This window comes from Tasmannia lanceolata, unplaced genomic scaffold, assembly GCF_043159265.1.
Source record: "Tasmannia lanceolata isolate RefF3 unplaced genomic scaffold, GAP_Taslan_0.1 ptg000024l, whole genome shotgun sequence".
In the NCBI taxonomy this organism is placed as follows: Eukaryota; Viridiplantae; Streptophyta; class Magnoliopsida; order Canellales; family Winteraceae; genus Tasmannia; species Tasmannia lanceolata.
Genome location: NW_027518701.1, coordinates 15190672 through 15262760, shown reverse-complemented (window position 1 = coordinate 15262760; position 72089 = coordinate 15190672). Strand labels below are relative to the sequence as shown.

The 72089-nt window shown below is 39.0% G+C and overlaps 1 pseudogene across 1 annotated transcript; it reads left to right on the top strand.

The window, feature by feature from the left end:
- Window positions 1-22981: 22981 nt before the first annotated feature.
- Window positions 22982-60824, top strand: LOC143857126 (1-aminocyclopropane-1-carboxylate oxidase homolog 1-like; annotated as a pseudogene). Its single transcript, XR_013238447.1, has 3 exons — window positions 22982-23534; window positions 59490-59811; window positions 60484-60824. The product of XR_013238447.1 is annotated as a 1-aminocyclopropane-1-carboxylate oxidase homolog 1-like (transcript).
- The last annotated feature ends 11265 nt before the right edge of the window (window positions 60825-72089 follow it).

Here is a 72089-nt window from a genome sequence, read left to right as displayed (position 1 = left end):
ACCTGGTATTGTCAGTCCCAAAGTTCTGAACATTTCGCTGACAAAAATACCAAAGTCCAGGATGTTGTTACCAGGAACTCTGTCTCTCAGTACCAGCAGGATTCTGTTGGGCCCTTAATTCTTGAATATGACCAAGAACCACCATCTGAGATTCCTAAAAAAGAATTCACCGACTTGCCGATCTCGCGACCTGATGCTTTGAAATAGTTGCTCAAGGAAAGAATGATAACACTATTGGGACCAGAGCCTGTTCCTAATCATCTTCCCAGTCCCAGGACCTTCCAAATGAAAGAATTTTGTGATTACCATTTACGTCCTGGTCATGCTACTGATAAATGCCTCAGTTTGAAATATGATATTCAAAACCTTATAGACATGGAGCTCCTCGACCCTCGAAATCTTTTGTCAAGCGGCGAAACTCCATCCTTTCCTGATGACCGCAAACTGTGGTTTGAGCAAATGAAGAGAAAGTCTCACGATAATCACGACCAGCAATGTACAATGATGGGTAGAAATATGTTGAGCCCGGTCTCCATAGGTCAGGAAATCAAAGTGGCCACAACACATGGGGCTTATAACAGAGGCAATTTTACTTAAAAAAAAATCAAGGAGCTACAAAATCCTATGGTATTCAAATACAATCATTTAACGGCTACACCTAAGCAAGCGCTTAAGAAGGAATTTACTCCTCTCTCATTTCCACCATCAGTCATTTTGCAGCAAGGGTTAGCATCAGGTCACATTACCCTACCCGGCATTTGGGAATGGTCTCTTATCCTCTTTGAGCTCGTTTGTGAACGGTATCTCATTTCCCGAGTCCATTTGTGAATGGTCTCTTATCCGCTTTGAGACCGTTTGTGAACGGTGTCTCATTTTCCGAGTCCATTTGTGAATGATCTCTTATCGTCTTTGAGCCTGTTTGTGAATGGTGTCTCATTTTCTGAGTCCATTTGTGAATGGCCTCATATCCTCCTTGAGCCCGTTTGTCAACGGTGTCTCATTTTCCGAGTCCATTTGTGAATGGTCTCTTATTCTCCTTGAGCCCGTTTGTGAACGGTGTCTCATTTTCTGAGTCCATTTGTGAATGGTCTCTTATCCTCTTTGAGCCCGTTTGTGAACGGTGTCTCATTCTCCGAATCCATTTGTGAATGGTCTCTTATCCTCTTTGAGCCCGTTTGTGAACGGTGTCTCATTTTCTGAGTCCATTTGGGAATGGTCTCTTACCCTCCTTGAGCTCGTTTGTGAACGGTGTCTCATTTCCCGAGTCCATTTGTGAATGGTCTTTTATCCTTTTTGAGCCCATTTGTGAACGGTGTCTCATTTTCTGAGTCCATTTGTGAATGGTCTCTTATCCTCTTTGAGCCCGTTTGTGAATGGTGTCTCCTTCTCCGAGTCCATTAGTGAATAATCTCTTATCCTCTTTGAGCCCGTTTGTGAACGGTAGTCTCATTTTCAGAGTCCATTTGTGAATGGTCTCATGTCCTCTTTGAGCCCGTTTGCGAACGGTGTCTCATTTTCTGAGTCCATTTGTGAATGGTCTCTTGTCCTCTTTGAGCCCGTTTGTGAACGGTGTCTCATTTTCTCGAGTCCATTTGTGAATGGTCTCTTATCTTCTTTGAGCCCGTTTCTGAACGGTGTCTCATTCTCCGAGTCCATTTGTGAATGGTCTCTTATCCTCTTCAAGCCCGTTTGTGAACGGTGTCTCATTTTCTGAGTCCATTTGTGAATAGTCTCATGTCCTCCTTGAGCCCATTTGTGAACGGTGCCTCATTTCTCGAGTCCATTTGTGAATGGTCTCGTGTTCTCCTTGAGCCCGTTTGTGAACGGTGTCTCATTTTCAGAGTCCATTTGTGAATGGTCTCATGTCCTCTTTGAGCCCGTTTGCGAACGGTGTCTCATTTTCTGAGTCCATTTGTGAATGGTCCCTTGTCCTCTTTGAGCCCGTTTGTGAACGGTATCTCATTTTCTCGAGTCCATTTGTGAATGGTCTCTTATCTTCTTTGAGCCTGTTTGTGAACGGTGTCTCATTCTCCGAGTCCATTTGTGAATGATCTCTTATCCTCTTTGAGCCCGTTTGTGAACGGTGTCTCATTTTCTGAGTCCTTTTGTGAATGGTCTCATGTCCTCCTTGAGCCCGTTTGTGAACGGTGCCTCATTTCTCGAGTCCATTTGTGAATGGGCTCGTGTTCTCCTTGAGCCCGTTTGTGAACGGTGTCTCATTTTCTGAATCCATTTTTGAATGGCCCCATATCCTCTTTGAGCCCGTTTGTGGACGGTGTCTCATTTTCCAAATCCATTTGGGAATGCCTCTTATCCTCCTTGAGCCCGCTTGTGAACGGTGTCTCATTTTCTTCTAAAAACCGTTTGAGAACGATCTTTGTTCCTTCTCTTCAGAATCCATTCGAAAATGATATCTCATTCTCTCATTGCCCGTTTGTGAACGACGCCGCATCGGGATTTTTTATTACATTCCAATTCTAGGACTTCGTTTAGGGTCTTGCATTAGGTAGTATATATTTGCGTCCAGGTTTCATTTTGTCTAGAGTCATATGTTGATTAAAGCTGCGCAAAATGGCTCTTTGGTATTCGATGACTACGTCATCTCTACCAAAGAGGGGCATCTGTAGACACCCCCATTTTGCTACGCTTTAAAAATAAAAGACTCGGTAGTATCATCGAGTCTTGTATCCGTATTCAGCATTAGATTAGGCATCCATGCATTTTAGGGTAGATTTTATTTCATTATGGGAGTTTTGAAGTTGATTCGCGATCCTGAAGGTCTCTAGGGGGTTCCTTTGGCCTCTAGAAGATGAAAGTTCAAGTTTCCAAGCAAATGAAAAAAACCTGTTATTTTTAGAATTTTCAGAGTTTTCCTCATTTTTGCCTATTTTGAACAGCAGGGGTATTTTGGTCATTCCCGATGTGTCTCATTTGACCCCCGAGTTATATTTGAGAAATCTTGAGTGATTTTAGAAATTTTAAAAAAGCTGCTATTTTTAGAAACTCATGGGGCTTCCACATTTTCATCATCTTATGGATATTTCAATCATTTCTCATATGTCCAAAACCATCTCGAGGGTACGACTGATGGATTAGGAGTAATTTCGTAAGATTTGGATAACCTGCTAAATTTAGATCTCTCAAGATTTTCTCTTAGTCTTGCACTTCGGGGTTATTTTAGACATTTCCAAACATATCATATTTAGTCCCTAAGTTGTGTTTAAGAAATCTTGAGTCCGTTCATAAATTTTTGAAAATCTGCTATTTTTAGAATTTCTCAAGGTTTTTCCTAGTCTAGCCAAATTCTAGCACCTCGGGGTAATTTGGTCTTTTCCTGTGTAATTCTTTTGATCCCCGAAATATGTCTGAGAGATTATGAATGATTTCCTGAATTTTGGAAAACCTGCTAAATTTAGAATTTCTCAGGAGTTTCGCTTAATTTGGAAATTCTAAGTGTTGAGGGCATTTTGGGTATTTTCAAGGGATACCAAATGATCCTGTTTAATATTTCTCACCGAAAGGACCCAATTTTAAAAGTTTCTATTTTTGAAGTTTGACCACAAAGACTTTCCATTTTTAATTTTTCCCTTTAGGGGTGAACCAATCTGAGGGTATTTTGGTCGCATTTGGATGTCTAACAGTCATATAGGGGAATTTTGGTCGGAAAAGTTGTTTTCCAAAAAAGATGGTCCGATCATGTGTGAGGGATGCACCGTAAATGTCAAATGGGTTGGGTCTATATATAGAATGTTGAATTTAGAAAGATTTTATTGATTTTTTACGGAAAAACCCGAAACCCGTGTGAAATGGCCCATTGGGCTAAAGCCCGCAAAGATGGAGCTTATATGGGTTCACCCATATGGGTCAACCACCATGGTAGGCGGCCCATATGGTTGACCCACATGAGTTGAGCAGCAAACCTTGATGATGTCACAATGGTGACATCATATTTGTTAAAAGAAAAATAAAAAGAATAAAAAATGAAAAGAATGAAAGAAGGAAAAGATGAATGATTGCTTAAAAAGGTTTTCTTCCAAACAAGCAATGTGGAATGAGAATAGCATTTCTTGATTGACAAGAGATTAAGATTGGAATCAAAGCCAATTTGGAAACAAGAAAGAAAGAAAGCAAGAGGGGAAAATTGGAAACAAGCCAAAAAGGGAGCCCTCACATTGGAAATTACTATTTGTAAGCCCAATGGTTTTTACCTTGGCATTCCCATCTTGTTTTGATGATTCCAATACACAAGTGATCGTTTATCACTAATGTGTTTGTTTGTCTAAGTTGTAGATCTTGATAAAGTAAGATCAAGGATGCTTGGATTGAAGGCCAAGAAGCCCACATTGGACCACTAATTGGAAGGCCAAAGTCATCAAGCAAGAAGTCATGAAGACTTGAAGACATGAAGAAATTAATATTGAAGACCATTTCTTAAATGTAATTGATCCAAACCTAGATTAGGTTTTTAGAGGCATAATTAACTTAATCTCACACACCCTAAATAAACAAGTGATTGTATTTGTGGAGTTCCAACACCTTGGAACCCTCATAGCAATCCCATCTTGGTTGAGAACTGGAAGCCCAAAAACAGAATTGAAAATCTGCTCTGCATAGGCTTCTCGGAACTCCGAGAGGTTTTCTCGGAACTCCGAGAATTCTCGGAACTCCGAGAATTATTCTCGGAACTCCGAGAAATGGTCCAGTAGACTTTTTCCAATTTCTGTGTGGCTTCTCGGAACTCCGAGATTTTTTCTCGGAACTCCGAGAATTATTCTCGGAACTCCGAGAACACTCCAACGGTCTGAAAAAAAGGCCGTTTGGAATTTTGCTGGAATTACCGTAATGCCACTGAACGGTCATATTTTGTTTTTCCTATAAATATGGGTGTTCTAAACATACAAACCATCAATCCTAACACTCTTAAACTTCATTTGAATACCCAAGAGTGAATCAAGCTTCAATTGTGCCTCTCATCACCAACTCTAGGATTTGGATCATAGGCTCTCAATTGTACATCTTTTGTAACCCTTGTGAAGGGATTTTTTAGTTCTTTCTTTCATCTTTCAAGATTTGTATTCGGGCGAGTATTCGGAGAAGCGGAGCCCTTTTTCTCCGTGGTGAGGATTGCCACCAAGGTTAAAGCAATTGTAATTGGCACCGATCTTCGCCAAGGTTAAGAAGATCAAATAGTGAAGCCATCAACGGGTTTGGTTGGTGGAGTGGAGTAGGCCTCGGGTTTGAGGACCGAACCACTTTAAATCTCGGGTGCACTCTTTCTATCTCTTTGCTCTTTCATTTGCATTGCACCATTAGATTTAACTTGTATGCTTAAAATATTGTTTTTGATCTCTTAATCGGTTTAAGTTTTTCAAATTGGTAAATTCTAGTTTTCTTAAACAACCGTATTCTCCCTCCTCATAGTTGCCATTTATAATTCAACTTGGGACCCCCTATATCGGATTTTCACTTGGTATCAGAGCATTGGCTCTTAAAAGATTTTAAAATTTTTGTAAAAGTTATTTCAAAATCTAACTAGGGAAAGATTTTATTTGGCAACTTCTAATTGTGAAATGGCACACCAAATTGGAACCGGACTTCCGGAAGGCCATTCCACAACTAGACCTCCTTTCTTCAATGGGTCAAACTATGGACATTGGAAAACAAGGATGCGCATCTATCTTCTTTCGATAGATGTGGAACTTTGGTACATTGTTGAAAATGGATACAATGTACCTTCCAATCCTTTTGAAGAATGGAATGTGGTAGAGAAAAGGCAAGCTAATTTGAACTACAAAGCAATAAATTCCTTGTTTTGTGCCTTAGCTACCGAGGAGTTTAATAGAGTTGCTCTTTTTGATTCCGCCAAGACTATTTGGGATACCCTTGCAACTACCCATGAGGGAACTTCACAAGTCAAGGATTCCAAAATAAACTTGTTAAAGAGCAAGTATGAAATGTTTAGAATGAGTCCAAACGAGAGTATTTCGGAAATGTATACTCGTTTTTCTATTATTTCTAACGAACTAGCTAATCTTGGTAAATCTTATCCTAACGATCAGCTTGTGAGTAAGTTACTTAGGTCCCTTCCTCCCCATTGGGATCCAAAGGTGACCGCGATTCAAGAGTCAAAAAATCTCAAGACTCTAACCATAGAGGAGCTTGTAGGATCTCTCATCACCCATGAGATGCTCCTTACTAGCCGACAAGAGGAAAAGAAGCCAAAGGAGAAGGAGAGGGAATTTAGATCCCTAGCACTCAAGGCTTCCAAGGAAGACTCATCAAGTGAAGCGGATAGTGACGAAGAAGAAGCCTTACGAAGATTCAAGAGCTTGTGGAGAAAGAAGCATAAGAAAGATAAGAAGAAGAAAGAGGAAAGTGATGTTGAAAGAGCCTTAAGATGCTTCAATTGCAAGAAGATTGGACACAAAAGACCGGATTGTCCACTTCTAAAATCAACTTCCTCTAAGTACAAGGGTAAGAAGGATTGGAAGAAGCATAAGGCTCTTGCCGCCGGTTGGGATGCGTTAAGCACATCGGGCAAAAGCTCAAGTGAAGGGGAAGAAAATAAAAAAGATGATCTTTGCTTCATGACAATCACCCATGAAGTTGAGGTAAACTCTAACCCCTCATATTCTTCATCTAGTAGTAAAAGTGATAGCATACCTTATGATGAATTATGTGAAACCTTGCATACCCAAATTTCCAAAAACAAAGTTCTTAAAAAATCCATTTTAAAGTTAGAAAAAGAACTTGAATTTTTGAAAAGTGATTTATCTTCTTCCATATCTCAAGAACAAGTTACACTTGAAAATCATAAACTTGAGATTAATACCCTTAAGGGTAGCTTGGATGAGAAAACTTGCCAACTTTTAAAATTTCAAAATATGGCAAGCTCCTCCAATTCTTATGAAGATGAAAGAAATGAGCTTTTAGTTCAAACATCCCATCTTCATAATGAAAATGAAAGACTTAGATTATGTTTACATGGATTTCTAAATGGAAATAAAATTATTGACATAATTCTAAGTAAAACTAGTCTTAGACCTCAACATGCTTATCATGATAGGACTAGTGTATCTAACCCTCTTGTTAGATGCCATTTTTGTGGAATGAATGGTCATTACCAATTCCAATGTGCATCCAAGCGTAGGGCTAGATGTGGGACCAAGAAATCTTGGGTTCCCAAAACCCCCATATGATGATATTCATATTGTGTAGATTAGGGGTTTTTGAACTTAAAATTGAATATATTTCATTTGTATGTTTTGTTTGATAACCCCTCTTGTATTGTAAAATTATTTTAACTAGGGGGAGTTAAAATTGAATTTTTCTTTGAAAAAGGGGGAGCTTTAAAATTGTAAATTTTAAACCCTTGTTTTTCTTACCCCTTCTTTTTGTTGATGACAAAGGGGGAGAAGAATCTAGAGCAATGTCTCTAGTGTAAGAAAAATGTGAAAAGAATATATGCTTTGATTTGTAAATCTCTTGTGCTTGTCATCATCAAAAAGGGGGAGATTGTAAGCCCAATGGTTTTTACCTTGGCATTTCCATCTTGTTTTGATGATTCCAATACACAAGTGATCGTTTATCACTAATGTGTTTGTTTGTCTAAGTTGTAGATCTTGATAAAGTAAGATCAAGGATGCTTGGATTGAAGGCCAAGAAGCCCACATTGGACCACTAATTGGAAGGCCAAAGTCATCAAGCAAGAAGTCATGAAGACTTGAAGACATGAAGAAATTAATATTGAAGACCATTTCTTAAATGTAATTGATCCAAACCTAGATTAGGTTTTTAGAGGCATAATTAAGTTAATCTCACACACCCTAAATAAACAAGTGATTGTATTTGTGGAGTTCCAACACCTTGGAACCCTCATAGCAATCCCATCTTGGTTGAGAACTGGAAGCCCAAAAACAGAATTGAAAATCTGCTCTGCATAGGCTTCTCGGAACTCCGAGAGGTTTTCTCGGAACTCCGAGAATTCTCGGAACTCCGAGAATTATTCTCGGAACTCCGAGAAATGGTCCAGTAGACTTTTTCCAATTTCTGTGTGGCTTCTCGGAACTCCGAGAACACTCCAACGGTCTGAAAAAGAGCCGTTTGGAATTTTGCTGGAATTACCGTAATGCCCGCTGAACGGTCATATTTTGTTTTTCCTATAAATATGGGTGTTCTAAACATACAAACCATCAATCCTAACACTCTTAAACTTCATTTGAATACCCAAGAGTGAATCAAGCTTCAATTGTGCCTCTCATCACCAACTCTAGGATTTGGATCATAGGCTCTCAATTGTACATCTTTTGTAACCCTTGTGAAGGGATTTTTTAGTTCTTTCTTTCATCTTTCAAGATTTGTATTCGGGCGAGTATTCGGAGAAGCGGAGCCCTTTTTCTCCGTGGTGAGGATTGCCACCAAGGTTAAAGCAATTGTAATTGGCACCGATCTTCGCCAAGGTTAAGAAGATCAAATAGTGAAGCCATCAACGGGTTTGGTTGGTGGAGTGGAGTAGGCCTCGGGTTTGAGGACCGAACCACTTTAAATCTCGGGTGCACTCTTTCTATCTCTTTGCTCTTTCATTTGCATTGCACCATTAGATTTAACTTGTATGCTTAAAATATTGTTTTTGATCTCTTAATCGGTTTAAGTTTTTCAAATTGGTAAATTCTAGTTTTCTTAAACAACCATATTCTCCCTCCTCATAGTTGCCATTTATAATTCAACTTGGGACCCCCTATATCGGATTTTCACTATTTCTCTCTTAACCCTAGCTTTTTTATATAAAAATCAAAGCAAACAATCCTAGAAAAGATTGAAAAAAATCCAAATTCGTCCTTTTTTTTCTCTCCTCCCAAGAAATTTTTTTTTTCTCTTTAAGTGTGATCTCTCTCTCAAGTGTTCTTCACAAAAAGGAATTCTTGAATTCCTTCTTCTTCTCCAAGGCATCACGCAATCAAGAATTATTGGAGTGTTCTTTCTACCTTTTTTTAGCGTATAAAAGGGTTGGACAAAGCGTATATCTTGGATCACCAACCCTAGAGACAAGGATTGCGATCAACGATAAGGATTCCTCATCTTTGTGAAGTAGAAAAAGCATGCTAGGGTTTTAATTTTGATGGATCAAATCAACGATTTTTTTTTTTGAAATTTCAGTATGTTATAATATAGATTATGATTTTTCAAAATCCAAAATTTAATCCAAAAATTAATTTTCCTCCATTTAAAAATGGTTTTCTTTTGTTTTCATTCAATATGGATTTAAATTAGATTATGAAAGCAAGTGTTTGAAAACATGGTTCTTTTTAAAAGATGATATTTTCTGGGTTTTATATAAAATACAAAACTACTGGATACTTAATTTCCAACCGCGGTTCAGCCGTTTTATTTTTCATTATATTTTTCAAAGAATAACCCCGAAAAGAGTTATTTCTTGATGAATGGAGCCAAAAGTATATCAAATCATGTCCAAATTTAGTGAAAGTTTGTTTACAGTAGTTTTACAAGGTTTTTAGATCACCCAAAAATTTTCATATTTTTTGGAGTTTATTTAATTGGATTATTAATTATTTTAAATTTCGGCTATTTTTAATAAATACCAAATCATTTTAAAAATTGATGAAACTTTCCAGAATTAAAGCCTAATAATAAATGGAAGTTTCCATTGAAAAATATTTTAAAACAAATATGGTTTTTACTGTTTTCTAATCGCTTCCCCGTTTTACGTGCCATAATTCATTTTCTTAATAAATTAATATATTTTAAAAAAAAATTTTTACAAACCAGTAACTTTGGTTACTGGAATGTTAGAGAAATATTTTCAATTAATTTTGCAAAGATTTAATAAGGTTTTACAATTTACTTTAATAAACAGGTTTTAACGCCTAGGAAACAAATTGATCTCTTATATTTAAAAACCAATTTTATGGAGGAGATTTAAGTTTTAAGTTTTACAATTTTGGTAATAAATTCTATAATCTATTATATATCTACTGGAATTTGTTTTTGATTTTAGGATACCATTAGGTTTGCTTTTTAAGTAATTCTTTGGTTTCATCTGATATTTGTGTGAATTTAAATAGGCATCAAATCGTCATAAAAATTCATGAAAGTTATACAGTAGTCTAATCCCATGATTATCTTTCTACTGTAAGAGTTTAAGTTGATTTGAAATTGATATGGTATAGGTTGCTGTGTTAATCTATAATCTGATTTGGATTTTGAAAAATCAGGAATTAATATCAACTCTTAATGATAATTCTTGAAATTTTTTCAGTGAGCCACAATCATCCATATCTTATTACTGAAAACGTTTCAACTGATTTAGAGTTCGATTGCTTAGGGTTACTGTGTATTCCTAGCAATCTGGTCTTAATGATATTAAATCACAATTTAATAGCAAATCAATACAAAAGTCAGTAAAAATCTCCAAAAAACCTTAAGTTTTCATCATAAATCTAATCTCTAACTTTTTTGAAACATAAACCTTAGGATTCATAGATTGCCTTTGTAAATTGGCTATTGTGTGACAATTTAACTGCCGAGATCGCAACCGTAATCGTATACTAATTGCGATTAATCCTGCATAATTGGAGTGCGTAAATTATAGTATGATATTGGCTCCGAGGTCCACTGTCCACAGAAATCCTGAGAAATATGCCAGGCAATAAGATACTATAATTTATGTGCTAAATTATAGAAGGGTTGAGAGCACGATTTCCTTCCATGGTTGTGATTCGAGGCCGAAACTTGCGAACCATAGAGCCTTTGGTATTCCTTAGATGTTTAGGAACCGAAAATCCTTGAAATCTGAAAATCATCAAATTCAACAACTTGAACTAACTCACTCCATGTCTTTCGGAACCGTTGGATTGAGGTTTCCATCGTAGGAACCATTAGAGCCCCATTTAGGAACACTTGTGTCATATTGTGTCCTAAGTTTTAGGGAGTCCTAGAGTTAGGAGTCCAGCCTCATCACAGGCGTTTGCTATGGATAGCAATCGTGCCATAGATCTAGTTACATTAGTCACCTCACTTTTCTCATAGGACAAGCCTAGTTACCTAGGATGTAGGTTCACCTACATTAGTCAAAGGGATGTCTTGCACTTAGATAGGACCATATAGCATCTTAGATGGAGTCATAGGATAATAAAATCTACTCAACTTGAACTAAATAATTTCTCTTAAACTGTAAAACAGTCAATCCAGTCTGGATCGGTATCCTAGATGAGTTAGGCATAAGTAGCTTAGTTCAGGTGCACCGAACTACGTCGACTCTGATCCCAGTGAGGCTTGGGTACGTAGGCAGCTTCGATGCTTGATGGCATACCAATCACGAGTCGGCTCCACACATAAGTGGGGTTTTGTACATTAATTCTTAAATTAAAAGCAATTAAATCACTTAGGACTTTTCATGAAATTAGAATTTTAGGAGAACTTTCACTTAGATTGAATTCAAACAAATTAAGAAAATTAAGATACACATTTAGGAATTACATTGAAATTAGATGTTAGGATGCATGTCACATAGTTCGCACATTAATATAGAGTTAAATGAGCAATTTAAAAGAAATTCAAAAGAGTTAACTTTTGGAATTGAAGACCGATTATCGGGCAGGAATGGTGCATGTGGTGGTAACTCCCCATACCTTCCATTCTCGTAACCAGATAACGAGTCTAGATTTCTGGTCAATTATGGGTCCTAGATCCCTCATCTAGGTGGCGACTCTGTTACTCTCTTTTGTGTGGAATTCGGATTGCCTTAGTGATCCCAAGTTCACGGAAAAGATGAATTAAATCGCACCTTGCTAGGCTCGGCGGCTTGCCCCTGCTCTTATGGGTACTGGGTTGCACGTTTGTTTGCACCCTATGGCTTGGTTGCTGCCTGCTTGGTTGGGTAGTTAAAATTAATAATTAAAAGCACACGCCATTCGTGTGGGTACGAGAGACCAAGAGAGAGCGTGGCGGCTCGCGCCCCACCAATCTCGCGGGATCGGGTCCCACAATATCCTATGAACAACAGATCGAAGGACAGATCATGGCTAAGGTAATGGCAAGCAAAAAGCCACTGACTAGATCTAGATCTGAATAGAGAATGGATATAACCGATTGAAATTAATAAGGAACTCTAACTAAGAGGAGAATCCTAATATATATAATCAGTATATATAAATATATATACATTTACCCTAACTAGGGGAACCAGCCCTAATCTAATCTAACAGAGTCAAGAAAATTCAGACTCAAGAGACTGATGAGTGTACTAAGACCGTGTTGTATCCATATAAAATGAGCTACCCTAGTCTACAAATGGGACAAAGCTCCTAACTCTAGGCTTAACATGTGTAAGCAACACATGTTCGTCCCTAAATGAATGCAACATAAACATATATCAACACGGGTACTCCCTAGTTGGGTTTCACTAAGGCAATAAGTATATACATAATATATAAAACAAAGTAGGGCTCCAGACTCAATCTATCGGGTACTATGCGTATGATCCATACTTTAGGTGTATAACTCAAGTGCACCGAGTGTTATATATAGTATGCTTCATTGCTCATCGGCTGCTGTAAACACAAGTGCGCCGACTGTTTACGGGTGCAGCGCCGGCGCATAGCTTGGAAATAGATTCAACAGCGCCATCAGGGTAATGACATCCTAGTCGGGCGCATTGTATCTATCCCGTGGAGCCAATAATAATGAAAAACAATGAAAGAAATAAACAATAAACAATATGATAACATATGATGTGCAGTGTGTGAATCCCTCGTTTTTAATTACGCACCTATCTGGTGCCCCTAGATTCTAACGATAAAGTTCCCATTTAAAATTATTTTAGCCCAAATTTCTTCGAAGTTAGTAAAAATGGCATTTTAATAGAGTTAGGCAATGTTTCAAGAACTCCCCAGCAGAGTCGCCAGCCTGTGGACCCTGATCCGAGGAATGATGATGAAACGAGTCCCTACATCCTCTCGATCTCCACATGAAAGGAGAGCTCTGCCAACAAACTCTCGTGACGGATGCCACTCTCATAGCATAGCACGAGTGGCGATATAAAAAGAAAGAGATATGTCTTGATCCGGAGTCAAGGCTCGAAACCAAGACATATCTAAAATAAACTCAGAGTCGTCATCCATGGATAGGCCATGGAACCCCAAAAATAAAATATGCTCTGTGCAATGGATAACCAGAAATATGTATGGGCTCGTGCCTGATTACGAATGAGAAGGTCCGAAGAGCACCCCCAATTCGTCCGAGTGCAAGTACTTGGTCTCTTATGCCATTTATTATTAACCTTGAAGAGTTTTGGGCAAAAATCATGTAAAATGGGAATAAAAAATCCTCGAGCGGACGTTTACCTAAACATGCATGGCTCGAGGATGGAATAATAAGCGCACACAAAATAATGAAAGAAGTGTCACCTAAGCATAACTAGGTTATGAGTGACATGCCTAACTGGTGTCTAAGTTCTGGTGAACAAACACATACATGTTACAGCTAAAGGTATGAGTCTGCACAAGAAAGTAAGAGAACACAACAAAATACACAACAATGACAACACAACAAATCCAAGGACTCTAAACGATTTAACCTGAGTCCTTGGATGGTCTGATGTTCATCCAAAGAAGCCTGCGTATCCCCACCTCCACAAGAATCAGAGTCACGTAGTTTTTCGCACCTATTCTAAACTATGATGCCTAAGACATCTAGACCTCTATCCTAGACTCGATCTAAAAGACCGGACTAATTATTAAAACTTCTTGTGCGATTATTTAAATTCCAGTGAATCGTAGATTTTAGGACACCTTATATGTCCTAACTAAATGCAGGTTAGCCCTAAGCTAATGCAGGTGGTTCCTATAACCTATGTATAACTAGGCTGTGTTTCCTAAGAAAAATAAAGGGCGGACTAACGCATCTTATTCTAGTCATCAGTCGGCGATGTGGATCGCCAACTGACCGGACGGAGGCGCTCCTATAACTCTAGGACAAATCCCTAACTCTAAAACAAGCGCAAACAAGCATACAACAAATCAAAGACCAAACCCTAACTCTAAATCTCTGTATCTAGGACAAAGTCCTAAATCTAGAGGAAGATTTTTAAAAAATAAGGTTTTAAAGTCTTTTGAATGATTTTTCAAAGATTTACAAAGTTTATTTACAAAGTTTGGCTGGACTTGGGATGAAGATCCCAAGCTGCACTACGTACCTCGTGAAAGAGGATCAAGCCAACGTAGTTCGAAACGAACTCTCCTACCACGCTCCTAAAGCTTTAAAGCATTTCAATAAAACTTAAGGTTTTTGATATTTTTCAACTGTTTTTTGGAATTTTTAGATACTTCAATGCTTTTGGATTTTTAAGAGTTTTCACCCTTTTGGTCAAAGACTTAAGGGAATACACAGAGCAACACCCTAGGGCTAATAGAGGAAACCCCTAAACAAGGTACGCTAGGGTCAAAGACGAGGAAATGATCTAAGATCACAAATAAGAAAAGCTCTAATGAGACTGTGCTAGTCCCTAACAAAGAAGAACGACGACAACACTAAGGAGAAACTCCTAACTGATAACACTAAAGAGATGAACAAATAAGTCACAGACTATCCAGTAACGCTACTAAAAAGACGAATGAGTCAAAGGCTCTCCAATAAAACCACCTAAAGGACGAATGAGTCAAAGACTCTCTAATACTACCACTTAAAGGATGAATGAGTCAAAGACTCTCTAATACTATCACCTATAAGACAAATGAGTCAAAGACTGTCTATAAAAAAAACACCAAAATAGGGGATTTCTATAAATGACGCAAGGCATGCCTCCTATGGGTAAACTCTCTACCAAACTAAAGCACACTCCCAAAGAGGGAGGCTCTAAAAGATAAGGCTTGCCTCCAAGGGAGGAGCGCCTAACGAGACAAAGTATATCTCCTATGAGTAAAATTCTCTATCAAATTAAAAACAGACTCCCTAAGGGGAAGGTTTTAAACGATAAGGCTTGCTTCCAAGGGAACCGCCGAACGAGACAAAGCATGTCTCCTAGTGTAATTCAATAATAAGACCACTAAGGTTTCCTAAATGAGGGCTCTGATTTTTATAGGTGTCTAAAAGACCGTGTTAGTCTACTAAAATAAAGAGGGGAGCACTACTTGGACTGAGTAAGTCCCCCTTAGAATGGGCTTTTCTATCGAGACATAGCTTATCTCCAAAAAGGGAAGCCCCAGCTAGCACTATCATAGCCTTTGCAACAATTAAGAAAGATTAAGGCAACTAACAGACCAATTTGGTCTTCAAATAGCAAGGGGTGCAAGTTGGAGTACAACTTAGGAAATGTTCTAGAAATGAGACAAAGGTAAACTCCCTAAGGGTAGGCTCTAAATGAGGCTTGTCTCCAAAGGAGCATGACCTAATGAGACATAGCATGTCTCATAGTAGGGGTCTAATTTCTACCGGTGTCTAAAAGACTAGTAAAGTCTATTATACAAAGGAGGGGGGCTCTACTTGGACTGAGCGAGTCCCCTAAGGATGGGCTTGGGCTAACGCCTCCATCGCCCTTATTCTATGACAAACTGAATTTATCAACATAATAATCATTATAATTCTATGCAATATTAAAACACATGAGATACTTGCATTATGAGCTAACAAGTGATACCAAAACCTGAACAACAAGAATGTCTTTTCTAATCATTATACACAAGTATTCAATTACCAGTGATAGCAAAGTAGTGTGACTAAACTAATACTTTAAAAAAAAAAAAAAAGTATCCTCTGTAATATCATAAACATGAAACCCTGAATAATAACTTGAAACCACAACATCTTGTATCCCACCTCAATACTAAATGAACTAAGCTATTAATGCATGTGATATGTGACTACGCAAATTAACAGACAGATATCATTTTGTTGGTATCAAGGTATGACAATATCTTCCTCGAATCTTACAGCTAAATTATTCAATGACAAGTCTTCTTATCAAGCTACTGCATATGTGAATAGATAATAAAATTTAAATAAAGTATACAGGAATTAAACAAATAAATACAATGACCATCGTAATAACACACTAATTACAGCACTTACACTTACATATAAAGGGTACCTGCTGGAAGAGATGAATATGTATATTAAACTATTTACCAGAACTTGATCATTTTATTTTTTTTTAAAACATATTTCAGACTAAACGTATTCAATTGCATGATCACATATAAATTTCTATTGATTTCATATTCCTTACATTCAAGACTAGAAAATTAATGAAGTAAGTGCTGCTAATGCTGAAGTGTAAAGAGAGGCTGCTCCTTATAAAGTAAAAGAGTGACTGAGAAATGCCAAAATGAAGTGAGGGTTGATATATTTAAAGTGAAATGATGGCTGCCATATGCCCAATTTAGTCTGCCAATTCTAATTTGACCAGCAAGACATTTGCTCACAATTGCTAGCTGGTTCCATACCAGCTGAATATGGATATATCTAACCCTCTGAATGACTCAAAAGCTGTATCTATTGGTAACAAAATTCTGAAATTCTACGACCTCCAAGTTATGTAATATGAATCCTCTTTCAACACAATCGGAATTTGTAAAAATAAAATAAAATAAAGTATCACAGGCCCATGACTCAGCTCAAGTGAGTATAGAGATTGGATCAGTCATAGCACCCTAGCTAGATATGGATTGAAACTCCGACCAAGAAACATTTTTTTTTCTTCAGTCATTTTTATGCCACACAGAAAAGCTTAGAGGTAGTAGGATTAAAAACTGAAATGAAAGGTTGTTCGAATTGATTTTAAAGCAAATGAAATTCAGCTTCAGTAAACAAATCCCATCCAAATTCCATCCCCAAAGGCCCAAATAAGGAGTTAATGAAAACCCTTGTCTGGTAATAATATCTTCAAATGTAAGAGTAAATTCCACATCCCAAATGTAATCATATAACATGCAAGTAACACATGTCGGTCATTATTCTACTCTTGCATGAATCAAATCGATAAGCAATACTCTCATGTTTAAGGATAACATTGACATGTGTTAAAACTGAATAAAGACAAAGGCCAAGTGTCAATTGAAGCCTAAATAGCACCACAATATAGCAGGTTTATACTATAGTATATGAACCCAAATAATTTTGGAAATTCCAAGCAATGACCTTATGATGTCAACAACATAAACAGGCAAGGTAGAAACTAATGAAGAGTAAAATTCTTGTCTGAAAGTTTAGCACAGTTCGGTATGCAGAGAAGAAAAGCAAAGCCCAAAAATCATGGACATTAAAGATATACCAAACAGAAACAGCCCCTGTTTCTCTTCCTTGGATATGGATTCCAAGACTCCATCTTACTCCAACATTGCCATTTCAGTTATAAATGTCAATTTATGCATCATGTGAAAATTCAATAAAAATAGTAAAATACCTGAATTCTTTGAGAGAGGCAAATTATTTTCAAGTCTTAGATTCCTTCACTAATTCAGCTTGCAATTGCTCAGAACTTGTATAAATTGGCCAAATCCTGTTTGTAACAGATCTTGCTAAAACCGATGAAATCAAGCAATGGAATCAAGGTTCACATGATCAAAATGCTACGGATCTAAGATTTCTGGTAATGGAGTGAATAAAAAGAAAAAAAAACAGGTGTGGATCTAGGATTTCTATAGATAACTAAGAAGGAAAAATAGAAAAAAAGAAGATGAACAAGATAAAACTAGGGGTGAGGATGACCAAAGAATAACTAGATCTTGCCGGAGAACACAGTTTTTCTGGCAATTTTGACTTGGAAGATGATAAAGGAAGGTTAGGATTAAGTGGGTTTTGAAACAGAAATCTGAAATTAGAGTAAAGCAAAAGAAGAAAAGAAAGACAAAGGGGTTGATCGGAGAAAATATCTAATTACCGGATTCCGGCATAGCTTGCCGGAGAAGATGCAAATCAGCGAGATCTACTTTCCCTCTCTAAATTTCTCTTTCTCTCTCTCTAAAAGTTTTTTGAAGAAAATGAAAATCCTCCTCTTGATTTTTTGATTTTTTTGCTATATATCAAAATATGGCTATCAATATTGGCAATACCCAAATGATGGGTGCACCAAAATTGATGGGCGCACGAACAGGCTACGAAAAAAACGGGCTAATTCACCCCCCTTTCTATAGGAAATGACATATTTGCCTCTTTTTTCCCATGGACAGCCCCCTTTTCTGGTTTATTACACTAACTCCTGCATGCTAAGGGCACTCCCTAACTTGACTAATTCAACCCCCTTCTGCCGGATTTCAACGAAATTTGAGTCATTCCATCATTCAATTTTGCAAACTCTGCCGGATTTCAATGAAATTTTGTACGGACCTCGGTGGAGCTCTAACCCAGCTTAGGATAGAATTAGGGGTCTTAATTCACGGATTGGATGGAGTTTTGCACAAATAATACGAACTTGGGTCCGGTCAAAATGGGGTGTCTACACACATATGTTACTCATGTTTATCAAAATATGTGTGATATGTTACTTGTTATTAACACGTATTTGAAAAATACCTGGCCAGGTGGATTTGATAAGATGTTTATCAAAAGGATTTCACAAAATAAGTTTTGAAATGGTTTTAGCAAATGCATTTGCAAGCCGACACTGCTTGACTGAAAGGTATACCATGAGTGAGCCCAGGGGGTAGTTACTGTCCACTCCCTGTATGACTCAACTCGGTAGAAGTGGACTTGGAGAAAGGCCTTGCACATTTGGTGTGATTAAGGATATGATGATTGACGGTTATCTTCAGGGTTATGTCTCGATGGAGGCCACTGACTCAATGTGATTGTAGCATTAGCTACGGGGCAATAATTGCAGTGGGGCACACTTGTAGTTTCTGCAGGATTTACCGTTAAATCCCTGCTACAATCCCACTCACTACTCAATTGACTTATTATAATATATTGGATAGAGGTCCCGCATTTATTTGGTTGCTTGCACGAACTAGTTTTGTGGCATTGGATGCATTGAAAGGATATATACAATGCATATAGTGTATATGCACTATGGGACGTAACGGGAATACCAATTTAGTTAAATGTCAACTAAAGGGTATTTTGAAAATTATAGAAAAATATGGATGGAGCTTTTATCTCATTGGATGAGAGGAAATATGTATATTTAATTTAAAAAATTAAATAAACAATTTTAAGTTTAGCTTATAGACTCGTTTTACTAAAATAGTAATAACTTACTCACCTCTTGGCTAAAATTAATATGTAAGTACTCGTTTCAAAGAACTTTGAATGATCTACAACTTTGTAGTTTATGATTTTTTCTATTTCGTCCATTTACTTATCTAAAAATGAAGTTGAAATTTGACCTACAGTATTATAGCGGGTTTCCCATTATGGGTAGCCTGTTTCCAAATTGGAAGCTCTCAATTTTGACTAGTTTCCTTGTTTTTGAAAGTTCTCTAGAAACTTTGGATTGTATCAAAGGGAATTCAAATCTCTATGATTACAAGACAAATGAATAGAGTTTTACACAGCTCTTTCATAATCCATGTGCTGGAAATTGAAAGAGACACAAGAAAATTCATCCCCTTTGTTCTCTCTCTCTATTCACCAACTAGTTTTGGGTTTTTGAACCCAAATGCATTCATCCAACTAATCTCCATTGTTCTAAATAATAATTTTCATATTATAATCTGATTAAGATCAGGTTATAAAGTAAACAAAGAGTTGTTTAAAAGATAATTTCTGCAACAAAAGGAATCCATCGATTCAACTTGCGGTTTCGTGTCGATTTGATCGTCAATGAATTTTCGAGGAGTAGATCAAGCGGACGAGTTTTTCTCTATAGCAACTTAAAGATATTTATATTTGTTTTTTATTAAATCACAATAAAAATTAATTAGTCCCTATGAATCCTGGGTTAGAGCAAAATATTTTATTCTACATAGTTTATTCTTCCACTACATGTAACGATTTTACTCGGGGTTTTTCAACCTTTTCTAACAAGTGGTATCAAAGCTAACTAGGGAACATATTAGGAGGCTAACGAACCAAAGATAGACCATGATGTAATCCGCGGTGAGCCCGGACGTTTTTCCTGGCTATCCAAGGTTCTTAGTCTTTATGTGTTTTAATAGACATATGACTATTTGTCGGAAAATAGCAAAATTGAACCGCATGGTGGATTTTTGGACTGATCTCTTTATATGGTTAGAAAGTAGACTCAAATACGAGAGAGAGAGTAATGACTGCACCGTGTTTATTGGGAACCGGTTGTGAAAAAAGAGGGGGTGAATTTATCAATGTCTGTTAGGGTAAAAAATGGTATAACCTTAAGATCACACCATGTGTCCTGTAATCATCAACAAAGATCTCCAGTTATTTACATCATTAGTACCTTTCAGCGTGCATGATTTATTCGCCATACACACTTCTGAAACCTCGTGATAGCCTCCACTCTACCAAGGGTGGAGCCAGGAATTTACACTTTGGGGAGGGGGGGGCAGACTAATTTACACTTGCCAACATTGGGCATTGTGGGGGGGGGGGGGGGGGGGGGCATAGCCGCATAGGCACTAAACTACCTAAGCATGCATGGCTGTACATGCATCTTCAATGGGATTTTTCAAGTCATTGGGGGAGCCATGGCCCCCCTCACGCTATATGTGCCTCCGCCCCTGGCTCTACCCAATCAAGGGGTCTTGAATTCTCCTTTATATGATTGAGAAGGTCCATGCGGCGTACAATCTTGAGAGAGAATACATGCCACTAGTATATGAAAAAGGGATAGGCATGCAAGAAAAGGACACACGCAGAACAAAACTCTCTACTACTACTCCAAGATAAGGAAAAACCAGAGAGGAAATTACACCATTAAAGCACAACTCTTGCTGCCCACCAAGTTTGGTCTCGTCATCTGGAAGAAGGAGGAAGGGGTTTACTAAGACACCTATATTCTCCTTCCCTTGGACCGCCCACTCGTTCTCAATCGTTCAATAGCAAAAAAAAACCCATTGTTGAGCTTGGTAACCTAGTTATCCTCTTCGTTATCTTGCTGTTTTTATTATCTGGTTGAGTTAGAATCTAACTTGGGTATCGAAGTGGTCATCCGGGACCAAGCCCGGACCCTCTGACCCCTTTACTGTGATTGTAGATTTCCAGCGGAGAGTCTCTAACAGCCATATGATCAAAGATCCAGATTCTTGCATCATCACTGCTCTTTTAAAATATAAGATGATGTGAAGCATGGTTTTAAATTCGGCTGAAACTCGAAATTTCGGATTTTAGTGAGGACCGAAACCGAAATGTTATGAAACCAAAATTGTTGAAATTTACCAAATTTCGGAAATTTCTTGCAAAATTCTTGATAAAATATTAATATTTTATTCCTTTACAGAATTTCAGCCGAAATTATCGAAATTTCAGCCGAAGAAAATGACATTTCGAGCGCTTCTACTGAATTTCGGCCGAAATTTAAGGATTTCAGCTAAAATTTCAGTTTTGGTGAGGACCAAAATTAACCCAGAAACCGAAATTTAAAACCTGGATGGGAAGGCGTATTAGCTAGGGCTGTGCATTCGGTTGTAACCGAATTGATTTTGCTGAAAATAACCGAACCGAAAATTCCGGTCATCTAAAAAAAAGTAACCGAAATATACACTAACCGAACCGAACCGAAACCGAAACAAGAATTCGGTTGTTTGGTTACTTCGGTTATAACCGAAATGCATTTCCCGGGAGCCGGAGAAGAGGAGGAGGAGGAGATCCCACCAGAGAAGAGGAGATGGAGCCATGGAGGAGATGCCACCGGAGAAGGAAGAGGAGGAGATCCCACTGCCCGCCGAAGAAGGAGGAGTCATCGGAAGGAACTCAAAAGCGTTGTTTGGGCAAAAATAAAAGTGGAAAACTTCAAAACTCTAGAAAGCAAATGCCCAAAGAAAACTAGAAAATCTGAAAAGGGGGTGTTTTGAGTCTTTTGACTGTTTGTTTATCAAAATTACTAGAAAACCCCTTGAAGTCTTTTAAGTTTCCACCCTTAATACTTTGTCTTTTCCTGGGAATGATGTTTCCCTCCCCTGTCATACGAACTTGAAAATTTGAAATTGACAACCCATGGTTCTAATGAAAACCAGCCCATGGTTTTAAGGAAACCATGTGGTTTTGCTCAAAAGCAGTCAAAAAGCTGTTGGTTTTAATGAAAACCAGCCCATGACATGGTTTTAGTCAAAAGTAGTCAAAAGCTATTGAAAGGCAATGATGAGTGATACTTTTTTTAATTCACTAAAAAACAAATGAGCATAGGAAGAGAACAGATGGGGACAAATAAAATAGCATATGACAATCCTCCCCATTCGGTTTTTCGGTTCTAACCGAATTCTTTTAATAAAAACCGACACCGAAACCGAAACCGAAACCGAATTACCATTTAACCGAACCGAAATAACCGACTGAATTCGGTTCGGTCGGTTATTTCGGTTATAACCGTATAGTGAACAGCCCTAGTATTAGCTACTAGTTACTCTCTCTTTTAAAAGATCAACGATCGTGATGGCCGGACCATGTGGCTCATCCCAAAAATTTTTACGAGATCAACGGTTGTGAGTGGCACACATCTTCTGATGGTCTTGCTTTTGACCGGAGATTAGGTTTGCATTTTAATACCGAACCTTTCAGTTGTGGCCCACCAAATGAACGGCCACAGTCAGCATATATGTATAGCCGTATGGTGGACCCACAAAAGATGGGAAAAGAAAAAGCGGAAGTCTAAACTGAAGGGCGCCCTTCCAAAAATTGTTGAAAAGGCGCCACCATTGGTTACTCATCACCAACGTGCATTTATGACACTTTTGTGATGAGTAACCACGCCCTTCAGTTTAGACTTTAGACTTACTCAAGATAAAGCTCCGCGAGAATTATTTTGTGAACCCGCTGGGGACACTTGTCATGACTTGCAAGCTACATGTAAGAAAACAAGAGCCACTTCTATCCTAATCTTCTTTTCCCTTCCAAAAAGAAAACGAAAAAAATGGCAATCGCCGGTGCCGGGAAATTTTCATCGGAAATTGCACCTGATTACGATCGACTCAAAGATCTAAAGGCTTTTGACGAAACAAAAGGAGGAGTCAAAGGACTAGTTGATGCGGGAGTCATAAAGATACCTCGAATTTTCATCCAACCGGCCAAAGACATTGTTATGAAGTCAGATTCCGGTGTGACCCAACTCCAACTCCCCGTTATAGATCTCAGAGGCTTCGAAACAGAGTGTCGTCGTAAAGCGATTGTGGATGAAATCCGACGAGCATCGGAGACGTGGGGTTTCTTTCAGGTGTTGAATCATGAGATTCCTGTAAGGGTTTTAGATGAGATGATTGAAGGGGTGAGGAGGTTTAACGAACAACCCAAGGAGGTGAAGATGAAGTTCTACTCACGTGATCCCGTGGGAAAGGTGAGATTTAACAGCAATTTGATTTGTATACTTCGCCGTTCGCGAATTGGAGGGACACCTTGTTTATCGCGCTCTCTCCTGATTTGCTGGGTCAGGAAGAATTGCCAGTCGCTTGCAGGTATTTCTCGTTTTGCAGAAAAGGGGTTTAGGTGCTGATATTGTCACTGCCGTAAATGTTATCAGCACTACTCTATTTTGATCATCACACTCCTCACTTTATTAAAAGTACGGTATGGCCCGCACCATAGGATGATCCAAACCTTCCATTAGATGGGCCACAGCCTAAAGATTATTTCCGCAGGTTGATCCTAACCCTACAATCTATAAAGGGTTAGAATCAACCCTCTAATATTCAGATTGGAAGGGGAAATAATTTTTTGGGTCTAACCCTACGATCTATAAAGGGTTAGGATCAACCCTCTAACATTCAGAACGGAAGGGAAAATAAATTTTGGGGCACAACCTATTTAAGCTGTAGCCCATCTAACCCTACGATCTATAAAGGGTTAGATCAACCCTCTAACATTCAGATCGGAAGGGGAAATAATTTTTGGCACACAACCTATTTAAGCTGTGACCCATCTAATGGAAGGTTTGGATCATCGTAAAGTGCGGGCCATACCGTGCTTTTAATAAAGTGACGAGTGCGATCATCAAAATAAAGTAGTGCGATAACATTTCACTTTTGATACCGGGCGCAACTCACCTTTTAATTGGCAGCTTAGAGCTTCACTAGTGTTTTGCCTTTTAAGTACCTAATTACTAATCAGTATTTATTTGCACTACCATGTTTTGATAATGAGATGGACTAATCTTGTCTTTTCCTTTTTAATTGTCTGCTTAGAGTTTCATGGGTTGCACTAGCTTTTGATAGCTTGTTAATTTAATAAAAGACAAGGTGAGTTTGTGTGTCATTATCATGATACGGTAGTACTAATACCAGTGTCCTTAGTATATAGTATATGTTAATTGGAGAAATTATATGGTGCACAACGGTCCAGTCCCCTCTGGGTGTGACGACGAAAGTATCACCCTTGATGTTTGATCCAGCAGCAGCCACTTAAAATAAAAAGTGAGCTGCTGTTGGATCAAATATCAAGGGCGGTACCGCCGGGAAGGGACTTGACTGTCGCGGTAATAACTCTTAATTGATGGTCGAAAATTATAAAAATTTTCAAGAGGGTATTGAAAAGTCTCTCTAGGCTGAAGGATGAGCGTGTTTTTGGGCCACAGTAGAAACATAGAGCAGGTTGAAGACAGAAAGTCTTTGGCTGACACTAAAATGGGTTGACCCCCAACCACGCACACACTAAGTTTTCCATTTTTTTAAAGGGCTCAGTTTAATCTCACTAAAAAAATTATTTTTTCGTCACAGTCCAACAAATAGTGAAAGGCTGATTTCGGGGAGGCACACACACATTTCTTAAAGCTCCTTTAATAACAAACTAAATTTTTTGTTGAACAAATTGTGATTTTATTTTATTTTTGAAATGATTCATTAATAAAATGAAAAATTGAAATCCTGGTGTGGCAACCAAGAGTGGGGTGAATTGGTTGTATTTACAAATTTTTACCTTTTAAAGCTCTTCACAAGTTCACCATCCGTTTAGTCTTTTGATTAATCAAGTTGGTTTAGTGTGACATAATAAAATGAACAAGACAAGCGCATTCACTCAGTGAAATTGCAACTTGATTATTAGTGGATTGGTTAGATTAACAAGAATAGGATATCAATATAGATTCAAGTGATAATGAGATGATGAACACCCAAGCACATGCAAAAAGAAAAGGGAGAGAGATAGGAAGACAAATACCATACAAGAGAGTACACAGGAGATTTATCGTGGTTCGATCCTCCACCTTGATGCTCTGTTTGGTTGCTCGGGGTGGTTCAAAGAGTAGTGGAATATGAAGTCAAAAGAAATCAAACGGGAGGAGACAAGCATTTTGATTTGTCTAAAATTACCTCGGAAAATAGTGAAGCAGTGTCAGTTGCATGGCATATTCACGGAGAGTAGGAGAATAAGTTAGGGTGTCATTACCAATATATATATATATATATATATATATATATATATATATATATATATATATATATATAGAGAGAGAGAGAGAGAGAGAGCATCATTCCCTAGAAAATTCATCCAACATTCTTTGCTTTTGGAAGGAGGGGATCAGGAATCCACTTCATCAGACAAGTAATTATTACATGGGAAACATCCAAAGGAGTCCAATGCTATTTTGGCAACCAAACATGGTATGTCATGCCAAATCCAAACCAAATTCCGGCGGCTGCCGAACTTTTGTGCAACCAAACGATGCATGAAAGCCTACTCCACTCCCCAAGTTTTGTCTTCCTTGAGATTTTCTCCACTAAATTTGAATCCCCACTAAAGCCGGATTCCAAGCCATTTACAATTTACACAAGGTTAGGGATAGAATCCCTCTTACTACAATCAAGGGTTACAACCCTTCTCACATCAAACAAAGAAGAACAATGAAAAAACTCTCTTAGACCTCTTGAAGGCTTGATTACAACATTGAAAGCTCAGTACAACTCTCCAATGAATGAATACAATCAAAGCCTAGTGGAGATCTTCTTTAAAGGATATGCAAGTTCAAGCTTCTTGAAGAAATCAAACTTATTTTGCACGTTTAAGCTCAAATGAGATATTCAATAGGTCCAAAATTTGTTAAAAGTATGAATAAACCTCATATATATAGTCCCTAAGGATTCATGATCGTTTGGGGGTAAAAGGGGCAAAAAAAGATAAAAAATAATAAAAAATTTAACTAGCCGTTTGAGTCCCAATAACTATATTTTTCCACAGACACAGTCGACCACGAGGGCCAGTCAACCACCTTAGGATTGTTGGATTTGTTTTTTTTTTTTTAGAGAGAGAGAGAGAGAGAGAGAGAGAGGGAGGGTCAACCACCCGACCCGGTCGACCAACCCGACTAAGATGTATTGATTACTGGATTTCTAGCAACCTATTCGTGGTCGACCTCCAATCCTGGTCGGCCACCCCTGATATAAAATTCATTTTTAATTTATACTTTGAAAAATTTTGGGCCTTGGTCCATATGCTTTGGTTTGTCATTGCAAAACATGTTTTATGACATGTAAAAATGATTTTCTATGAAACACTAATAGTTCAAAGCTGGTTTTGAAAATGGTTTGAAAAACACTTTGAAAATGCAAAACCACTTGAAAGAGATATCCAATATGTTACGGTCAAAATCTGTAACAGGATAGGGCAGTGACATAAGGGCTGATCTGGAACACTCTGGTAGCTGATCTGGCGAAGAAATCAAGTCATGCATAGAGGAGTGCACGGTCAGACGACCGACCCGGAGTGGTATCTTCGGATAGGCCCTCCGATGCTTAAGTCAGTGACTGCACCAAATGAAGAGAGTAAAGCAGTGGATAGTAAATTTTTGGGATTCAGGCCCCCACCTTGGTATTCTCGCAGGCTATTTATAGTAGAGGCTTAGGTACTGGATTACCCTTTTACCCCTAGTGGACAGCTGTTAACCTCTGATTAGGTCAAACTTTATCCCTTCCCTATACCCTTGGACATGTGTTAGCATGTGGTAGGATAGGGTTTTTACTAAAGTTTTCCCTTTCTGGGTGGCAATTACATTATTGCCCTTGACTAGATGGTGCCTTTTGTTGTGTCGCGTGTCAGCTCATGATTGGAAGGTCTTTTTTTACCACCATCAGTTGCCCCCCAATTCCTTAAGTCATTTTAATGACTTGGGGAAGCATAGAAGTCACAAAAAGGACGGGCTAGCGTTCAGGTCAGCTTGGGACGTTCTGGTCGGATGAGCTGCCTTCCTGTAGACACCCATATTTTGCTACGCTTTAAAAAGCGAAAGGTTTGTTTGGTCAGTGTTAGTCATCTGCATTAGGTTAGGCATTCTTGCATTTTAGGGTGAATTTCACCTCATTTTAGGTGTTTTGAAGTTGATTCGCAGTCACGAAGGTCTCTAGGGGGTTACATTAGTCTGCGGAAGATGAGAATTCAAGTTTCTAATCAAGTAAGAAAATCTGCTATTTTTAGAATTTCTCAAGGTTTTTCCTAATTTTATCAATTTTTGCACCACAACGGTAATTTGATCATTTTCAATGTGTTTCATTTGACCCTCGGGTTATGTATGAGAAATCTTAAGTGATTCCATGGATTTGAAATCCTGCTAAATTTAGACCTCTCAGGGACTTCGCTTGATTTGAAAATTTTGAGTGTTGAGGGCATTTTGGGCATTTTCAGAGAATGCCAAATGATCATGTTTGATATTCCCCACCAAAAGAAGCAAACTTAAAAACTTTTTATTTTTGAGGTTTGAGCACAAAGACTTTCTATTTTTAACTTTTCCCTTTAGGGGTGAACTAATTTGAGGGTATTTTGGTCGCATTTGGATGTGTAATGGTTAGGGGCTTTTTGGTCCGCAAAGTTATTTTTCAAAAAAAAAAGATGGTTTGATCACGTGTTAGGGGTGCACCATAAATGTCAAATGGGTTGGGTCCATATATAAAATATTGAATTTAAAAGAATTTTATTAAATTTTTATGAAAACCCAAAACCCATGTGAGAAGGCCCATTGGACAAAGCCCACATAGGAAGGGGCCCATGTGGGTCGGCCACATAAGTGGGCGCCCCACATGGGTGGCCCATTTAGTTAGGTGCCCAACATGGATGAGGTGGGATGGTGATGTCATATTTGATGTGTTTTGAAAAAAAGAAGAAAAAAATGAAAAGAATGAAGAGTTATAATTAGAAAGGGCTAGTATGATCATGTAAGTAAAATTGCCATAACTTTTTATCTTCTTGTCCAAAAAATTCAAATTTATACTTGTTTCGAACGTCTCGAAAATACATACAACTTTCTAGTTTACAACTTTTCGTGAATCAGCCTCTAAATAGGTAAAAATGAGCTCAAACGTTGGGCAACCCTCTTTGGACGAAAATCATTCATAAAAGCTAGTTTCCTATGTGAGAAGGCTTCTAGATTGATCTTGAACGATCTCCATTGTGTAATTTAGCATTGCTTAGCTTGCAAGAAACAAGGTTTAGAAATAAGTTCAATATGAAAATTAAAGAATGAGAAAGTCAAAGCACAAATTGGAAACAAGCCAAAAGGAGAGAGCTCACATTTGAAACTTCAAAATTCACTCAAACCTAGCCTTGTGCCTATAAAAGCAAACCCACCGATGGCTTTTTTTCTCCTCTGGAAAATTCGTCCCTCTCTTCCTTCTTGGAATTCATTCCACTTTCTTTGGTGTTTGGTGCTCATTTATTCCTCTTGGTTCTGCACAAAAGTGCTTTTATATATTCAACATATTCAAACATATTGGAGGCTATATTATTATTCTTTGGGGTTTTCTTCTGTAATTAAAAGGGTAAGTCAAAGCGTAGATCCAGGGATTACTTACCCTAGAAATAAGGAGAGCTAGCAAGGTTGGTCTTCTAAAACCCTCTTTCATGTACTTTAAACTAGAAGCATGTTAGGAGTAAATTTAGGATTTTCTTTGAAAGGCTATGAAGATGAAAGTGTTTGCATGAGAAATTTCGAGGAGATAAGATCAGGTTTATGTTATTTCATAATCTAAAATTTTTCTTGGAAAATCTATTTTTTAATATTAAAATCTGATTTTTAAAAATAAGAGGGTTTAAATCCACTTTACAAAGCAACTCTAATAAGCCTTTGAAATTTCTTAAAATTTTTAATCTCTGAGACTTTTGTGTGTTGAAAAGCATAGAAATCTGAAATTTTTAAAAATTTTGACTTCGTTTTGATCGCGATTTGACCTTTTGAACTTTACTCTTAAAGGAGTAAAATTCTAAAGATCAATTTAAAAAGATGTCAAAACAGATCCAAAATCGATGAAAATTTAAACGTAACATACTTTTAAGGTTTTGAAATAGTACAAATGTTTTGAAGAATTTTGGATTTAATTTAAGAGATTTACAAATTAGTTTACTTCTAGGGGTATTTTGGGTAAAAATCAATTTTCAAAAAGTATATAGAGTTTCCAGAAGTAAAATTTGGATGAGAAGTAACTAAATTTGATCTGATCTCCTTTGAATTTTTCAAGATTTTTTGTTACTGTTAGATATGTCTTATGATTTTTTATGCCAAATCAAGCACGCCGTATTAAATCTAAAAAAATAGCCAATTGCAATAAACAATTATGAAAATCTTTGATTGAGATTTACTGCTGGAATTACATGTTTTCACAACATTTGGATTGATTCAAACTATTTTTGCTATGTGTTTCTTTGTAATGTCATAATCTGGACAGATATCTTTAAATCGGACATTGATAGCAAATCATCTTGACAATCCATGAAAAGTTTACAGTAATCTTCTCTAGTCAAGAAAAAGCTATTGTACAAATTTCAGCTCATTTAGATTAGATTTGCTATAAATTGATGTATAAATCTATAATCTGGACATAGATCTTCTACATTGAAAAATTGATAGTAAAACACATTTAAAATCCATGAAAATATTACAGTAACCTTTTTTGGTCAAGAGAAAGCTACTGTAAAAATTTGAAATCATTTAGATTTGATTTGCTACAAGTCGATGTGTAAATCTATAATCTGGACAGATATCTTCAACATTGGAAAATTGATAGTAAATCATCTTGACAACATACCAGGCAACAATATACTATAATTTATGTGCTAAACTGTGCAAGGGGAGAGCGCACGATTCCCTTTCATTAATGCGATCTAAGTATGAAATTTGTCAAGCCCTAGAGCCTTTGGTATTCCTTAGATGTTAGGAATAAAAAATATTTAAAAAATTAAAAATCATTAACTTCAACAAACAGAATTAATTTAATTCATGTCTTTCGAACGAACCGTTGGATAACGGTATCTCTTCGTAGGAACCCTTAGGGCCCTTTAGGAACATTTACGTCACGTTGTGTTCTAGGTTTTAGGATGTCCTAAAGTTTGGAATCTAGCCTCATCATAGCCATTTGCTATGGGTAGCAACCGTGCCATAGATCTAGTTACACTAGTCAAACTATCTTCCTATAGGACAAGCCTAGTTAACATAGGATGTAGGTTCACCTGCATTAGTTTAGGGAACGTCTTGCATTTAGATAGGACCATATTGTATCTTAGATGGAGTCCTAGGATAAAAATTCTATTCAACTTGAACTAAATTATCTCTCTTAAACTGTCAAAATAGTCAGTCCAGTCTAAATCAGTGTCCTAAATGTCTTAGGCATGTAGCTTAGTTTAGATCACCGAACTACGTCGACTCTGATCCCAGTGAGGCTTGGGTACGTAGGCAGCTTGGATGCTTGATGACATACCAATCACGAGTCGGCCCACACACAATCAGTGGGGTTTTTAGGATAGTTTTAATTTTCTTTTATCATTTAAAACTCTGGATTAAAATTGATTAAATCACTTAGGACTTTTCTCCAAATTAGAATTTTAGGAGAACATTCACTCAAATTGAATCCAAACAAATGAAGAAAATCAAGATACACATTAGAGATTACATTTAAATTAGATTTTAGGATGCATGTCATATAGTTCGCACATTCATATAAAGTTAAATGAGCCATTTAAAAGAAATTCAAGAGAGTTAACTTTTGGAATTGAAGACCGGATTATCGGGCAAAAATGGTGCATGTGGTGGTAACTCTACATACCTTCTATTCTCGTAATCAGGTAATGAATCTAGATTTCTGGTCACTTATGGGTCCTAGATCTCTCATCTAGGTAGCAACTCTGTCATTATCTTTTGTTTGAAATTCGGATTGCTTTAGTGATCCCAAGTTCACAGAAAAGATGAATTAAATCAACAATAAAAAGCACATGCCAACCGCGTGGGTACGAGAGACCAAGAGAGAGGGAGGCAGGCTGCGCCATTCCCTTCTCGCGGGATCGGGTCCCAGAGACTGGCGACTCTGCTGGGGAGTACCTAACTTCATAAAAATTTCAAAGGATAACTCATTTGGATTTATTTTAATTGGCTCATAAAAACTCTATCTTATATGCTTGTGTTGCTCTTTGATATATTAGTTTGTATGTTATGCTTACTTTTCATATCACATCATATTTAAACTTAATCTAACAAAATCTGAAGGCATCACAGATTGCGCAAACTTATTTCACACACTTACATTACTTGCATCTAAACCCTTACATCTCACATACATACACGTCCAATATTAGGAACCCGGAGTGTTATCTAGCATGGTTGATTGGGATTTCATCACCTGGTGCATCTGTGCTAGAGAAGCATTCCACTCTTAGCCTAGTACTTTTATGGTGTGTAAACGAATCCGCTTGTTCACAGACTGATACGCCGGACACTGGTACAGTATTTCGAACACGGATTCACGCTAAGGGAGCTCTTGGCCTTACCCCTAAATTACCCCACACATGCATATAGTACGAACACGCGTGCATCACGTGTATGAGCCTAGATTAGGATATCCTACCCATTTGTGTTTAGATTAGGCCGTAGTCTATCTTTCAATGACTACGACGGTTTTAGGTACACAAACAAGTCATGAGTCGAGATCTTCTCTCCACTCCGTTAGATTAGGCTTAGGATTGATGCCTTCAGGTAACATTGCATAAAATGTAAAAAGATTAAAAAACTTTCCATTTGAGATTATGATATAAATCTCATCTTTTCTCAAGATCTCATATGGTATTTTCTTAGATTATCCCTCATGTACAATCTCATCTTGATTGTATCATTCTTTATCTATGATCCATCCATCAAGAATGGTGATTTTATCTCCGTATTTCTCTGATCCCGTAGCTTTCATTGGTTTCATCTTCTAAATTTTTCTTACTTAATCTTCATCATCTTGAGGTTTAGAAAGTCCATTTCATAGATCCATTACCTCGTAAGTCTTTGTTCGGATCATTGTCAAAGTTGTCATTTTCTCTCAATTGTCTGTTCATCCGTGTCTCATACTTAAAGCTGTATTTGAAAAACTCATTGGACTCATTCTAATCAAGAAAGTCCATTCCATGACACCCGAGTTTGAGCTCATTGCATTCCTAATCTAGGATTATGTTCCTTTGCACTAGGGGCATTATTTAAATCTTCTCTCTTAATAACCAAGTGTTCATTTCCGTAGTCCTTGGACTAGGAGCATTCCCCTTTACTCATCATGTCGCCATTGTCATACTTTGCTCATTTCAGGATTCATTCTCTCATCCCATTGTTTGCAAAGGCCACAGTCATCTCTAATCATTGAGAAGAAATACATGCTGAATCTCAATCTTATACCTTGTGCTTATTGTTTCCATGTCAGGAGCATTCACCATTGATCACCCTCAATCAACTTGGGTTCGAGTAGACTCTCATCTGGTCAGGAAGTCACCTCCCTCATCTCATTCGGAAGCTTCTCCATCATCTCCATCTACACGATACCAATGGTAAATCCGATGTAGGGGGGTCCCAAGTTATACTGGATTGGCAACACAATGAGGAGGGAGAATATGGTTGTTTAAGAAATAGAATCTACCAATTTAAAACCTTTAAACCGATTTTAAGATTAAGAGATCAAGAATCAATATTCAAGTTAAATCTAATGGTGCAATGCAAATAAAAGAGCAAAGAGATAGAAAGAGTGCACCCGAGATTTAAAGTGGTTCGGTCCTCAAATCCGAGGCCTACTCCACTCCACCAACCAAACCCGTTGATGGCTTCACTATTTGATCTTCTTAACCTTGGCGAAGATCGAATGCCAATTACAATAGCTTTAACTTTGGTGGCTATCCTCACCCCAATAGCTTTAACCTCGGTGGCTATCCTCACCACGGAGAATGGGCTTCGCTTCTCCGAATACTCGCCCGAATAAAACACTCGAAGGTTTGAAAGAAAGAAATGAAAAATCCTTCACAAGGGTTACAAAATGGATGTACAAATTTGAGCCTATGATCCAAATCCTAAAGATGGTGATGAGAGGCACAATTGAAGTTTGATTCACTCTTGGATATTCAAATGAAGTTTTAGAGTGTTAGGATTTCTTTATTGAATGTTTAAAACACCCATATTTATAGGAAAAACAAAATATGACTGTTCAGTGGCATTACGGTAATTTCTGGAAAATTCCCAACGGCTCAAAATCCAACCGTTGTAGTGTTCTCGGAGTTCCGAGAAAAATTCTCGGAGTTCCGAGAAAAAATCTCGGAGTTCCGAGAATACACACAGAAGTTGGAAAATAGTCTACTGGACCATTTCTCGGAGTTCCGAGAATAATTCTCGGAGTTCCGAGAATTCTCGGAGTTCCGAGAAAAACTCTCGGAGTTCCGAGAAGCCTATGCAGAGCAGATTTTCAATTCTGTTTGGGCTTCCAATTCTCAACCAAGATGGGATTGCTATGAGGGTTCCAAGGTGTTGGAACACACAAATACAATCACTTGTTTATTTAGGGTGTGTGAGATTAACTTAATTATGCCTCTAAAAACCTAATCTAGGTTTGGATCAATTACATTCTAAAAGACAAAAAATGGTCTTAAATATGAATTTCTTCATGTCTTCAAGTCTTCATGACTTCTTGCTTGATGACTTTGGCCTTCCAATTAGTGGTCCAATGTGGGCTTCTTGGCCTTCAATCCAAGCATCCTTGATCTTAATTTTTCATGATCTACAACTTAGATAATCAAACACATTAGTGATAAATGATCACTTGTGTGTTGGAATCATCAAAACAAGATGGGAATGCCAAGGTAAAAACCATTGGGCTTACAATCTCCCCCTTTTTGATGATGACAAGCACAAGAGATTTTACAAATCAAAGCATATACTCTTTTCACATTTTTCTTACTCTAGAGACTTTACTCTAAATTCTTCTCCCCCTTTGTCATCAACAAAAAGAAGGGGTAAGAAAAACAAAGGGTTTAAAATGCACAATTTTAAAGCTCCCCATTTTTCAAAGAAAAATTCAATTTTAACTCCCCCTAGTTAAAATAATTTTACAATACAAGAGGGGTTATAAAAAAAAACATACAAATGAAATATATTCAATTTTAAGTTCAAAAAACCCTTAATCTACACAATATGAATAAAATCATATGGGGGTTTTGGGAACCCAAGATTTCTTGGTCCCACATCTAGCCCTACTCTTGGATGCACATTGGAATTGGTAATGACCATTCATTCCACAAAAATGGCATCTAACAAGAGGGTTAGATACACTAGTCCTATCATGATAAGCATGTTGAGGTCTAAGACTAGTTTTACTTAGGATTATGTCAATAATTTTATTTCCATTTAGAAATCCATGTAAACATAATCTAAGTCTCTCATTTTCATTATGAAGATGGGATGTTTGAACTGAAAGCTCATTTCTTTCATCTTCATAAGAATTGGAGGAGCTTGCCATATTTTGAAATTTTACAAGTTGGCAAGATTTCTCATCCAAACTACCCTTAAGGGTATCAATCTCAAGTTTATGATTTGCAAGATTAACTTGTTCTTGAGATTTGGAAGAAGATAAATCAATTTTCAAAAATTCAAGTTCTTTTTCTAACTTTAAAATGGATTTTTTAAGAACTTTATTTTTGGAAATTTGGGAGTGCAAAGTGTTACACAATTCATCATAAGATATTTTTTCACTATCGCTACTTGATGATTTACAAGATGGGTTAGAGTTTACCTCATCTTCATGGGTGAATGTCATGAAGCAAAGATCATCTTTTTTATTTTCTTCCCCTTCAATTGAGCTTTTGCCCGATGTGCTTAACGCATCCCAACCGGCGGCAAGAGCCTTATGCTTCTTCCAATCCTTCTTACCCTTGTACATAGAGGAAGTTGATTTTAGAAGTGGACAATCCGGTCTTTTGTGTCCAATCTTCTTGCAATTGAAGCATCTTAAGGCTCCATCAACATCACTTTCTTCTTTCTTCTTCTTATCTTTCTTATGCTTCTTTCTCCACAAGCTCTTGAATCTTCGTAAAGCTTCTTCTTCGTCACTATCCGCTTCACTTGATGAGTCTTCTTTGGAAGCCTTGAGTGCTAGGGATCTACTTTCCCTTTCCTTCTCCTTTGGCTTCTTCTCCTCTTGACGACTTGTTAAGAGCATCTCATGGGTGATGAGAGATCCTACAAGCTCCTCTATGGTTAGCGTCTTGAGATTCTTTGACTCTTGAATCGCGGTCACCTTTGGATCCCAATGGGGAGGAAGAGACCTAAGTAACTTACTCACAAGCTCATCGTTAGGATAAGATTTACCAAGATTAGCTAGTTCATTAGAAATTAGAGAAAAACGAGTATACATTTCGGAAATACTCTCATTTGGACTCATTCTAAACATTTCATACTTGCTCTTTAACAAGTTAATTTTGGAATCCTTGACTTGTGATGTTCCCTCATGGGTAATAGCAAGGGTATCCCAAATAGTCTTGGCGGAATAAAAAAGAGCAACTTGATTGAACTCCTCGGTAGCTAAGGCACAAAACAAAGAATTTATTGCTTTGTAGTTCAAATTAGCTTGCCTTTTCTCTACCACATTCCATTCTTCAAATGGTTTGGAAGGTACATTGTATCCATTTTCCACAATGTACCAAAGTTCCACATCTATCGACAGATGATAGATGCGCATCCTTGTTTTCCAATGTCCATAGTTTGACCCATTGAAGAAAGGAGGTCTAGTTGTGGAATGGCCTTCCGGAAGTCCAGTTCCAATTTGGTGTGCCATTTCGCAATTAGAAGTTGCCAAATAAAATCTTTCCCTAGTTAGATTTTGAAATAACTTTCACAAAAATTTTAAAATCTTTTAAGAGCCAAGGCTCTGATACCAATGGTAAATCCGATGTAAGGGGGTCCCAAGTTATACTGGATTGGCAACACAATTAGGAGGGAGAATATGGTTGTTTAAGAAATAGAATCTACCAATTTAAAACCTTTAAACCGATTTTAAGATTAAGAGATCAAGAATCAATATTCAAGTTAAATCTAATGGTGCAATGCAAATAAAAGAGCAAAGAGATAGAAAGAGTGCACCCGAGATTTAAAGTGGTTCGGTCCTCAAATCCGAGGCCTACTCCACTCCACCAACCAAACCCGTTGATGGCTTCACTATTTGATCTTCTTAACCTTGGCGAAGATCGAATGCCAATTACAATAGCTTTAACTTTGGTGGCTATCCTCACCCCAATAGCTTTAACCTCGGTGGCTATCCTCACCACGGAGAATGGGCTTCGCTTCTCCGAATACTCGCCCGAATACAACACTCAAAGGTTTGAAAGAAAGAAATGAAAAATCCTTCACAAGGGTTACAAAATGGATGTACAAATTTGAGCCTATGATCCAAATCCTAAAGATGGTGATGAGAGGCACAATTGAAGTTTGATTTACTCTTGGATATTCAAATGAAGTTTTAGAGTGTTAGGATTTCTTTATTGAATATTTAGAACACCCATATTTATAGGAAAAACAAAATATGACCGTTCAGTGGCATTACGATAATTTCTGGAAAATTCCCAACGGCTCAAAATCCGACCGTTGTAGTGTTCTCGGAGTTCCGAGAATATTTCTCGGAGTTCCGAGAAAATTCTCGGAGTTCCGAGAAAAAATCTCGGAGTTCCGAGAATACACACAGAAGTTGGAAAATAGTCTACTGGACCATTTCTCGGAGTTCCGAGAAAAACTCTCGGAGTTCCGAGAAGCCTATGCAGAGCAGATTTTCAATTCTGTTTGGGCTTCCAATTCTCAACCAAGATGGGATTGCTATGAGGGTTCCAAGGTGTTGGAACACACAAATACAATCACTTGTTTATTTAGGGTGTGTGAGATTAACTTAATTATGCCTCTAAAAACCTAATCTAGGTTTGGATCAATTACATTCTAAAAGACAAAAAATGGTCTTCAATATGAATTTCTTCATGTCTTCAAGTCTTCATGACTTCTTGCTTGATGACTTTGGCCTTCCAATTAGTGGTCCAATGTGGGCTTCTTGGCCTTCAATCCAAGCATCCTTGATCTTAATTTTTCATGATCTACAACTTAGATAATCAAACACATTAGTGATAAATGATCACTTGTGTGTTGGAATCATCAAAACAAGATGGGAATGCCAAGGTAAAAACCATTGGGCTTACAATCTCCCCCTTTTTGATGATGACAAGCACAAGAGATTTTACAAATCAAAGCATATACTCTTTTCACATTTTTCTTACTCTAGAGACTTTACTCTAAATTCTTCTCCCCCTTTGTCATCAACAAAAAGAAGGGGTAAGAAAAACAAAGGGTTTAAAATGTACAATTTTAAAGCTCCCCATTTTTCAAAGAAAAATTTAATTTTAACTCCCCCTAGTTAAAATAATTTTACAATACAAGAGGGGTTATAAAAAAAACATACAAATGAAATATATTCAATTTTAAGTTCAAAAAACCCTTAATCTACACAATATGAATAAAATCATATGGGGGTTTTGGGAACCCAAGATTTCTTGGTCCCACATCTAGCCCTACTCTTGGATGCACATTGGAATTGGTAATGACCATTCATTCCACAAAAATGGCATCTAACAAGAGGGTTAGATACACTAGTCCTATCATGATAAGCATGTTGAGGTCTAAGACTAGTTTTACTTAGGATTATGTCAATAATTTTATTTCCATTTAGAAATCCATGTAAACATAATCTAAGTCTCTCATTTTCATTATGAAGATGGGATGTTTGAACTGAAAGCTCATTTCTTTCATCTTCATAAGAATTGGAGGAGCTTGCCATATTTTGAAATTTTACAAGTTGGCAAGATTTCTCATCCAAACTACCCTTAAGGGTATCAATCTCAAGTTTATGATTTGCAAGATTAACTTGTTCTTGAGATTTGGAAGAAGATAAATCAATTTTCAAAAATTCAAGTTCTTTTTCTAACTTTAAAATGGATTTTTTAAGAACTTTATTTTTGGAAATTTGGGAGTGCAAAGTGTTACACAATTCATCATAAGATATTTTTTCACTATCGCTACTTGATGATTTACAAGATGGGTTAGAGTTTACCTCATCTTCATGGGTGAATGTCATGAAGCAAAGATCATCTTTTTTATTTTCTTCCCCTTCAATTGAGCTTTTGCCCGATGTGCTTAACGCATCCCAACCGGCGGCAAGAGCCTTATGCTTCTTCCAATCCTTCTTACCCTTGTACATAGAGGAAGTTGATTTTAGAAGTGGACAATCCGGTCTTTTGTGTCCAATCTTCTTGCAATTGAAGCATCTTAAGGCTCCATCAACATCACTTTCTTCTTTCTTCTTCTTATCTTTCTTATGCTTCTTTCTCCACAAGCTCTTGAATCTTCGTAAAGCTTCTTCTTCGTCACTATCCGCTTCACTTGATGAGTCTTCCTTGGAAGCCTTGAGTGCTAGGGATCTACTTTCCCTTTCCTTCTCCTTTGGCTTCTTCTCCTCTTGACGACTTGTTAAGAGCATCTCATGGGTGATGAGAGATCCTACAAGCTCCTCTATGGTTAGCGTCTTGAGATTCTTTGACTCTTGAATCGCGGTCACCTTTGGATCCCAATGGGGAGGAAGAGACCTAAGTAACTTACTCACAAGCTCATCGTTAGGATAAGATTTACCAAGATTAGCTAGTTCATTAGAAATTAGAGAAAAACGAATATACATTTCGGAAATACTCTCGTTTGGACTCATTCTAAACATTTCATACTTGCTCTTTAACAAGTTAATTTTGGAATCCTTGACTTGTGATGTTCCCTCATGGGTAATAGCAAGGGTATCCCAAATAGTCTTGGCGGAATAAAAAAGAGCAACTTGATTGAACTCCTCGGTAGCTAAGGCACAAAACAAAGAATTTATTGCTTTGTAGTTCAAATTAGCTTGCCTTTTCTCTACCACATTCCATTCTTCAAATGGTTTGGAAGGTACATTGTATCCATTTTCCACAATGTACCAAAGTTCCACATCTATCGACAGAAGATAGATGTGCATCCTTGTTTTCCAATGTCCATAGTTTGACCCATTGAAGAAAGGAGGTCTAGTTGTGGAATGGCCTTCTGGAAGTCCAGTTCCAATTTGGTGTGCCATTTCGCAATTAGAAGTTGCCAAATAAAATCTTTCCCTAGTTAGATTTTGAAATAACTTTCACAAAAATTTTAAAATCTTTTAAGAGCCAAGGCTCTGATACCAATGGTAAATCCGATGTAAGGGGGTCCCAAGTTATACTGGATTGGCAACACAATTAGGAGGGAGAATATGGTTGTTTAAGAAATAGAATCTACCAATTTGAAACCTTTAAACCGATTTTAAGATTAAGAGATCAAGAATCAATATTCAAGTTAAATCTAATGGTGCAATGCAAATAAAAGAGCAAAGAGATAGAAAGAGTGCACCCGAGATTTAAAGTGGTTCGGTCCTCAAATCCGAGGCCTACTCCACTCCACCAACCAAACCCGTTGATGGCTTCACTATTTGATCTTCTTAACCTTGGCGAAGATCGAATGCCAATTACAATAGCTTTAACTTTGGTAGCTATCCTCACCCCAATAGCTTTAACCTCGGTGGCTATCCTCACCACGGAGAATGGGCTTCGCTTCTCCGAATACTCGCCCGAATACAACACTCGAAGGTTTGAAAGAAAGAAATGAAAAATCCTTCACAAGGGTTACAAAATGGATGTACAAATTTGAGCCTATGATCCAAATCCTAAAGATGGTGATGAGAGGCACAATTGAAGTTTGATTTACTCTTGGATATTCAAATGAAGTTTTAGAGTGTTAGGATTTCTTTATTGAATGTTTAGAACACCCATATTTATAGGAAAAACAAAATATGACCGTTCAGTGGCATTACGATAATTTCTGGAAAATTCCCAACGGCTCAAAATCCGACCGTTGTAGTGTTCTCGGAGTTCCGAGAAAATTCTCGGAGTTCCGAGAAAAAATCTCGGAGTTCCGAGAATACACACAGAAGTTGGAAAATAGTCTACTGGACCATTTCTCGGAGTTCCGAGAAGCCTATGCAGAGCAGATTTTCAATTCTGTTTGGGCTTCCAATTCTCAACCAAGATGGGATTGCTATGAGGGTTCCAAGGTGTTGGAACACACAAATACAATCACTTGTTTATTTAGGGTGTGTGAGATTAACTTAATTATGCCTCTAAAAACCTAATCTAGGTTTGGATCAATTACATTCTAAAAGACAAAAAATGGTCTTCAATATGAATTTCTTCATGTCTTCAAGTCTTCATGACTTCTTGCTTGATGACTTTGGCCTTCCAATTAGTGGTCCAATGTGGGCTTCTTGGCCTTCAATCCAAGCATCCTTGATCTTAATTTTTCATGATCTACAACTTAGATAATCAAACACATTAGTGATAAATGATCACTTGTGTGTTGGAATCATCAAAACAAGATGGGAATGCCAAGGTAAAAACCATTGGGCTTACAACGCCCATGGCAGAACACATTAAGAACCCTCAGACAAATAACCTTGAAGTTATGATGGATGCACTCCTCGAGCAAATAAGAGAAATCAAAAAAGATAATTAGTTTCTTAAATCCCAAATTGCCGAGATGTTTGGTTCATCATTTTCTTCACCTTCAAAGGGTAAAGAATCCATGAACCGTACCATGTCAGAGTCTCTTCCTAAGCTTATCGTGATTTCCATTCCTCAAGGCCCATTTGAAGTTACTGATGAAGAACAATATTTGATTGAGATTGACTGATGGAATTTTATGTTTTCACAAAGTTTAGACTGATTTATACTATTTTTGCTATGTGTTTCTTTGTAATGTCATAATCTGGACAGATATCTTTAAAATAAAAAATTGATAGTAAATCATCTTGACAATCAATGAAAATTTTACAGTAATCTTCTCTGGTCAAGAGAAAGCTACAATAACAATTTCAGCTCATTTAGATTAGATTTGCTACAAGTTGATATGTGAATCTATAATCTAGACAGAGATCTTCAACATTGGAAAATTGATAGTAAAACACATTTAAAATCCATGAAAATATTACACTAATCTTTTCTGGTCAAGAGAAAGCTATTGTAAAAATTTGAAATCATTTAAATTAGATTTGCTACAAATCGATGTGTAAATCTATAATCTGGACAGATATCTTCAACATTGAAAAATTGATAGTAAATCATCTTGACAATTCCTGACAATTTTATAGTAATCTTCTCTAGTCAAGAGAAAGCTGCTGTACAAATTTCAGCTTATTTAGATCATATTTGCTATAAGTTTATGTGTAAATCTATAATCTGAACTGAAATTTTTAAAATCGTTAAGAAAATCGAAATAGATTCAAATTGTTATAAAAATTTTCAGAGAATTCTAATTCTCCATCATGTATTCAACCTTTAAACTATTGAAATAGAATCCTTAGGAATCGTTGATCTCCTTTGCAAATTTGCTATGCTATGCTAGTTTAACCGCCAAGATCGCATTCATTATCGTATTCCAATTGCAATTGATCATTGATAATTTAGGTATTTGAATTACAGTATGTCGTTGGATCCGAGGCTGTAGTCCACGGAAATCCTGAGAACCATGCCAGGCAATAATATACTATAATTTATGTGTTAAACTGTGCAAGGGGAGAGCGCACGATTCCCTTACATGAATGCGATCTAAGTATGAAATTCATCAAGCCCTAGATCCTTTGGTATTCCTTAGATGTTAGGAATAAAAAATCTTTAAAAAATTGAAAATCATTAACTTCAACAAACAAAATTAATGTAATCCATATCTTTCGAACGAACAGTTGGATAACGGTATCTCTTCGTAGGAACCCTTAGGGCCCTTTAGGAACATTTACGTCACGTTGTGTTCTAGGTTTTAAGATGTTAGGGAGTTTGGAGTCTAGCCTCATCACGGCCGTTTGCTATGGATAGCAACCGTGCCATAGATCTAGTTACACTAGTCAAACTATCTTCCTATAAGACAAGCCTAGTTAACATAGGATGTAGGTTCACCTGCATTAGTTTAGGGAACGTCTTGCATTTAGATAGGACCATATTGTATCTTAGATGGAGTCCTAGGATAAAAATTCTATTCAACTTGAACTAAATTATCTCTCTTAAACTGTTAAAATAGTCAGTCCAGTCAAAATCGGTGTCCTAGATGTCTTAGGCATGTAGCTTAGTTTAGGCCACCAAACTACGTCGACTCTGATCCCAGTGAGGCTTGGGTACGTAGGCAGCTTGGATGCTTGATGGCATACCAATCAAGAGTCGGCCCCACACACAATCAGTGGGGTTTTTAGGATAGTTTTTGTTTTCTTTTATCATTTAAAACTCTGAATTAAAATTGATTAAATCACTTAGGACTTTTTCCCAAATTAGAATTTTAGGAGAACATTCACTTATATTGAATCCAAACAAATGAAGAAAATCAAGATACACATTAGAGATTACATTGAAATTAGATTTTAGGATGCATATTATATAGTTCACACATTAATATAGAGTTATATGGGCCATTAAAAGAAATTCAAGAGAGTTAACTTTTGGAATTGAATACCGGATTATCGGGCAAGAATGGTCATGTGGTGGTAACTCCCCATACCTTCCATTCTCGTAATCTGGTATCGAATCTAGATTTCTGGTCACTTATGGGTCCTAGATCTCTCATCTTGGTGGCGACTCTATCATTCTCTTTTGCGTGAAATTCGGATTGCTTTAGTGATCCCAAGTTCATGAAAAAGATGAATTAAATCAACAATAAAAAGCACACGCTAACCGCGTGGGTACGAGAGACCAAGAGAGAGGGAGGCGGGCCGCGCCATTCCCCTCTCGCGGGATCAGGTCCCACACTTCCTAGGGGGGACTTCCGTTCGGCCAAAGAAGGTCTGGTTGGACGAACTGATTTCTCAGGTCAGTGTTCAGTTCGGTTGGAGATGATCTGGGAGCTGTGTATGATCTGGTCTTCGAAGTCAATTATCAGTTCGGTGGAGGACGATCTGGAAGTTTTGCATGACCCACTTTGGTTCTTCTCAAGACGATCTGGAAGCTTTATGTGATCTGATCTTCGAAGTCAATTTTTAGATCGGGTCCAAGACGATCTGGAAGGTTTGCATGATCTGATCTTCGAAGTCAATTTTCAGATCGGCCCTAGATGATCTGGAAGGTTTGCGTGACCCACTTTGGTTCGTCTCAAGATGATCTAGAAGCTTTGTGTGATCTGATCTTCGAAGTTAATTTTTAGATCGGCGTAAGACGATCTAGAAGGTTTGCATGATCTGATCTTCGCAGTCAATTTTCAGATCTGGAAGGTTTGCGTGACCCACTTTGGTTCGTATCAAGACGATCTTCGAAGTCAATTTTCAGATCAGCCCAAGATGTTCTGGATTTTTGTCGTTTAGCAGATTGCGTTATATCCTGAACGGCTTCAGAAGATCTCATTTTTGACGTTTAGCGGATCGCATTATATTCTGAACGGCTTCAGACGATCTCATCTTTGTTGTTTAGCGGATTGCGTTATATCCTGAATGGCTTCAGACGATCTCATATTTGTTGTTTAGCGAATTGCGCTATATCCTGAACGGCTTCAGGCGATCTCATTTTTGTTGTTTAGCAGATTGCGCTATATCCTGAACGGCTTCAGACGATCTCATCTTTGTTGTTTAGCGGATTGTGCTATATCCTGAATGGCTTCAATGATCTCATCTTTGTTGTTTAGCGGATTGCACTATATCCTGAACGACTTCAGACGATCTCATCTTTAAGACGGGCTACTTTACTTGGTAGTTTTTCCGTCTCCCGAAAATAGTTTCACCTTCTGATTTTTTTTGAAACGTCATGTCTCTTCGTATTTCATGCCCTCTCATTAATGTTCTGCTGTGTGGCTAGATGTGAGTCAAAGACACGAACGGTCGCCTGTCAGATACATCTATAAAAGGTGCCTCGAAGCCTCATTTCTTCACTTGCCATTTGCTTTTTCTATTTCGCTCCGTCAATGTAGTGTGGTCTTTTCTGCTCGGTTCATTGACGATCACTGGCGTTTGAGCTCGGGCTCTTACCTTTTAGATAGGTAATCTCCTTCAGTTCGTCTCTTTGTGTTACATTTCTTCCTTTTTCCTTAATGTGTAGTAGTTCTAATATAGAGTCTAGTTCCGGTTCGTCATCGGGAGAAACTTCCTCCTTGGGTGAAACTGGTTCCAGTTCGCCCGGGAGGACGAGGTCCGATTCAAATCGTAGGCAGGGCCAGGCCATGGCTAGTCGAGGGAGTAATGTGGTCATAGACCTTGAGGGAGATGATGAAGATATAGAAATCGGCTCTGATGAAGTTATTTTGGACTTGAAGATTAGTCCTGCGCGGGTTGCGATCCCGGATGTCTTGGGGTCGGATGTAGATGAGGATGATGAGGAAGAGGGGACTCGACTTGAGGACCTCTACCTCCTTCGGGGAAAGCAGGGCGGTTGATATCGTGGCTACGGCCAAGATGGAAGCCGATCCCAGAGAAGGGACCGCCGTAGCTCAAGAGGAGAACGTCCTGGATGCTTCTTGTCTCGGCGATGTTAGGGACCGATATTATATTCCTGATCGGTTTGTCTTGAGGGCGGCCATTGAGGGGGACCGTGCGAGCAATGATAGTATTGATGTTTGTGTATACGAGGAGGCCTTGAAGGCCGGCTTTAGATTTCCCATCAATTCTTTCATCACCAAAGTGTTAAGATTTTATGGTTTGGCCCCAACTCAAGTGGCACCGAACTCCTAGAGAACTCTGGTCGGCTTCATATACTTGGCACGGTTCTGACTACACCAGGAATCTGTCTCTGACTTTGTTCCAGAGATGTGCTCATTTGAAGAGGCACCAATCATGAGGTTGGATTTACATTAGTCAACTGCCAGAGGTGAAGATGATCACCGGAATTCCGACCTCAATTCATGGTTGGAAAAATAGATTCCTTTATGTGAGTATGGGTGACTCTGAAGAGAGATTGCCGGTTCCTACGAACTGGTCCTTTGTGAATACCAAGGTGATGAGTCGCAAACCTTCTTTAGAGGGTGAGAACGAGGTGACTTTCGAAATGATCTGCGAGGAGGTTCGCCAAAAGGGCCTCATTCATTGGTCTGAGTTCTCCAAAGAGGAGGTTCTGGGTGAGATCGGAGTTAGTGCTAGAACCTGAGCACGTAGGTGTCTTTAGGATGCGTGTAGTTGTTTTCGTACCTCCGATCTGACTCACTTTATTTAATGTGCCTTCACAATTGTCAGACCGATCTCTCTTACTTGTTCATTTGCTTTGACTCGTAGAGATGCATAAGCAATCAGCTCTGGATAGGGTGCGCTTGAACATTCAAGGGAAGGGTGGTCAGAAGAGGAAAGCCCCAGAGTCAACTCTGCCCTCCGCTCAGGACAAAGGAAAGTCCGTTTTGGCTGATAAGGGCAGCAAGGTGTCCAAATCTGCGAAGGTCGTAGAAGAGACTCCAGTCAGTCAGACCGGTGGTGGCAGTTCAGCGGCCGGACAGGAAGTGGCACCTTCTGTTCGGTCTGGGGCCAACAATGTCTTTTGGCCGAACTGTGGGGTGCAAAAGGGGGACAACGGTTTTACTGATAGCAGGGTGTCTCGCGAGATTATCGTGAAGAGCCGTTTATGCAATGATAGGCTTTGCATCCTTAATGAAAATCACGAGACGGCCGAGACAACCTCCTTTGGCCTCTTATACCAGGTACCTTTTACCTTTTATTGGAATTCGTTTGTTGATAGTTCGTGGACTGTTTCTGGGTGGAGGCACTCATTTTGCTTTGCGGGTTTTTTTTGGCTTGGCTTCTATTGGAGCGACATGGTAGAGGAGTGCAACAACTTTTCCAGGATGATATCAAAGTCAAATCTTTAGATCGAAAAGTTGGAGAAGAACAAGGTCAGCCTAGGTTAGACTATCAACGATAGGGATGCTGAGATCGAGCGCCTTACTGAGGAGCTGAGGGTGCAGAAAGACTTGATTGCAATGGCCATTAGCTCTTGTGATCGGCAGAGGGAGAGGTCTCAGGCCAAATTGGAAGCCATAGTGAAGGCGAAGGAGGAAGAGCTCGTTGACCTTGCTACTGAATCATTAAGGAGGGCTTTGACGAGTGCACAGTTCACGTCCAGGAGAAATATCTCGACGACATACTCCTGTCTGTACCGGCAGAAGGCGATCAGGAGGGCGAACAAGGCTCACCTCCCGTCGAGAATCCTTCTACTCATGATGGTGATTAGGAGGTCATTGATGCCGATCCTTGAGATTCCACTTTCCACCGATCATCCTCTATATTTCATGTTTGGTTATTTTTTGTAATTTTCATTTTGGCCCTCGGGGCCATTTTTTGTACATCGCCTTTTAAGGCATTTTGGAATGAAAAGTGTCTAAGTTCGTTTTTTACTGCTTTTGCTTAAGATTCTTTTGTTCGATTCTGATTTTGGCTGCGATCTGTGCCCGTAAGACCATCCCGAGTCGGGCAGGAATTCAGTTTTACTCATCCCGAGCCGGACAGGAATTTGGTTACCCGAGGCTTCGTTATTTACCTCTGTCGTAATTCCCGACGGTCTCTTTTGGGAAGACCTGGGCGAACCTTGTCAGTTTAACCCGAGTTTAACCCGAGCTGAAGGACTATGTTTTTTTTATTAGGGATTTGGTTATCTAGCCTGGTCTTAGTTCCTGACCAGAAGTGTGCTTCTGGTCTTTCTTGGGAAAACCGAGGTGAACCATATCAAATTTACCCGAGCTGAAGGACTTGGTTTTTTTGTTAGGGATTTGGCTATCTACCCTGGCCTTAGTTCCCGACCAGAAGTATGCTTCTAGTCTTTCTAGGGAAAACCGAGGTGAACCATATCAAATTTACCCGAGAGCTGTAAGGAAATGATAGAGGGGTTGTAAACTATCGTAATAATTTCATTAGAGCTGTAAAATTCTGAAGGGATTACATCGCTACTAGCTTTTGCTTTCTTTTCGTGATTTTGTATACAATTTCTTTTTTTTTTTGTTCACAAAATTCATGGAGTTCCAAGCTACTGATACTATCTCCTTAGATTTTTGAGTTCCACGCGTGGGGGAGCTGGTTCTCATCAAGGATCTCCAACCTGTAGCTGCCTGATCGGAGGCTTTGTATTACTCGGTACGACCCCTCCCAAGTCGGGGTGATTTTGCCTACCTTCTTGGGCTGCGAAACCGCTGCCTTCCCCAGGACCAAGTCACCCACGCGTTGCTCCCTTAGGCGGATCTTGGATTCATGATAGTTAGATACTCTTTGCTTGTAGGTTGCGACTCGAATCTGAGAGTCTTCACGGATTTCTTCCAATAAGTCCAGATTCATGCGGAGTCCGTCTCCGTTGCGCTGCTCGTCATAGCTGGTCAGCCGAGGAGAGGGGACACCGATGTCAACGGGGATTACGACTTCTATCCCAAAAGTCAAGTTGAAGGGGGATTCCCCAGTTGTAGTGCGTGGGGTGGTGCGGTACGCCCATAGGACGGGGTATGGTTCATCGGCCCACCGTCCTCCTTTTTCATCCAATCTTTTCTTGATCCCCTGTAGGAGGATCCTATTGGTGACTTCCGTTTACACATTCGTTTTGGGGTGAGCCACTGGGGTGAACCGTTGTTCGATTTTGAGATCTAAGCAGAATTTTTTGAACTTCCTGCTATCGAATTGCTTCCCATTGTCAGTTATCAAGACTTGTGGAATTCTGAACTGGCAAACTACCGATTTCCAGAAGAATGTCTATACGTTTTGTTCGGTAATTTTGGCCAAAGGTTCAGCCTCCACGCACTTTGCAAAGTAGTCTATTGAGACTACAACAAATTCACACCCTCCGGGGGCCGGCGGAAAGGGTCCCAGGATGTCCGTCCCCCAAACTGCGAAGGGGAGTGGGCTGATGATGGGCGTCATGGACACGACTGGTTGGTGGCTGACAGGAGAGAACTTTTGACATCTTTCACATTTTTTGACAAGGTCTATTACGTCTTTTCTCAAAGTTGGCCAGTACAGCCCTCTCAACAATACTTTCAGAGCCAACGCCTTACCGCCGAAATGTTCACCACAAATCCCTTCATTTGTTCCTTGCAAGGTGTACGCGGCGTCGGTTGGTCGGAGGCATGTTAGGTACGAGAGGGTGTAAGATCTTTTATATAGGTTTTCACCATCGAAGGAAAACCTGGCTGACCTTTGGACCACCCTTCGCGCCTCTTTCCTTTCTTCGGGCAGATTTCCATTCTGTAAGTAATGGACGACTTCGTCCATCCAGCATGGCTCGTGATCAATCTGCATTACTTCTACGATCTCACTTTCAATACTTTCTTTAATAACTCCATGTGTATACATCCTAAGGCAGTGTATCTGGAGGCGGCTACCCTGGAGGGTACATCCGCCTTCCCTTTTCCGTTCTCGGGACCCATATGATTTCGAAAGTTTTGAACTTCTTGATGAGGTGTTGAACTCTGACCAGGTACTTACTCATTCACGCGTCGCGTACTTCGTAAGCCCCTTGCACTTGACTGACGACCAGTTGGTAGTCGCTATAAGCTCTTAGCCTTTGAGCGGGTACCTGGATTTATAGGTTCATTCCGGCGAGGAGGGCTTCGTATTCGGCTTCATTATTTGACACGCTGAAGCCGAATCTTACGGCGTAATCTATTGTGAAGCCTGTCGGGCCGGTGAGGATCAGACCCGCTCCGCTCCCGTGTGAATTAGAAGATCCGTCCACATATAGTTCCCATAGCGATTCGCCATCCAACGGATCCGGTTCTTCAGCTACATCCTTTTCACTGTTGCTTGGTTGTTTTTCCTTTGATTTCTCACTCATGGGTGCATTTGTGTTCTTTCTTTCCGGATGCTGAAACATTTCTCCTAGGCTCTGCCCCTCGGATGTAGTTGTGCTTGCTACACCCGAGAGTTGACTCCCTTCTTCTTGGCTCGGCCCCCGGATGTAGTTGTGCTTTCTCCACCTTGAGGTTGAATCGTTTTTTCTTGGCTTTGTTCTCCAGATGTAGTTGTGCCTTCTCCACCCGGAGGTTGAATCGTCTTTTCTGCCATAGACGTAAGTATGGTGCATTCGACGACAATGTCTGCAAATACTTGGGCCTTTATCGCCGGCCTTGGCAGATACCGAATATCAAACTCGCTAAGTTCCACTGCCCACCTCACAAGGCGACTCGACATGTCTGGCTTGTGGAAGATTTGTCAGAACGGTTGACCAGTCATGACCTGTGGGAGCCGGTTTTTTCCCTCGCCCGCAGGACGGCAGGGGATCACCACATCGGATTTTCAGGGAGTGTTTACTTGATCTGCATTTCTTGCGGACTCGGGACCGAAATCCTAACTTCGCAAGAAAGAGAAACTTAGAGTTTCCACCTAGGTTAGGGCCTAGTACCCGTGCCTGTTCTTTCAAGGAAATGAGTAGTAGTACTCGAATTTTATTGAAAGAACAGTAACCAAGGGGGTTCTTTTGCTCTGTGCCTAGAACCTTATATTTTTCTCTGTTTGTTTAAGGCATGGTCCTTACAGATATCTAGGTAAGGATTATGGTTACAATCAGGGAAGGTGTTAGGCACCCCTCTTGCTCGAACGAATCCGGTCTCTTAACTTAGATTGGTATTTTTCAAAGAATTTTGACCAGGATAACTTGTCTTTTATTATCCTTTATTTAGATTACGCTTAATTCCAGGATGTAAATAAAGTGAATTTACAAAAGACCGAAAATAAGCGGTAATTATCTTGATTGAGATCGTATGTTATAGAATGAGTCCCGAATGATCTCGCAACTCATCCCAATCAGGTTAGCAAATCTAACGGAAAAGACAGTGCGGAAAGTAAAAGAAAGGTAGAGGGGTTTATATCATAAGTTCTTATGGCAATGTGAGCCGGAGATCTTATGTCACCACCTCGTACCTTAATTTGTAAAGGAAATTACATTAAGTAAAAGAAAGGTAGAGGGATTTATATCATAAGTTCTGAGGGCAATGTGAGCCGGAGATCTTATGATGTCACCAACTCGTACCTTACTTTGTAAAGGAAATTACATAAAGCAGGTAAATAAATGTAATTTCAACAGAATTTGTAGAGAATTGGGCAGCGTAACCGCGCTGTTTGGAAGAGAGGAGCTCTAAAGTTGCGGAGATTTCGGCAGCGTAACAGAGCTGCGTTGATGAAAGGGGGTTCTAATGTTGCAGAGAAATCGGCGGCATAACGATGCAATTTGGAAAAAGGGTTTTCTGAAGCTGCCGAGAAATCAGTGGCGTAATGATGCTGTTTTGGAAAGGGGCTCCGGAGTTGACAAGATTTCGGCAGAACAACGACGCTATTATCAAGAAATAACTCGTGTTCCTGCGAAATTCGACAGAACAATGGCACTATTTGAAGGATGTCGCTTCGAACCTTCGGAATTTCTACAGAATGCTGACGCCCAGTCTGAGCTACCTAGAGTGTCTGTACTTTCTCTTTTCTAGAAAGCAAATAAACTAGGGTTTTTGGAATTCAGAGGGGTATTTGGGCTGGAAATGCACAGAAGGGGGTGTATATAACACAAAAAAGGGGAGAGAGATATAAGAGATGAAAAAAAACCTTATCCCCTCCCTATTTATAGGGTTTGGGGGAGGGGGGGGGGGTCGACCAAATTTCGCCAGGGGCGCCCCATGCGAAATTTGGTGTCACCCAGGTGACATCACCTGGGTGACATCATCTCTCGAGAGGTGCTATGTTTCGTCTTTTCTCCGTTCTCGAAAAATATGATTTTTTGTCTTTTATCAATGAGTTTTGAATGTCCGTAACTCCGATTGAATTCCGATTCACACGCGGTCAGTCACCCAGGTGACATCACCTGGGTGACATCATCTCTCGAGAGGCGCTATGTTTCATCTTTTCTCCGTTCTCGAAAAATATGTTGTCTTTTATCAATGAGTTTCGAATGTCCGTAACTCCTCCGATTGAATTCCGATTCACACGCGGTCAGATCCGTTGGATTCCTCATTCTGGGGACTTTTCAATGAACTTAATATCGCTCGCTTTCGGGAAACACAATGTCCTTTTAGTGAAAACGGAAGTTTTCAACTCAAAGATAACTTACCGATTAAGATGACATGTACAAACGGGCTTATCTGTTTATGCCGTAAAAGGCAGGTGCTGTGTAAAGACATGCTTTTGGTTTGCCGAAAAGGCAGGTGCTACGTAAAAACAGGCTTTCAGAAATCATTTTCTTCTGAAAGTATCCTAAAAAGAGATTTAGAGAAACCAAACTGGTGCTCTAGGACTCGTCATAAGGTTCTTGCTCGCGACACCTATCATTAGTACCGCCTTGACAAAATTAGGTGTCTACATAACCTTGATGGTGTGCGCCTGAAAATACAGCCTCAGCTTTATGGCCGCCATGATGAGTGCGTATGCAAAATTTTCCAGTCTATGATATCGGGTTTTGGCTTCATGTAAGACTTTGCTGACGTAATAGATTGGTTTTTGTTGATTTCGCTCTTCTCGAGTCAATATAGCTTCCAATGCTACATGACTTACCGATAGGTATAGGCTTAACTCTTCTCCGGGCTCTGGTTTGGACAGCAATGGAGGGGAGGTGAGGTATCGCTTTAGCTCCTCAAACGCTGCTAGAAATTCTGGTGTCCAGGGGGCAGTTTTGACTCCCTTGATCGCTCTAAAAAAGGGGAGGCACTTTTCTACCGATTTCGAAACAAAACGCCCTAAAGCGGCCATCATTACAGTAAATCTTTGTATTTTCCGGATGGTAGTTGGTGGAGCCAGTTCCATAGCAGCTCAGATTTTCTCCTGGTTCGCTTCTATTCATCTCTGGCTAACCATGAACCCGAAGAACTTTCCTACTACGACACCGAACGTGCATTTGGTTGGGATGAGCTTAATGTTGTACTTCCTCAGGACCTGAAATGTTTCCCTTAGGTCGGATAAGTGATCAGAAGCTTCCTTGCTCTTAACTAACATATTGTCGACATAGACTTTTATGTTTCACCAGATCTGTTCTCTGAAAAGCTTGTTGACAAGCCTCTGGGATGTTTCTCCCGTGTTTTTCAGGCCAAAGGGCATCACACGGTAACAGTATATCCCTTGGTCCGTTATGAAGGAGGTCTTGGGTATGTCTGCCTCATACATCCGTGTTTAGTTGTACCTAGAAAAGGCATCCATGAAGCTTAACAACTCATGGCTCGAAGTGGTATCTATGAGCTGATCAATTTTGGGGAGTGGATAAATATCTTTTGGACAAGCTTTGTTCAGGTCAGTAAAATCTATGCAAATTCTCCACTTCCCATTGGCCTTTTTTACCATAACGACATTGGCAAGCCATTCGGGGTACCTAATTTTTCGGATGAAGTCAGCCTTCAATAGCTTCTCGACTTCTTCTCTGATTACCTGTTGTCTTTCAGGGGCGAAATGTCTTCTCTTCTGCTTTACTGGCTTGCAAATTGGGTCTACACTGAGTCTGTGCACGCTGACCTCGGGATCTATTCCAGGCATATCGGCGGGGTCCATGTGAAGACGTTTGCGTTTCCTCTCAAGAACTGAATGAGTTCTTCACGAATGTTACCACTTAGGGATGAACCGATTTTGACCAACTTCACCTCGCTGTCATTGTACAACGAAATCGCCCTGAGGTCCTCTACTGGTTCGTTGACTGTGATCTGGGTCTCATCTCTCAGGTCCAACAACTAAATCGGTAGTGTCTCTGACGCATTTTTTCCTTTGAGCATCATAGCATGGCATTCTCTTAATTGTGGTTGATCTCCTTTGACCTCCCCTACACCCTTTGGCGTTATGAACTTCATTTTCTGGTGATAAGCCGATGCGATGGGCACGGAGGAGATTCTGCCTAGGTCTTCTCAGGATAGCGTTGTAGGCCGAAGTGGCCCTCACTACCAAGAAATTAACCATAGCAAAGGCTTGTTGGGGTGGTTCCCCTATGAGGACTGGGAGTTCGATCTGCCCTTGTACCTTGACCACCTCTCTTGAGAACCCGAATAAATTCAAGTTTGTGGGTTTCAGGTGATCGTCTCATATCAGCATTTGCTTGAAGGCGTGGTAATTGAGGATATCCGTGGAACTTCCATTGTCCACTAAGATCTTCTTCAACTCCCAATTGGCTACAAGCATGGTGATGACCAGAGCGTCATTGTGGGGGAGAATTATATTGTCCAGATCTGCATCTGAGAATGAAATCTCATTTTCTACTTTCCTCTTCTTGTTAAAGGTATGGATGGAGTTAACTTGGCGAGCATAAGCCTTACGGGCTTCTACTGAAGTTCCTCTTGCCGTTGGCCCGCCAATGATCGTGTTTATAACTCCTGTGGGTTGAGATCGTTGCGTTTCTGCCTACGGGCTTCTAGGGGCGGGAGACTCGTGACGAGCCATTGGCGATTGAGGTCATTGAGGACTTCTTTTGTTCTGAGGACTCTTTTCTCGGGGATCCCGTCTACCATTGTCCTCCTTCACATACTTCCTTAGATGTCCCCTCTTTATCAGCATTAAAATTCTTCTTTAAGATGTTGGCACTCATCTATGTTGTGCCCATGGTCTTTGTGGAGCCGACACTACTTTGTTTTGTCCCTCTTGTTTCCCTTGGAAAGCATTTTTGTCGGCCATATGAGGAAGTCATCTTCTTTGATTGTGGCCAATATTCGGGTTCTAGATGTGTTAAGAGGTGTGTATTTCTCCTCTCCTCTGAGGGCTCCTTTCTTTCCTCTGCGGTTTGTCATCCCTATGCTGCTTCGTAGGGTTTTTCTCTTCTTCTGAGGTTCTATTATGGTTCAAATTTAGGGCGGCCAGAGTTTCCTCGATGGAGATATACTCTTCAACGCCAGCCATAAGGTCTGCTAGGGACCACAAGTTTCTGCGAGCTACAGCTCCTTGGAATTCATTGGATCTTGCCCCTGCGAGGAGTGCATTTGGGGCGGCCGAGGGATCTAGGTTTGGGACCTGTAGGGCCTCCTTATTGAACCAGCTCACAAACGCTTTTAGGGATTCAGCATCCCCTTGCCTCAGGGCCATCAATGAGGCAGCAGTCTTCGGCTGCTCATGAAGTGTCGAATTAGATCTTCCCCAAATTCTTCAAAAGTGTCAATGGAGTTCAGTTTTAGACGCGAATACCAATCTCTTGCGGCCCCTGTTAGGGTAGTTGGAAAAGCTTTGCAAAGGAAGCCCCCTGAAGCGCCGTGGAGGAGCATCATATTTCTGAATGTCTCCAAATGATCTACCGGGTCAGTGGTTCCATCGTACTGTGGAATCAGAGGCATCTTGAACCCTCTAGGGGTCGATGCATGGAGCACTCTATCCGTGAAGGGAGGCCTGCTGAAGAATGGCCATAGAGTAGGTCGGTTATGATCCTTGGCTAACTCTTCAATTCGGTGGTCTATTTCTTCGAATTTTCGCAGCACATGATTGGTTCTTTTCTCCATCTGGTTAGCTTGTTTGTTTCCCCTTTCCACAGTGGGACTCGCTGCTGAATCCAAATGGCTTTCTGAGCTCCTTCTATGATGCCGGGATTTCGCTTGCTCATCACGATCATCCTTAGTTCGGCGCCGATGCGTTGAATGCGATTGGGACCGGTGATGGTAATCTGATTGTGAGTGTTTCGTTCTAGAATGATGGACTCGCCTAGATGAAGAGTGGAGAGGGACGAGCTCTTCTGCCTGGGGATTTTGTCTTTCTCGTGGAGGTTGGAAAACCTCTGGGAGATGCTGTTGAGGGACCTGCTGAATCAGGTTCTTGAACTGATCGACTACCGTGGTCATTTGCTAGAAGAGGGTTTGGATTTCGGAGGTAGGCGCTGAAGTGGGAGTAGGGTGTTCTGAATGAGCTGGGCTTCGCTCTGCTGTCGTTAGGGGGACGACAACTTGTGACACGATTCGTACGCTTTGAGGGGCGTGCTGCGATGCAGGTTTAATTGCTCGACTAGAGATAACTCGGGCAGTATTTCGTCCTGCCATTTTTTCTTGAGACTTAGAACGACTTTTAGTTTTGTCCCACGGAGGGCGCCAATCTGTTACAGTCAAAATCTGTAACAGGATATGGTAGTGACAGAAGGGCTGATTTGGAACACTCTGGTAGCTGATTTGGCAAAGATATCAAGTCCTACATAGAAGAGCACACGGTCAGACGACCGACCCGGAGTGGTATCTTCAGATAGGCCCTCCGATGCTTATGTCAGTGACTGCACCAAATGAGGAGAGTAAAGGAGTGAAGAATAAATTTTTGGGATTCGGCCCCCTACCTAGGGATTCTCACAGGCTATTTATAGTAGAGGCTTAGGTACTGGATTACCCTTTTACCCCTGGTGGACAGGTGTTAGCCTTTGATTAGGTCAAACTTTATCCCTTCCCTATAGCCTTGGACATGGGTTAGCCTGTGGTAGGATAGGGTTTTTACTAAAGCTTTCCCTTTCTAGGTGGCAATTACGTTATTGCCCTTGACTAGATGGTGCCTTTTGTTGCGCGGCTTGTCAGCTCATGATTGGAAGATCTTTTTACACCCCCATCACAATACAATCTAGAAAATTTAAAATACTTTAACTCCCTGATTGCGTTGGCTTCAGAGATCTTCATGGGCTCTTGTTCTTGAGTGAACACTTGAGATAGCTTTGGTCCATGTGACTTTTCTTCTTGATTGGAATCTTTACTTTGAATGCTTGAGAAGGTCACCAATGAAAAATTCAACTCCAAGGTCCTCTTGGCATTGTGTAAGGTATGCTTGTGGGATCCTTAACTTGAGCTCTTAACTTGGACATCTTCCAAAGATGATGTCTTCATTGTTTGTACTGGCTCATTTGGTTCTTTTGGCATTTTGATTCTCAAGCTTCTGTGCTGTGTTGTATTGTGCTAATGTGCTAGTCTTTGGATTGACATATGAAATTCCTGTGTAAGGCACAATACTACAAAGCAACACATTAGTCCATAAAGATTGATAAATTTAGGTTTTTTAGTATCAAAACAACAAGAAAAAAGTGACTAGTTAAACACCCATGGGAAACCTTGAGCTAAAAAAAATAAAGCAAAACGGGTAGGAAAAATCCTTAACAAAAAAAATAGGGAAATGATATCAGGACAACCATTATTTAATTATTGCAGAAAGGCAGCTTGTCTTTTACTTTTTAATCACTTTGTATAAGCTTTTTGGGAACTAACCCTTAACAACACTTCAAATATAAATGACAAGAAGAGTTTGTGCAATTATAAAAAATGGTTGTGCGGATATCATTTCCTCAAAAAATAATATTTGCATATTATGTGTCATAAAAAAATTTAAGCAAAGTACTTCAAAATGAGCTAAAGAATCTACCCAACTGTAATGATAAATTATCTTTTGTCTCCTTTAATTTTCTTATAAAATCCCATTTTTTTGTGCAACCAAGCTGACCTAATTCCTGGGAGCAGGGGATTTTCTCTTAAGCCAATCTTGCCAACAAAAATGCTAATCAATTCTAAAATTATAATTTTTAGGTTTATTTTAAGAATTTGATATTGACACTACCATGTTTTGATAATTGTACAAACGCATATTGTCTTTTCCTTTTTAATTGGCTTCTGAGAGCTTTTTTTGAACTGCAATAACCTTTGACAACTATTTATATAATGACAGTCAAGATGAGTTAGTACAATTATCAAAACATTGTTGTTGCAACAGCAGTAGCCTATTTTAATTGCGGCAGTGATACCCCCGGTTAAAAGTGGTGAATTTATCCTCGCGCAGTGAAACACTCTCATGAAAAATGTTTTGGCGCCCGCCGGGGGGGGGGGGTGTCACTGCCCTTTCTGGTTGTAGTTACTTTAAGGGCATTTTTGGCAACCATTCATGCAAGGTTTTATTGCCTAGTCTAAGAGAGACAAGGAGGCAGGAGTGACATAAATATATGAGGGGGGCTTGCGAGTGAGGAAGCATGGCATGGGGTTACAAAACAGGGAAAACAAAATTCCAACTTTAAAACGGATTTTAATTTCTCTGTTTATCAACTCCATCACATGTTCTCCTCATTAGGGATGTAAACGAGCCGAGCTTGGCCAGGCTCGGCTCGGCTCGGCTCGGTCAGGCTCGGCCAGGCTCGCGAGCCTTACCGAGCTCGGGTTATATTATGTTCACACCCCTCATCTTCCCTGGACAGCCTTACTAGTGTAATTTGACTACTTTTTTTACACTATGGGGGGGGTGGTCCTAGTAACAAATGGGGTTCCAAAAATGAAGTGACATATTTTGCCCCCCCCCCCCTTTCACTCCCTGGACAACCCTTTTAATGTATAAATTAATATATAATAGATATATTTAAATATATTAAATTCTTAATGAGCCTTAACGAGCCGAGCCGCCTGATGAGCCGGCTCGGCTCGGCTCGTTAAGGATTCGAGCCGAGCTTTTTTTGAGCCGAGCTCGAGCGAGCCTCCAAGCCCGAGCCAAAATTGACACCCTTACCCCTCGTTCACGGACTCTGAGATCTCTCTCACTAGCCCTCTCTACTCTTCCTAACAAACATTCCTTGAATTTTTTTTATGGTTACCAAACACGCCCTAAGTGCGCGTTTAGAATTACTTAAATGGCTTTTTCTTGTCTAAAAGAAAAGATATTTTCTAGTTAGTAATTAAATAGTAAATAAATGTTCAAAATGTTTAACTCTTAAATTCCTTAAATATTGCATCAAACTTCTTTTTTCTTTTCTAAATAAAATCTCCCTCCAACTTGGCTGATATCCGATTTGTCCCGTACCAAGTTGCATTCCTCATTTAATGTCATTGGGTATGACTTTTTCATGCATGATCCTTTTACGCTCTCTAAAATTCAAAAAATGTATATAGTACGAGCCCAATTTGATTGAATTGAACTGTTCACCTGATCTCATTTGAATATGGGCTGTCAATAACAGCATATAGACAATTGTTCAAGTTGTTGGGCAGGTTGGTGCAACATTTCAAGTCATTTGACACATAAAAGGCCTCAATTGGGAGGGTTGTGATCCTCAAATATTTTTTGTATACAAATGTAAATAGAACGAGCCCAATTTGGAATCCATGAAAAATTATTCTATGGAATGCTCAGGAGCTCACTATGTGAGGGGTTGAGAAGGAGATGGATAGAATTGAGTGGGCTGGAGTAGAGATTGCATAAAAAATCCCAAAACCGATTGAAACGAAAAAACGTATTTAGAATTGGTATTTTATTTTCTCTGGACCTTTTCATCCTCCCCACACTCCCATGCTCTCAAGTATCTCCATCCATGGTTTTAAATTTCGACCGAAATCTGAAATTTCAGGTTTCGGTCGGCACCAATACTGAAACAGAGCATACCCGAAACGGTACTTTATTTAGCCGAAATTTTGAGAATTTCGGTCTGAATTTTGTTATTTTCGATTGAAATTTGATTTTACACTGAGGTATAGAATTTCGACAAATTTAACGAAATTTTGGTGAATTTCATGAAATTTCTGTGATTTAACCCAAATTTCGTTAAATTTCGGTGAATTTCATGGAATTTCAGCAAAATTGTTGGAAATTTGGAATTTCTTACTTCGTAGTTGGCATGGGAAGCATAGGTTTGGTAGATTCTTCACTAGGCAGTAGGCAATGATTCCTTTTTTTACTTGGAAGTTGGCAACGATTCCCTTTTTACTTAGTAAATTATTTACAAGGCAGTAGACAATGGTTTTGGTAGATTCTTCACTAGCAGTACGCAATCGGTAATTTCGGTCATTTAGGCCGAAATTTCGTACTTCAAATACTTTTTTTATTAAAAAAGAAAAAAGTAAATTAATATTAGATATGGCCGAAATTACCAAAGTTTCGAAACCGGCACTACAAATATTCCATTGAATATGTGAAACCACCAATTACTCCAAAAGCTTAAGCTGTTGGACCTCACACATAGCCTTCTTTTTAGGGTTGGCCTACACATGACACTTGTGACCCCTCTTTTGGTTTGGCCATCACATGTAGATTTTTAACAACAGGTAGTTTTGAACGCAGGACCTTTGCTCATGCCATGTGAAACTCCGAATTACTCCAAAAGCTTAAGCTGTTGGAGAAGGTGTTTTATTTAGTATTTTATGCTTTTAATAGAATAGGCTTTCATGGTAGCGAAACATGGCCTTATGAGTGTTTTAATTTGGTTGACACACGCGTGTGTTTAATTTGCAGGGAGGAGATAATGAACTACTCGAAAAATGTTTCGAAATTAGGAGATACCCTACTGGAGTTACTTGCAGAGGCTCTTCGGCTTAATTCTAATTACCTCAAAGACATGGGTTGTGCTAAAGGCCAAGTCCTTCTCTCTCATTATTATCCGCCGTGCCCACAGCCGGAGCTTACACTCGGTACTAGCAAGCATTCTGATCCTGATTTCTTCACTATCCTTCTACAAGATAATATCGGTGGCCTTCAAGTTCTTCATCAAAACCAATGGGTCGATGTTTCCCCGGTGAAGGGAGCTTTAGTAGTGAACATTGGAGATCTTCTACAGGTATGCTTGCATCATGCAAATTGCACCACTTTTGAACTATGCAGCCCTTTTAACCTTTTTTGCTCAAAATTCCATCCAAAAAATTGGTGGATTTGCCTGGTGATCAAGAACAGATCGGATGAGCAACCATGAGTATCTACTGCTAAAGTTTTCACTTGATCCGCCCTTTGTTGAAGAGAAAGGAAAAGGGGCAGCCCTACTCAAGTGTATTTATTCTTAAATCATAAAAGATTAAATAACACCATGTCCAATAGCTTAAGCTTTTGGAGTAATAGATTGTTTCACATGGTATCAGAGCAATGGTCTTCTGTTCAAAACTCATTGATATTAAAATTCCACATCTAATGGCCAACCCAAAAGATGGGCCACATGTGGCACGTGTAGGCCAATTGTAAAATGAGGGGCCACACGTGAGGGGGAGTGTTAAAGTATAAAAGATTCTAGAACACCATTTTTTGGAGTAATTGGTTGTTTCAAATTTATGACTACTCTTTTACATGAGAGGGGCTATCAAAGTAAGTAAAAGGGGCGCATATATCATTTCCTTTGATTTTCTGTTTACTCAGCCAGCTCGGCCAATTTTTAAGGAGTCGCCCAGTTTTGAGTTGACTTGTCCTGTTTTAGTACTATCATCTAACTTTTATTATTGGTTCTATTGTGATATTCATTCAGCTTATGTCTAATGACAAGCTCAAAAGCATTGAGCATAGGGTGCTCGCACACAGAGTTGGGCCAAGGATATCGGTCGCATGTTTTTTCACTACTCATTTTGACTCAGGTGGAAAACTCTACGGGCCTATCAAGGAACTGCTATCGAATGAGAATCTCCCTAAATACAGGGACACTACACTGAAGGACTTCAATCAATATTACAACTCAAAAGGTCTTGATGGAAATTCTGCCCTTGACTATTTTAGGCTGTGATATAAATAAGTATCAGATATTTTTCATGATAGATTTTGTAGAAGTGACTATATTTGTTGTTGATTTAAGATTGCTATAAGATGGTCTTTGAGTTAACATTTTCGTAGCTATAATCTGAAAGAGATATACCCAGCAAGATGATCCCATCGGGCCGTTGATCTGTCGGACCATCACAGTGACCCAATGGGTCCAAGTCCAATGCCAAAGGGTCATCTCATTTGCAAGTTTGAGGTGTGGAAAAATCAATGGGTTAAAGACATCATAATGGGCGTCTTTTTCATTGTAGTTGCGTAAAAGTCTAAAATCATCTAAAAGGGGTGGACTAAGGGCAATAAAAGCCGAACATGTGATGGCCAACAAAATTCATCAACTTGATCACCCTTCGTGTGGAAGTAGTGTGATGCGGTACAATGATTTTGCTGGCAGCTTTTGGCCCTCCTTCTGTCCGGGTGTGCGTGCATGCGTGTAGGTGCAGCGTGCTAGCCTCCCTCCAAGGCAAGGATCCAAAATTAAAATCAAAAGGGGTGGTATGAAGACCGGAACCTTTCCGTCTCTTGGTACTGGATTTTAGGCGATTGAGAAGAAGAGGGGAATGCCACTTCTTCCTTGGCTTCCACTGCCTTCACACAGATAGAAAGGACTTTTCACGTAGGAAGTGCGGCATTTATCCACTTACGCAATGTGGAAACAAAACAAAAGGAATTCGAGAGTGAAGAATTGGGGTTGCCCCCCTCCGGCACAGGGCGTGGAAGACCCTCGGAGTCGACAAACCATCCGACTCAAACCAAACAAACAAAACAAGTACAGACCCAGCACCAGTACGAGGGATAATACGAACTAAAGAGAGAGACTCACCGGTAAGATGAATCCATTGCTTCTTCAATCCGAGTTAGAGCTACAGCTACTGAAAAGTAAAAGGTACAGATACTAGAAAGATAAAGATAAAATGCCAATACATGATTCTGGATTTGATTTTGAGGCTCTTCCTTGGAGATGAATGCCTCCTTATATAGTTTTATTCGGGTAACAGTTCACATTACCCAACGTTCTGCTTGGAGGGAAGCTTTTTGGTAAGTACCCATGAAGGTACCTTATTCTCACGTCCTCCATAGTCGAGATGGCCATCTTCCACCTTCCCATGACTGGCAACAGAAATGCCACGTCTCTAAGTCATTCAAATAGATAGTCTCGTACTAATTCGGTCCCGTTTGACTGACTGTCTTCTTCAAGTGAATGTGCTTTACTGGGTATCTTCAATAACCGTCTTCTCATGCTGCTCCTGGACTATGCATGTTTCCCTATATCCATTAAGTGCCATCGTGGCATGTGATTGAGTTGACCCACCTTCGTGGATGATCACTCGTTTATCCTGTCTCCTACAACTGTCTCCTACAACCGACAAAACGGAAATTGGGTGTAAACAGATTGTTTGTCATAGGTCAAGTCATGTGATTTGAAATACGATGTAAAACTAATATTGCGTGATCAAACCATAAGCATATGATTCTAGAAATTAAATACAAAAGAAATAGGGCATAAATACCTTTTATTGATTCTTCTATGATTAACGATGCTCAATCCTTGGTGTGTTTCCAAACATCTGGAAAACGAAAAACTAACTGGGCTGGTCTTCTACTCTCTCCACTTATGTGTATTCCAATTGGGAGAATTAACAACCTTACATGTGAGAGCAGAGATTAATCCCGTATTTATAATAACTACAAGGAAACCAGAGTCCACCCAATTCAGACTCTTACTCCTTAAAAAAACCCACTAACCTTTTTGGACTTACAACGGGCCACACTTATTATTAACCCATTACTATATTTTTTACAACCTGAACACACGTGGCTACGGTGTTCCCCGCTCATAACCTTATTGATCACTAACCATCTTTAAGCCAATCTGGATTAATCTTTAACATAATCAGGCATTTTCTACAATCCGAATTTTATAAAAGCCAAAACATGTGCTATGCAAGTCTAGTAAAAGTCTTGCATATGATGCACCTGAGATTAATCCAAAAGCTCATCAAATGATGGGTTTTGAAAATTTATCTTTGATTGTCACCTTATGAGGGCCCTAGAATTGACAGATTCTCCTTGCAGCATCCTTCTTACACAAAAGTAAAGCTGGCGAAGAAAATGGACTAATGTTGGGTCTGATGATTTTGGAGTCGAGAATCTCTTCAATCATGTGTTCTGTTTTGTATTTATTGAGATAAGGATACCCATAACATTGGTTGGAGTGTTCCCCGCCAACAAGGGAATGCGGTGATTGTTTGAACATGGGGTGGAAATTTTTGTGGCTCAAATCTATTTGGACACTTGGCTAAAAGCTCCTTCATATATACTGCAATGGTTCAGTCTAGCAATTGAGCTTGCATTAAATTTAGTTGGGAAAGTACAATACCACTATTCTAGTGTAATAAACGTTCCATGCATTTAGTAGAAACTAATACAGTGTCTCCTACCATCAACCCATGAGTGTATAATGTGTTGCTACATGCCATGTCTGGCTTCGATGAAAATTTACTCCATGGAATTTTGGTTTATCAAGTAGTGAGAAAGGGCTAGAGAGGGCACGAGTGAGGAGAGGGTGAGAAAAGGCTTAAAAACAAGATCAAGAAGGGTTGCAACTTGTGTCGGGTTAGGCTGAGCTTTTGCTACAAAATGAATTGTAATCAAACCTGAAATAAAGGTCTAGGGACCCAAGAGGGGGCTGAATTGGTTTTCTTAAAAAATTATTTCAATTTGAAATTTCAATTTTAACCTAATTCAATTTCTCTTTACTTGCTTAGTTTTTGGTTAGTTCAAATAATAAAGAAAAAATACCCAACCATACAAAAATAAGAGTGCAAGGATAAGATACTAACACACCGATGTATAGTGGTTCGGGCAAAGCCCTACTCCACTCTTCTTGAGATCATCCTCAAGGATTTCCACTATGTGAGACCTCCATGATGCACGGCTCCGAGGCAATTACAATACCAAGGGAATTAAATGAGGATGTCCTTACCACCTTTACACCAACTCTCCTTCTCTGCCGAGTTCTAAGCGCTTCTCCCTAAGGTATTAAGAATAGGATGCCCTAGCCACCTTTACAATGAAGAAGAGAAGATTGCTATGCCTTCCTTTAAGGCTTGATGCACAATAAAGTCCCCTTGAATGCTCTCCAAGATAATACAAGTTAAGTCCTAAATCCAAATTCAAAAGATTGCAAGTGCAAGGCAAGTTTGGTGGAGAAAATAAAAGGCTTAAACCAAATGGGTTTCAAAGTGTTTTTAAATGCTTAGGATGTTTTTTTTCAATCATTCAAGAGTGTTAAATGAACTTCTTGCATGTGTATTTATAAGCCCAAAACAACATATGACTGTTTGGGGGTGGTGTTAACAAAAACACCCCAAAAAGCAACTAGCCGTTTGAAATACAACAGATATATTTTTTGCTGTCGTGACGTTCTCGGAGTTCCGAGAACTATTCTCGGAGCTCTGAGCAAAACTCTCGGAGTTCCGAGAAAACGACTAGAGAATGGATATAATCCCTGGACCATTTCTCAGAGTTCCGAGCTCGGAGCTCCGAGAAGCCTATCAACAACATAGTTTCCATTTTTATGTTGCTGATTTCTTTTGGACTTTTGGAACTCATATTTATATGATAATTTGAAATGTTATAAGTGTCCAAACATGTTCGTCCACCACACAAACATTCTCTTAACAAATTAAGTCGAATACGGGGAGTGTTAGTCTCTTACAAGAAAACATATTTTGAAAAACCTTGCCTTGAACTAGAAAATCCAAAGAGAGAGGATGTAAAAAAGTCTAAGTGTAGTTACACTTCTCTTTGGTCTTGGTCTTCATAGATCTTCCATTGTGTGCTTGCTTTGCTTGAGTGTGTTGAAGTGAGTTTCACCTTGATTGTTCTTCCAAGGTGAGTTAGTTCAATTTTGATTCCAACTTCTTTGTCCCTTGAATTGTACAACTTCAAGCTTGACCAATGTAGTGCATTGGTTCCTTCAATGATTAACCTGTCTTATCATAACACTTCAAGGCAAATTGATTAGTATTAAAAAACATAATCAATTTAGTTTGAGAATCATCAAAACAAGATAGGAGGATTGGGCTTACAATCTCTCCCTTTTTTATGATGACAAATAAAATTGACTATGAAGTGTGTGTGGAGTGAAAAGATAGGCAAGTGAATGTGAAAACTCCTCCTCAACATATGCATAGATATTAAGGGTGCAACTCGGGTCGGGTTGGGTCGGGTTGAGGTCAACCCGACCCAACCCGAGGAACCCATTTTTCCAACCCAACCCAACCCAACCCAACCCGATTTCTAACCCGACTGGACCCAACCTGACCCAACTCGATTTGTAATTTTCTCAACCCGACCCAACCCGATTTCACCATTTGTTTGATTTCTCCATTTTATTTTTGTATTTCCATCTCATCCTAGTCATTAGATGTTTCCCAACAAGAGGGTTAATTAGGACAATTTTCACCAAGTTTTTTATTTCTTTCTAGATTTGAGTTATATAATGACAAAACAACCATAGAAGTAAAAATTTTATACATATTGGAATGGAAATCGGGTTCCGGGTCGGGTCGGGTTGCCTGACACCCCAACCCGACCCAACCCGATTTCCAATTCAGGTTGATTTTTCCCACAACCCAACTCGATTTAAAAAAAAACCCAACCCAACCCAAATTCAGGTTCAACCCGTCGGGTTCGGGTTGAACCCGACCCAAGTTGCACCCCTAATAGATATAAAATGACACGTGAAAGCATATACTGCATGTGGAACATGAATAGATAATCAAATTTTGCAATTCTCCCCCTTTTGGCATCGGAAAAAAGGAGGGATATCAAGGTTAAGCACATACATGAGAGTAATTGATAAGCAAGAGTAATTGATAATCGAGTTAGGTACTCCTCCTACATTAAGGTTTATGGTATTAAATATATAGCCAAGTAATGCACATATACCTGTTCATGATTGAGATGCTGGCGCAAGGCCAATTTGTTAGGTACTTTAATTAAGGTGAATGTACCATCTCATTCTTAGACACTAAGAAGGCTAAGGGCACCAATTGAGTGACTTTTAAGAATAAGGTTTGACATCTCATTCATGCAGATACTACAAAACAAGGGTGATACATACATGAATATTATATAGATAAGCATGTGAAGGCACAAAGTATTTATCTGGCAATTTTTTTGACTTGATATGCACTCCAAATATTTAAGGCACTTCTTATATAACATATTTTCTCATCACTAAGGGGTTTGAGAAGATGTTAGCCAATTGTTCCTCAGTATTGATATACTTTAGGTAAATGTCCCATTTTTGTGAGTGATCTCTAATGAAGTGGTGCCTAATCTCAATGTGTCTGGTTCTGGAGTGTTGTATGGGGTTCTTTGTCAAGTTTATAGCACTAGTGTTGTCACATTGAATGGGAATATTTTTTATTTTAACACCATAATCCATCAATGTGCTTTTCATCCATAGGACTTGTGCACAGCAAGCCCCAGTTGCCACATATTTTGCTTCTGTTGTGGACAGGGCTACTGAATTTTGTTTCTTATTAAACCATGATACAAGAGATTTCCCCAATAATTGACAAGTCCCAGTAGTGCCTTTTCTATTCACTCTACATCCAACAAAGTCTGCATCTGAATATCTAGTGAGAGTGAAGTCACTAGATCTTTCATACCATAGTCCCAGACTTTGGGCTCCTCTTAAGTACTTGAGGATTTTATTGACTGCAGATAGATGAGACTCCTTTGGATCCGATTGAAACCGAGCACAGAGGCAGACACTAAACATAATGTCTGGTCTACTAGCTGTTAAATAGAGGAGAGTAACTATCATACCCCTATATATCTTTTGGTCAACTAACTTGCCAAATTCATCTTTTTCTAACTTAGCAGTTGTACTCATTGGAATTCTTGATGTGTTGTTGCTATCCATCTCATACTTCTTTATTAACTCATTTGTATACTTTTCTTGATTTATAAATATTCCATTTTGATATTATTTGATTTGGAGTCCTAAGAAGTAGGTTAACTCACCCATCATGCTCATTTTAAATTTAGTTTTCACTAGATTTGCAAATTCATCACACATCTTTTGATTAGTTGAGCCACATATGGTGTCATCTACATACATCTGGACAAGGAGGATATCATGATTTTCCTTTTTGATAAAAAATGTCTTATCCACTTTGCCCATCTCAAAATCCTTTTCTACAAGAAATGTACAAAGCCTCTCATACCAAGTTCTAAGAGCTTGTTTCAATTCATATAAAGCTTTATCAAGCTTGAAGATATGATTTGGATGTTTGCAGTCTTCAAAACCTAGAGCTTGCTCAACATACACTTCCTCTTGGATATAGCCATTTAGGAAGGCACTTTTGACATTCATTTGATACAATTTAAATCCTTTATGACATGCATATGCCAAAAGTATCCTAATAGCTTCCATACAGGCAACATGAGCAAATGTCTCATCATAATCTATCCCTTCCTCCTGATTATACCCTTCGGCTATAAGCCTAGCCTTATTCCTATTGGTTATTGTATTTTCATCCATTTTGTTTCTATACACCCATCTTGTCCCAATGACTGGGTGATCACTAGGATTAGGCACTAGCCTCCATACCTTATTCCTTTCAAATTGACTGAACTCTTCTTGCAAAGTTTATCAACCAATATTCATCCTTTTCGGCTTCCTTGATGGACTTAGGTTCTAATTCGGATAGGAATGCTAAATTATTACTCACACTTCTATAGTATAATCTAGTTTTTACCGGTGATGTTGCATCACCAAAGGTTTGGGATTCCGGATGATCAACCAATATTCTCTTATCCCTAGGTAATGAATTGTCCTCTAGATTTTCAACTTGCACAATAGGTAATGTATCACTTGTAGACTCTTGGGGAGGAACATTAGTCTTAGATGGAGGGCTTTCAATGTGTTCATCCTTATCATGAGGCATGTCTTGAAGTATTGGCTCTCTCTCATCAAATGTAACATGCATAGATTCTTCTACAATTAGGGTTCTTCTATTAAACACTCTAAATGCTTTGCTATGTGTAGAATACCCTAAGAATATGCCATCATCCGATTTCTTATCAAATTTATGCAAATTGTCTTTGATGTTCAAGATGTAGCATCTACAACCAAACACCATAAAGTAGCTTATATTGGGTTTCAAGTTTTTTCAAAGCTCATAAGGTGTTTTCTTAGAAATTGGCCTCATATACACCCTATTTATGATATAGCAAGCGGTGCTAACCGCCTCCGCCCAAAAATATCTAGGGAGATTATTCTCATGCAACATTGTTCTAGCCATTTCTTGGAGGGTCGGCTCTTTCTTTCTACAACCCCATTTTGTTGAGGTGTTTTAGGTGCCGAGAAGTTGTGTTTTATGCCATGATCATTACAATAAGTGTTAAAGTGTATATTTTCAAATTCCGTTCCATGGTCACTTCTAATGTAAGATATAGCTATACCCTTTTTATTTTGGACTTGATTGCACAACTTAGAGAAATTTTCATAGGTTTCATCTTTATTTGCTAAAAATATGACCCATGTAAATCGTGAGTAGTCATCCACAACAATAAACACATACCTCTTTCCACCTAAGCTACTTGTCTTCATTGGTCCAAAAAGATCCATATGAAGTTGTTGCAAGGGGTAAGTGGTAGAGATCATATATATAGGGGCAAATGAACTCTTAAATTGTTTGCCTAATTGACAAGTTCTACACATGTGATCTTTGGTGTACTTAAGCTTAGGCAAACCTCTCACTTATTTTTTAAGGAGAGGGTTGAAATGAGTTTCATTCCGGCATGACCCAACCTCCAATGCCATAACCAAGAATATTCACTAATGGCATTGAGACATGTTATCTATCCCAATTGTGTAAATGTTATTGTCTCTAGAACTTATGAATTGCACCTTGCCATCTACCTTATTCTTAACAATGCATTTGTCGGGGTTGAAGACTACTTCAAACCCATTATCACATAGTTGACTAATGCTAATAAGATTATGAGAAAAGCCATCAATATAATGTACATCATGAATGGGAGAGGTAAAGTTACCTATGGTGCCTTCTCCTTTAACCTTTCCCTTCTTGTCATCTCCAAAGGTAACTTCTCCACCATTCTTGAGTGAAATGGATGCAAATTGAGTGAGGTCTCCGGTCATATGCATAGAGCATCTACTATCAAGGTACCATGTGTTTTTCTTGTTGTGGCTTCTAAGACATACCTACATATGAATAGGCAAGTGAAATCCCTTAGGTACCAAAATCTTCCTAATCTTGCTAAGTCCATTCGTTTTCACTTTTTCATTTAATTTGGTTTTGTCTTGTTTAGTATACATGCAAGCAACCTTATAATGTCATTCTAGTCCACAATAAAAGCAAGTTTTAGTACCACTAGAAGAAGCTTTCGCAAATTTGTTCTTATAATTTGACATTGTAGTATCCCATTTATATCCAAGTCCACTCTTATCATGTGACATTCTTTGAATGTTAACAAGTTTATCCAATTTTAGTGAATCATTTTCAAACCTTTCAAATAGCTTATTCAAATTATCATATTCATGAGATAATTCACTATTTCCATGCTTTAGTTTGTTATTTTCAATGGATAGCTCTTGTCTACTTTCATTCAAACTCTTGATGGTAGAATTCAAATCATGAATTTCAAGTTTAAGTTTTTCATTCTCTTCTTCTAGAAAATCATAATCTTTCTTTAACCACCCAAATTCTTTTGTCAAACTAGAAAGATAGTTTTCAAGAGATGCATTTTTATCAAGTTCAATTTCTAGTTGATCATGTGTATTTTGTAAAGAATTAAGCACTTCTTTTAAAGTAATAACATCATTTAAAGTACTTACCTCTTGATTGTCACTTGTTGAAGCCATGAAGCACACATTCCTTACGATCATGCAATCTTCTCCATCATTCGGCTCACATTCACTTCATTATCTTCATCCCATGTGGCGGTCATTCCTTTCTTGCCTTCTCTCCTCTTGAAACGATTGTTTGGATTAGGCTCATTGTTGAATGGGCAATTCGGATGAATGTGTCCAATTTTCTTGCATCCGTATCATCAAGGTTGAGAGGATCCGTCACTAAGGTCTTCTTTCTTCTTGAATGGAGGAGTGGCCTTTCTACTTTTCATGTTTGCCATATTCCTTTGCAAAAACTTGATTATTCTTGATAAGAGAGCTACCTCATCTTCCATATCTCGTCTTACTTCTTCATCATCACCTACATTAAAAGTAAAAGCAACACCTTTTCCTTTTTCAATTTTATTTTTAATTTCGGGTGCTTTTGTTTTGAAAATCATGTCATGAGTTATCAAGGACCCTATTAGTTCATCTAGATTCAATGTGTTCATGTCCTTCGCTTCGATGATTGCGGAGTTTTTGAATTCCCATGATAGAGGTAGGGATCTAAGGATTTTGGACACTAAATCTCTATTTGAAAATTGTTTTCCAAGTCCCCTTAGCCCATTAACTAAGTTAGTGAATCTAGTGTAGATATCGGCAATGGTTTCATCGGGTGTCATTTGAAAAAGTTCAAATTGCCTAAATAGATAATTCATTTTAGATTCCTTAACTTGGTTAGTTCCTTCATGGGTAATTTCTAAGGTGTCCCAAATTTCTTTAGCCGAATTTAAGTTTGAAACTCTATTAAATTCTCCGGGTGATAAAGTACAAATTAAAGAGTTCATGGCTTCGGCATTATAGTTTGAGGCTTGTTGTTCGGCTTTGGTCCATTCATTTAATTCTCTAGTGGGTAAGGTATATCCATTTTTGAACGGCTCTCCAAATTTGGTAGTCTTGGGTTAAAAAGATTTTTATTTTGGTTTTCCAATATCCATAATTTGTTCCATCAAAATAGGGTGGCCTAGTGTTTGAGTGACCTTCTTGGTGTTGAGGGTAGTTTGCCATTTTAAGATCTTTTCTCTAGACCGGTTAGGGTTTTAAAAAATAGAGACAAAGCTTTGATACCAATTAAAATAAAGGTCTAGGGAACCAAGAGGGGGGTGAATTGGTTTTCTCAAAAATTTATTTCAATTTAGAATTTAAATTTTAAACCTAATTCAATATCTCTTTACTTGCTTAGTTTTCGTTAGTTCAAATAACAAAGAAAAAATTCCCAACCATACAAAAATGAGAGTGCAAGGATAAGACAAGAACACACCGTTGTATAGTGGTTCAGGCAAAGCCCTACTCCACTCTTCTTAAGATCATCCTCAAGGATTTCCACTATGTGAGACCTCCATGATGCCCGGCTCCGAGGCGATTACAATCCCAAGGGAATTAAATGAGGATGCCCTTGCCACCTTTACACCAACTTTCCTTCTTCGCCGAGTTCTAAGGGCTTCTCCCTATGGTATTAAGAATAGGATGCCCTAGCCACCTTTACAATGAAGAAGAGAAGATTGCTACGCCTTCCTTTAAGGCTTGATACACAATAAAGTCCCCTTGAATGCTCTCCAAGATAATACAAGTTAACTCCTAAATCCAAACTCAAAAGATTGTAACTACAAGGCAAGTTTGGTGGAGAAAATAAAAGGCTTAAGCCAAATGGGTTTGAAACTGTTTGTAAATGCTTAAGATGTTTTTTTCAATCATTCAAGAGTGTTAAATGAACATCTTGAATGTGTATTTATAAGCCCAAAACAACATATGACCGTTTGGGTGTGGTGTTAACAAAAACACCCCAAAAGGCAACTAGCCGTGTGAAATACAACGGATATAATTTTTGCTGATTTCTTTTGGGCTTTTGGAACTCATATTTATATGATAATTTGGAATGTTATGAGGGTCCCAACATGTTGGTCCACCACACAAACATTCTCTTAACAAATTAAGTCTAATACGGGGGAGTGTTAGTCTCTTAAAAGAAAACATATTTTGAAAAACATTGCCTTGAACTAGAAAATCCAAAGAGAGAGGATGTACAAAAAGTCTAAGTGTAGTTACGCTTCTCTTTGGTTTTGGTATTCATAGATCTTCCATTGTGTTCTTGCTTTGCTTGAGTGTGTTGAAGTGAGCTTTAGCTTGATTGTTCTCCCTCGAAGTTGGAGCATGGATAACCTCCGAGAATTTTACCAGTAAGAAGGTAGGGTAAGGACCGTGTTTTTCTTTTAAGATATGACGAATGTTTTGTTTTTTTCCTTTTTTGTGGTTTCTAGAAGCAAAGCTGTGTTTTTCCCCTTTACAAATCAAATGGAATAGTGTTTCTACCTGAGCCATGTGCATCTCCACTTTCCGGCCCACAATAAATAAGGGGTCCGAAAGAAGACAGGGAGTGAGACAGAGGT